At 43.2% G+C, this 72,089-nt stretch overlaps 1 long non-coding RNA gene across 1 annotated transcript; it reads right to left on the reverse strand.

Annotated features, from left to right (window-relative positions):
• Positions 1–15,004: 15,004 nt before the first annotated feature.
• LOC115275708 lies at positions 15,005–46,301 on the reverse strand. The gene is made up of 3 exons (XR_003901702.1): positions 46,284–46,301; positions 37,828–38,093; positions 15,005–15,133 (listed from the first exon to the last, which is right to left on the reverse strand). It is a non-coding gene; the product is annotated as an uncharacterized LOC115275708 (long non-coding RNA).
• Between the last annotated feature and the right edge of the window lie 25,788 nt (positions 46,302–72,089).

The raw sequence follows: 72,089 nt of genomic DNA on the forward strand, positions 1-72,089 counted from the left end.
AAGAGGCAGAATTATGTCACCACCAAACACCCAGAGAGTGCAGAGGGGACAGAGGTTCCCAAGTGCCCTGACAGAGATAAAGAAAAGACGAGGCTGGAGAATTGTGACCCAGGGTAGGAAGGGCCACGGCAGCAGACTGAGAGCCAATATCTCTTCCCATATGTGGCTGGGAAACTCTGAGTCTTTAAATACCATCAACTAGCTCAGATCTACTTTAAAAATAAATTCATGAAATAATTTTCTTCATATATATATATATGCATATATATATACACATACATGCATACATATATATACATATATATATATATATTCCTTGTAAAAAATGGAGATAAGCAAAGGAAAGAAAATTAACCATTTAAATTTAATCACCTTTAATCACGTTGCCCAGAAGTAACTAATGTTTCTATGAATATATGTTTCTCTAAAATGTCTTCATATAGTTATTCCTTTGTACCTTTTTCCCACTTATTCTTTTGTGCAAAATTTTGATGTCATTCAATATTCTTCCTCTACTTTGGCTCTAATTTTTGGAGGGGCCATGGACCCCCTCAGAGATCCAATGGAAACACAGACCCTGTCCCCAGAAAATGCACATCCCTGAATACACACCAGTCATACTGCCAAACAGAAGGACAAGCCCAAGGCTGTCACTTCTTTGGATGTTTCTAACAAGTTGGAAACCCATTTCTCATGTGAAAGCTTCTGGTTTCCAAAGTTGGTCACATATACGAAATATTAAAAATACAAACAAAACAAAAATACAAACAAATCATCAGAGGCCTCAGTCTGTTCTGAGACAGCCTGTTTATAACCTCTGGGCAAGGCCAAAGTCACAGGTATTTAGGGCTTATGGTCAGACCCAATTTGTGTTTCCAGGCTTGGCTCACCTTCTTACACAGCCAAACCCTTCTCTTCAATTCCTACTTCCACACCTCAGCTCATGCCACTTTGTACATGAAAACACCTGCCCCAAGCCCCACCTTGGCCGCTGGCATTGTCCACATGTCCCTGGAATCTACCCTGGGCTTTAAGGGTCTGCACCTCAACACCTACCATACTTCCTCTGCTCCTAGCCACCCGTGGTGCCATCTCCAGTCCTCTACTGCACTGGGAACTCCCGGCTGGCACTGTTTGAGTCCCCTCTTTGTCCCACAATGCACGGCCCCCAAAGAGCCAGGCCAGAGCACAAGCTCAAGAAACACTAGCATGGATGAGAGCCCAGGCAGCATTCATCCCTGTTCAAGTGAATTCCTCCTTCAGAGCAGAAGGATGGCTAATTACTGCCTGGCTTTAGCAATCTGCTATGCATTCATCCCTCAGGGTGTGTGAATTGCCATGTAATTCTTATCAAGGGGAAAGCAGACAGTGACTCTTAAAGGGAAACTTAAAAGAAGGACCAGAAAGGAAGAAAAGCCCTCATAGCTCTGGAGCCAGCCCTTTGTTGACCTTTGAGTCATGGAAAAAAGGAGGCAGAGCCAGGCTGGTCCAGGAGTGCCCTGATGTGATGTGGGGTAGATGCCTTTTCCCTCTCTGAACAGTAAGGGGCAGAACCAGATCACTTCCTAGTGGCCCTTTGTTTTGCATTAGCTCAGATAATAGGATCTGTGTGGCAGTCAAGGGGATTTATAGTGTTAATGAAATCGGCGGGTTGCAGGGACTTATTTTCTGGTGGTCTCTCTCTGATGGGGCTCCAGTAGGGAAAGGGGAAGGCCAGGAGCTGCTGCCCAGAGCCCACTAGCACAGCTGCCCCCTCTTTCCCAGGAGGTGATCACTTGATGGATGAAGTTCTCTGAGCCTCAAAATGCAGACTCTTCTTGGGGCGATGAGAAGCAGTACTGAGATAGTACCTACAGGACCTTGAACATTCCACTAAAACTCCTTGAGCCCCAGTTTCCTCATGAGCAAGATGTGAATAATAAATCCAATTCTGGGTAGCTGAGATTATGACATTTAAAAGTCCAGCACAGACCCTGACACATGGCCAGTGCCTAATAACTGTTATGTATTTGTCTCATGAGCCTCACTTTGATATGAATAGGTTGACCTTTGTACACAGGCCTAGGCAGTTCTGCAGACTCCAGGACCCTGGTTTGATCTTCAGCAGAAAGACCTTAGTCCCACCCTGATACAGTCTTAGGGGAAATCATCTTAGCAGGACAAGTGGGCATAGGATGGTGAATGCAGGAGGGAGAATTTAAGAAAAGTTGGATCAGGTGCTGGAGGACCTGAAATCCTTCCCTGAATGTGAGATTGTGAGTTCTGGTGGGCTCTCTTCCAAGGAGCTGTCTCAATTATCTGGAACCATCCCTAAGTGGGAAGGACCTGGGTTCCAGGGGTCAAAGATGTATAGGCAGAGCCCGAGACTCTGAGCAGGGTCAAGCTGGCACTTCCTAATGGCAAGCACTGGGACCCTATGAGGAGAGGCACTGGGTAGAGTGAAACTACAAATGGAGAAACTGAGGCCCACAGCCAGTGGGAGGAAAGCACTCAAAGGCAGGGCCAGAACCAGCACTTCCTGAGTCCTACCACTGCCTCCCAGGGAAGGAAACCAAGAGGAAGGATGGAGTAACAGCTTGGGACACACAAACCCAAGAGCTGAGAAAGAAGAAGCCATTGCAACCCCACCAGGCACTCTGCTCACCTGTGCCATGTGCTCCTTGCCTTCCAAACAAGCCCTCAGTGTAGCAACACTGGCTTCAGTCTTAAAAATTAATTACTAAATTCCTGCCTACTCTCTTTTTTAAAAAACCTGAGTTTGTAAGTTCAACATTCTTGTTTCCTTTCAGTTTCTTATCCTTCCCCTGTACTGCTCGCTCAGCAGCTGCACCCTCAGATTGTAAAGTGGTGCCTGGGTTATAGTAAAGTTTCAATAAATGCATGTTAACAGGAGGACAGGTCGCTTCGTTTATGAGCATGTAGTCTGGGCAGGCCCTGTGCTGGGGGTATAGAGACATATCTGAGTGGCTCCCTCACCCTGGATTACTACCTCCATTGCCCAGCACCCTCGGCCTCCATGCCTGGCTCCCTTAAGGGCAGACCCCCTGTATGACTCCACTCCCCATGGCACAGGGTCTCAGAGCAGGATTCCAGAGACCATGGGATTAGGTGAGCAGAGAAGCAGATGTTTTGACCCCAATGAAAAGTCAAAAGCAGAGCAGCCAATAGCTAGAACTGCTACAACATCTTGATGTCTCTTCATCTCTCTGTGTCTCCTCTCTGGGTCTATCACTCTCCTTCCTCCACTCCCTTTCCTCTCCCCTCCCCCCCCCCCATGTCTGCTTCTAGTTCACAAACATGCTCACATTTTCCCCCCATGGGTTAGTTTAAAATAAAGATAAGCTCCCAGTCATTTATCCAATGTACGACTAAGATGATTTGCGACAATAATCAGCATGAAATACATTTGACAAGGGCTAAAACCCCACATAGTGAAAATTCTCATTGACTAAAAATTGACTAAAAAATCAAATCTTCTTGACGTTGATTCGCTAAATATGGCCTCGGAAACTCAGGCTTGGTCTAAATAATGGCCAAAATAAGAAAAACCACAGCGGCAGATGTTATCAAGTTAAAAAAAAAAAACTGATTGATACACAAGCCTTGGTGAACAACAGCCTTGATTGAAATAATGTCAGTAAGACTGAGAAGAGATCAACTAAATTGAAGAGAAAAATGACCAAAGGAATCAATGAACTTTATGGTGCTTGCCTTGAAAAACATTTTTTTCTATAAAAATGAATCAGCGTTAATATAGTTCTTATGAAAATATTGATAACAACAGAGCCAAATGCCCAGGCCTGGGAGGCAGTGGGGACATGGATGAGTGGGCTTGGTTCACCTGTCTGCTGTCTGTTACCTCTCACTCTGTGCCCCCCGCTGCCTGCCCCAAGCTGGCCTGCTTCTTCCTGATTTGTAATCATCATGGTCATACCAGTGGTTTTTGTACTTCCAAAGGAGTTTAGTTTTTACACTAATCGCTGCCTCCTTAATCAATTAATGAGACTTAAAAGGCCATTTATCATTGGAAATTGCAACTGGAATCACCAGAGCACTACATTGGTCCACAGATGCTAAGGAATTGCACCGTACATTGATAATTGTACCCTGGCTTTAATGGGATTCTTATTAACATATACATTATTAATTAGACCATTAATGCAGATGTCAGTTTGAGTCACACCAGGATTCCCGATGGCTCACATGGTTATTAAACCTCACTAATTTGCAGGAGGAATTAATATTATATTAAAGGTTCTCTCCACTGTGTATTTTAAATTAAACGCTTGCTTTTGAATCTTACCCACAGCATCCACCTCTTACTTGTTAAAGAGAGGAATAACAGGGAAGCATTTCATTCTAGGACCTAAGAGCTTCCTATTTTGCAAATAACTTTGGTGTCTATAAGTAGATAAGGAAGAAAAGGCAGAGAGAGTGGGGAGGAGAGAGGCAGGCCCTCGCTCACCTTGGGAGAAGCCGACTGTTCTTTAATTTCCTTTATTTAATTTGTAAATACTTTAGGAAACATACAAAGCAAAAAGGAGAATATTCTCAGCACCCATTCTCTCTACATTTGGTAATTACCACTCTGAACATTCTCCTATGCTATTTTAGTCTATTTTCTCCATGCTTAAATAGACATCCTTCTACACAGAGAATAATGCTCTGTATATCATTTTAAAACCTTCCTTTTCAACTTAATATTTTGTGAATCTATAAATGTTCTTCTAGAGCATCATTAACTGTCACATTATGCACATCAATCTACTTCATTCTTTTGTTTTAACTTTATTTACTGAGACAGCGAGAGTGAGTGAGAGAGAGAGAGAGAGAGAGAGAGAGAGAATGAGCTAGGGAGGGCCAGAGAGAGAGAGAGGATCCCAAGCAGGGTCCACACAGTTAGCATGGAGCGCGATGTGGGGCTTGAACTCAGAACCGTGAGATCATGACTTGAGCCAAAATCTAATCAGGCACTTAACCAACTGAGCCACCCAGGAGCCCCAGCTACTTCATTTTTTTAAATGGCCATGGGTTGGTCAGCTTGATGGATCAACGTGGCCAGGCTATGGTCCCCAGTTATTCAGGCAAACTCCCCATCTAGATATTGCCAGGAAGGTATTCTATAGACATAATTAAAGTCCATAATCAGTTGACCATAAGGGAGATTATCCTAGAAAATCTACGTGGGTCTGTTCAGCCATTGGAAACCTGAAGGGCAGAGTTGAAGCTTCCCTGGAGAAGAAACTACCTGTGGACATACCCAAGTTCCAGCCTGTCTTTCCTCACAGCCTGCCCTATGAATTTCACTTACCTAACCAGCCCCCATAGTTATATAAGCCAATTCCTTCCAATTAATCTCCTAATACATGTATCTCTTACTGGCACTATTTCTCTGGTGGAACCCTGATACAGGCTGCATAGGATTCTATTATATGGCTATACCATAATTTATGTAACCAATCCCCCACTGTTGGACACTGTGCTCAACCGTCTTGCTATCAATTTGGCACTATCCCTTCTGTTTCAGACTGGAAATATACTTCCCAGTATACAGCTTCTGGAATGGTTCCAGAACAGTGGAGACAGCTAATGAGGAGAACCCATGCAAATTTTGAAAAGGAGAAGCTAAAGGGAAGCCATTGTTACTGAGAAGGCATGGCAGTTGGCCATGGTGATGGCATCACCAGGCAGTTTGGACATATGTAGTGGCTTTGCAGATCTCCCTATGGGCTCCTACTCCATGGTCTCACTTTGGTAGCCAGTGGCATGCAGCTCCTCAGACTTTCCCACAAGCTCATCTTTCCCACCAGTGCCACCTGGACCACCTGGACCTCATGTGCTTCAGGTGGAACAGATAGCAAGTGCTTCTTGAACCCTTCAAGTTCTCCCTCTAGAACCTGGCTCCCACCACTGCTCACAGATTTGCATAAGCCCTAACTCCTGTGTTAAACCCTTTATTCCTGTAATACTTGTAAAGGTTCTTTGTTCCTGACTGAGGCCACCGGTAGTTCAGGGGAATGTATCCTTAAAATAGGAATGAGAAATTCTTTCACTAATACTAGAATTAAAAATGTTAATGAAACCACTGCTGCATCATGGTAGTCCATGGCATAAAGCAGCAAAACATCAAATTATATTAAATTATTATTACTTGTAGTCATCTGAAGTTAGGCATGTGTAAAAATAGTCAGGTCACAAATAGCTGCTGCAATAGGACATTATATTGGAAGTAAAGATCATAAGGACAGTGGGGTTAGTTGACTACTTTTAATTGTGCTGAAGAATTTGAAAAACAGAAAATGGTGAGCCCAGGCTTTAAGTTCCCAATTCACAGTCTGAGTAAGAAAAGGTAAAGCTTTGGTGACTGGCCTGGAAAATCCTTCAGGCTACCACAGAATCAGCTGATCTGTCCATGTTCCCATCGCTGAAATAGCAGACTTGATAGAACAGTGGAATGGCTTTTTGAATACTAATTTTTGGCACCAACTGGATAACAAGCTTTTGCATGACTGGGGTAATGTCCTACAGAATGGGATACTGGAATATATGCTCTAACTCAGTAACTAATGTGTGGTACTGTTTCTCCCACAGCCAGGATTCCAGGGTCCAGAAATCAAAGGGAGGAAATAGAAGAGGCTCATATCACTATGACCCCTGATGATGTACTAGACACATTTTTGTTTCCAGAATGCTGTGGCTTTGGGCTCTCTGACATAGAGGTCTTTGTTCCCAAGGGAAAACTACTTCCATCAATAGAAACAGAGTACTGTGCTCGGTACTCACCGGAGCAATTACTATACAATGGGGGCTGCTATAGATTAAATGTTTGTGTCCCCCCTTCTCTGAATTAGTATGTCAAAAGTAATCAACCAAAGTGATGGTATTAGGAGATGGGACTGTTGGGAGGTGATTAGGTCCTAAGGGCAGAGCTCTCATGAATGAGATTAGTGCCCTTATAAAAGAGACTGCACAGAGCTCTTTGGGCCCTTCCACCATCAGTGTGTAAGTAAGCTCTCACCAGATACCAAATCTGCTGGTACTGTGTTCTTGAATTTCCCAGCCTTTAGCACTGTGAGAAATAAGTGTTTATAGGCCACCCACCCAGTCTCTGGTATTTTGTTACAACAACCCAAACAGACTAAGCATCAAAGAGTCATCTTTCTAGGACCCAGGAGATTTTCTGGATGTTTCCTAATGCTCCCATGTCCCATGGTAAAAGTGCATGAAAAATATCAACACAATCTAATGACACAGAATCTTCAAGAAGGAAGATTTGAGTTATCCCACCAGACAGGGAAACATAACTAGCCAAGTGCTTGCTAAAAGCAAAGATGATTAAGGAATGGGTAATAGAAGAAAGAAGTCAAATTCAGCTACAACCACACCACCAGTTGCCAAAATGAGAACCTTTTGCTTTCTTGTTTCCTTGCTTTTTTTTTTACATGTGTTAACTTTTCTCCCCCCCAACCCCATTCTTTTGCTGGATTATGAAGTATGTATATTAATAGTGATTAATCCTACATATCCATATTTAAGGTATAGGGTGCAAAAAGGGAAGGTGACCCAGCCAGATGAGTTAATATCCAGAGACAGATAAAATAACCTATGAGACTTCATGTTTACTCTTTTTTGGGGGGAGGGCAAGGTGGGGAGTTAACACATCTTTAGATGTACTATGAAGAGTTGCATCATTTTAGGTGAGAGTGTTGTTGTTATTATTACTATCTTTATTCAGAAGTCAGTCTTAGTGGAAGGGATTTGCATGAATGCCACACTGACAAAGGGGTAGACTCTTCTGGAATCTTGGCACCACTGCTCCTGTATAAGGCTGAGAACTTCATTTCCCATAATTCCCTTCCCTATGTAGTTTGTAGGATTAGAGTGTCAGGCGGGAAGTCATATAAGAACTGGAAGGCAGAAGTGAAGCAGAGCCATTTTTCTCACAACATTATGGAGGTGGGCTAGGGTGGCAGTCAGAAGTGGTGGCTTCACAGAGGGTCCTCATGAACGCTCATAGAATGGCTTTTCTTTGATGTTGACACACTGGGCACCACAGACCTCCCTATTGTCATCTTCAGTGTGAGATTGTTAGTCACTGAATCTCCTGACTCCCCTCCCAGACCTCCACTCACCAGCTCTCAGACACTGGTATGGCCTCCTTGTCATGCTGGTCCCTGAGTTGTGATTTTCATGGAATCTTCCCTACCAGGGAAGTATTATACAATCTGATTTTTTTTTTTTAAGAAAAGTATTGTGGCACAAAAACAGACACATAGACCAATGTAATAGAATAGAGAACCCAGAACTGGACCCACAAGTGTATGGCCAGTTAATCTTCGACAAAGTAGAAAAGACTATTCAAAGGGAAAAAGACAGCCTCTTTAAAAGGTTGTGCTGGGAGAACTGGACAGCAACATGCAGAACAATGAAACTAAATCACTTTCTTACATCATACACAAAAATAAACTCAAAATGGCTGAATGTGAGACTGGAAACCACCAAAACCCTTGAGGAGAAAGCAGGAAACAACCTCCTTGACCTCAACTGTAGCAATTTCTTAGTCGACATATCCCCAAAGGCAAGGGAATCAAGAGCAAAAACGAACTATGGGGACCTCATCAAGATAAAAAGCTTCTGCACAGCAAAGGAAACAATCAATAAAACTAATAGGCAACCAATAGAATGGGAAAAGATAGTTGCAAATGACATATTGGATAAAGGGCTAGTATACAAAATCTATAAGGAACTCACCAAATTCCACACCTGAAAAACAAATAATCTAGTGAAGAAATGGGCAGAAGACATGAATAGACACTTTTCCAAAGAGGACATCCAGATGGCCAACAGACACATGAAACGATGCCCAGCGTCACTCATCATCAGGGAAATACAAATCAAAAACACACTGAGATATCACCTCACGCCGGTCAGAGTAGCTAAAATGAACAAATCAGGAGACTATAGATACTGGCTACAATGTGGAGAGACGGGCACCCTTCTACACTGTTGGTGGGAATGTAAACTGATGCAGCCACTAAAGTTAACAACAGAACTCCCCCATGACCCAGCAATAGCACTGCTGGGGATTTACCCAAGGGATACAGGAGTGCTAATGCATAGGGGCACATGTACCCCAATGTTCATAGCAGCACTGTCAACAATAGCCAAATCATGGAAAGAGCCTAAATGTCCATCCACTGACAAATGGATCAAGAAGATGTGGTTTATATATACAATGGAATACTACATGACAATGAGAAAGAATGAAATCTGGCCATTTGTAGCAACGTGGATGGACCTCAAGGGTGTTGTGCTAGTGAAATAAGTCAGGCAGAGAAGGACAGATACCATGTGTTTTCACTCATGAGTGGAACAGGAGAAACTTAACAGAGGACCATGGGGGAGGGGAAGGGGGAAACATAGTTGGGGAGAGGGAGGAAGGCAAACCATGAGAGACTCTTGAATACTGAGAACAAACTGAGGGTTGATGGAGGTGGGAGAGAGGGCAAGGGAGATGATCAGCATGGAGGAGGGCACTTGTTGGGATGAGTACTGAGTGTTATATGGAAACCAATTTGACAATAAACTATAAAAGAAAATAAAAAGAAAAGTTTTGAAAATGTGCAGAGCTTATGAAAGGAAATATTGGAGAGAAGTAATTAGTTGTACAAATGGATCCTTCACCCTCTAAAGTAGTGGTTTTCAAATGGGGGCTATTTTGCCCCCTAGGAACATTTGGCAATGTTTGGAGACATTTTGGGTTGTCATATGGGATCGGGAGGGGGCAAAGTAAGCCCGTTGCTACTGGCATCTAGTGGGTAGAGGCCAGGAAAGCTGCTAAACTTCTTGCAATGCATAGGACAGCTCTCCCAACCACCCCCCAACAAAGGATTATTTGGTCTCAAATTTCAATCATAATCTAGATTGAGAGGCCCTGCTCTGGCCCATGCTTTGGTGTTAGTCTAGTTTCTGCAATTCCAAATGTTCTTTAGTGGAACAATCTTAAGATGGTCAAGGAGGAAGGAAGGAATTTGAATGTTCCCCAAACTAAGCATACAGCCTTTTTTGCTCTAAAGGGGGGGGTCCTTTTTTCTTTTTTAATGTTTCAATGTTTATTTATTTATTTTTGAGAGAGAGGGGAAGCAAACATGGGGGAAGGGCAGAGAGAGAAAGGGAGATACAGAACCCAGAGCAGGTTCCAGGCTCTGAGCTATTAGCCCAGAGCCTAACACAGGGTTCAAATCCACAATCCATGAGATCATGACCTGAGCTGAAGTCGAACGCCTAACTGACTGAGCCACTCAGGTGCCCCTAAAGGAGTCCCCTTCTTATTGTAAGGACCTTTAAAATGGCACATTCTCCTAGATAAGGTTTCAAAAAAATATTCAGATTATATAAATTCAGTTTAGCTACAATTTTTCCAAGCCTCACCCAACTGGGTGAAGCAGTGTCCAACTCTACCCTGCAAGGATCCTATTGCACTATTGTTCAGAGGCCCGAGTACTGGTCCATAGGGCTTCTTAATGGAAATTAGAACAAGCTTCCCCCTCCAAGTAAAGTTTGAAAGTTCTTAATAATAATTAGAGGGGCACCTGGGTGGCTCAGTCAGTTAGGTGGCCACTTTCGCTCAGGTCATGACCTCGTGGTCCATAGATTCAAGCCCCGTGTCTGTCTCTGTGCTAACATATCAGAGCCCTGGAGCGCGCTTTGGATTCTGTGTCTCCTGCCCTCTGCCCCTCCCCTACTCATGCTCTGTCTTTCTCAAAAATAAATAAACTTAAAAAAAATTTTTAAATAATAATTATTAGAATGAAGTCATTTTGTATCAATCAACTATAGAATATAAAAAAACACTAGAAATTCATTGAACTGTACAAGTAAGATGTGTGTACCATACATACATTAAACCAAAATAAAATGTTTTAAATAAAATAGAAATTATGAGCTTTTACTCACTAGAAGTAGTACTGGAATATAATTCTTTGTTTTCAAATTGTTATATGTTGTATCGGATAGCTCTTGTGTCTCCCTCATATTCTCTTGGCCACTTTTTTATTGCAGCTGTTTCTAAAGCAACCAGCTGTGGAGCCAGGGACACCTGGAAGCATCTCACCTCAGCTGCCTCCCGCATCTCCTGCTTTCTGCCCTGGGCCTTTTCTGCTGTGGTCGCATAGCGCATTCTGACACAGGTGCAAACTTGGGAGTACAAGGGGGTTAATTCCTCAGAGAACAACAAACCCCAGACCCATGGGGGATGGGGTCCAGTGAAGAAATGCTCTATTCTTCTTCCTCATGGGGTGCATTCCACATGGCTCCTCTGTGTCCCCGGCCAGATGGAGCCCAGGGGCTCACAGCACAGCCAGCTGCATAACAGGGACATGGATTCACTTGCCTCCCTGTTTCATTTTTCCCAGTTCCTTGTTGCCAGTTCCCCAAAATGAACCACCTTCGTGAAAACCCTGGTCTCAGCCTTTACCTTTTAGAGGAACTTAGACATGCCTTTCGCTTTCATGGAAACAAAATATTGATGATCATTTTAATGCTTATTTACTCCAATATCTTATTTTCTCTAGAAAAGATAGCTAGATTTGACAGGTTATAAATCGTAAGCAATTTTAAATACATTTTAATTTCAGGAAGCCATGTTCTCCATTGGCAACCAATGTTGTCAAAGTTAAATATATTCTGAGAACTACAGGAATATTCAGAACAGCGTCCAGTAAATTACTGATGCAAGTGTATTGCTAAATGTCAAGAGGAGAGTTTAGAAAACAGTTTAAGGTTTTAGTTGCTAACAGATCAATGCCTCGTCAATAGCACAGTGGTCAATTTTAGTCATAAATTCTCACATAGTTACAGTTGTTCAAGTTCATCCCAATTCTTCAAATTATGTATGTCATTTAAAAGACTGAAAGACCAGGATATTTTTCAGCACTACTAACCTTTCTTATAAAAATTATATTGTTGTATCCAATATTTTTAAACAGAAATTGATTTTGAAATTTTATGTAGGTCACAAATGGGCTGATCATAGAATCACAGAAGTAAAATGACTTTTCTTCTGACTTTTTGTCTTACATTTCCTTCTTCAGAAAAGCTGGCATCAGGGCACTTGGGTGGCTCAGTTGGTTAAGTATTTGATTTTGGCTCAGGCCATGATCTCACGGTTTGCCAGTTTAAGCCCTGAATGGGGCTCTTCACCGACAAAGCGAAGCCAGTTTGGGATTTCCTCTCTCTCTGGCCCTCCCCCAGCACGTATGTGTGCAAGCGCTCTTTCTGTCTCTCAAAAATAAATAAATAAAACTTAAAAAGAGAGAGAGAGAGAAGCTGGCACCAATGATCTCCAATTTGTTTAGCATGAAGAATAATTATTCTTAAGCACTAGCATTTAATTTCTCTTTAGAGAATGTTTTAACTCCTTTGATGCTTTCAAAGCATTTTGTATACTGGTTTTGGTTCCTGCTTATATTTATATTACTAATTCTGCATAAAACAGCATATCAAATTGGTACTAAGAAAATTAATTTAAAAGTGAATATTTTTGATAGTATGTCTCAGCTTACATTCTACAGTCTATGTTTTTATTAGGTGTTTCAATTATAAAACATATTCATTCCTTCTTCAAAAGCAGAAACAGGATCATATGTATCACTCTGGTGATACATATTACTTCCATCCACCAGAAAATGGTCATGATAAATGTGTATCTTTAGAGTGAAAATTTTTATAATAAAAATATTTTCTAATTTTCTTTTAAAAGACCACATTGACTTACTTTTTAAAATTTATTTATTTATTTATTTTGAGAGAGAGTACATGTGAGGGAGAGGGGCAGAGGGAGAGAGAGAAAATCCAGGCATGTTCCATGCTTAGTACAGAGCCCAGTATGGGTCTTGATCCCACGACCCCAAGATCTTGACCTGAGCCAAAATCAAGAGTAGGACATTCAACCAACTAAGCCACCCAGGTGACCATTTAAAAAAATTTTTTTTTAATTTATCTTGAGAGAGAAGGAGAGAGGGAGAGAGGGAGAGGCAGAGGGAGAGAGGGAGAGGCAGAGAGAGAGGAAGAGAAAGAATTCCAAGCAGGCTCCACAGTGTTAGTGCAGACCCCAACACGGGTGGGGCTCGATCTCACAAACTGTGAGATCATGACCTAAGCCAAACTCAAGAGTCAGACGCTTAACCAAATGCGTTACCCAGGTGCTCAATATTTTCTAATTTTCAAAACAATGAGGTTGCTTGCAAAACAAATGGTATCCTGAGACCTGAAAACTTTGGGCAGCACACAACATAAACAGCCACACGTGGGAGTCCTGTCAGTAATGTTATCTTAGCATTTTAACCCCCTCCTCCTATAACCTGGCCCCAACCAACCTTAGCAGCCTCCCACTTTACATGTCTCTGCTTTAGCCAGTAACCATTCTCTATACCAGGCCTTTGCTTTTGCTGTTCTCTCTGTTTGGATCCCATCCCTGCCCTGGCCCTGCCTAGTGACATCCTACCCAGTGGGCACTCCTTCCCCCAAACCTCCAGAGCACGGTTTAGAAGTCATTTGGGACTGATTCTGGACTAGACCATGTGCTCTCCAAGACACAGAATAGATCTGTTCCATGTCACTTTCTGGGAGTCAAGCCCAGCCTTCAACGGGCTCAGAAAAGTGGAACAAATTGAGAAAGGTCTAAGATCCAGGAAACTCTCTGAGGACCATGGCATTTCTTGGTGCCGGCACTGACTGCCATGTAACTTAGTAGTGTTGGAATGATAAGGGGACCCTTCATGGACAGAGAGGGCCCCTGTGCTGGAGAGCAGGGAGGCAGATAACCCTGACGCATAAACTTCCTACATAAGCCTTCCCCTCCACCCAGGCTCTCATGTGGACACTGGGGCTGTTGTTAACTGCCTCAGCAATTTCACCTTTATTGAGCACCGACTATGTGCTAGGCCCTGAGATAAACCAGACACAGACTCTGCCCCCAAGGAATCCACAGTCTGGTAAGGAAGACACATGTGGATGAGTGATAATAGGCTAGTGTATTTGTGATAAGTGCTTACTAGAGAGAAAGGCTAGACCTGATGCAGGCACAAATCAGGCAGCACCTCGAAGAAGCAATAGTGAGGCTGAGAGGAAGGCTGGGGAGGAGCTTCTGAGGTAGAAAGTCTAGGGATGGAATTCCAGGCAGAGGAAACAGTATGTAAAGGGTATGGAGGTGTGAAACAGTCTGGCCTTTCTGGGGAAATACGGGTCATCTGGTGTGACTGGGCCTTCAGTTATGAGTAGGGCAATATACTCTGGAGACTGGTACAAGCCAGATTATGATGCCTGAGAGGTTAGACTTTATCCTGAAGGCAACAGGGATCCTTTGAAAGGAGTAACATGGCCAGATTGGAGTTTTAGGAAGGTCATTCTGGTATGATCCAAGTGTCTTGGAGGCTGAGCCAAACAACTTGACTAAGGGTTCATAAAAGGCAAATAAAGGACATACGGGTCACCGAGGCTCCTTTTAAAACACAGCTTCAGGGGTGCCTGTGTGGCTCAGTCTGTTGAGCGTCCAGCTTCAGCTCAGATCATGATCTCACAGTTCCTGGGTTCAAGCCCTGCATCGGGCTCTGTGCTGACAGCTAGCTCAGAGTCTGAAGCCTGTTTTCAGATTCTGTGTCTCCCTCTCTCTCTTTCTAACCCTCCCCTGCTCATACTGTCTCTCTCGCTCTCTCTCTCAAAAATAAATAAAACATTAAAAAATTTTTTAATAAATAAGTAAAACACAGCTTCAGATTCAGTAGGCCTGGAATGGGGCCTGTGACTGTGCACATCCCTTAAAGCTCCCACATCATGCTGATACTGCGGGTCCATGGACCATACCTTGACTAGCAAGGGAATGAAACCTATTTGCTGGCCCAGTCGCTAATGAGGGCTATGAATTCATAGAACACCTTCTTTATTCTCAGGTTTTCACCTACAAAGAATTGAAACCATTTGCCTGGGGCCCCACTGGTTGTACACTGCCCCACGTACGTACACAGATGAATCAAAAGGTGCATATGTCTTTAAGTGGAAGCAAGGGTTGACTGGTAGATGGACAGTGGGTCACAAGGTCATGTGTCTCAAGTTGATATACAAGCAGCTCCTGGTCCTGCAATAAGCATTAAAAGGACACATTCATCACAGGATATGTCCAGCCCACACTTCTGGAGTGTTGTGCTTAGCTCTGTAAGAGACAGTGGTCAGCCACAGTGTGCCAGGAGTAAAGAATAGGATGGGGAGAGGACGCAGTAGATAAGGGATCTGGGGCACTCAACCTGGAGAAGACAGGCTCAATGGGACATAGTCACCTCCAAGTCTCTAAGGGGCTGTCACAAGACAAAGGGAGCAGACATGATCCGTAGTACCCAGGAGCTGAGCTACAACTAATCAATGGATTGGACCCATAGCAGGAGAGATCTCCTTTCACTATAAACAGACACATTCCCAACAATCACAGCTGTCTGAATAAGGGATGAGCCACCTTGGATGGTAGTGAACTCCTCATCATTGGAGATGTGCAAGACTGTTTTAAATAGCCCAAGATCCAATGGGAGGACCCCTAAGTCCTGAGATTCTCTCATCCACTTATCCAGCTCAAGAGATAGTAATCACTGCAGTGAGCCCAGAAACTGTGCTGCTGCCTTCAGTATGACTCAACTTAGTTGTCAACATACTGTGCAAATAATAAAATGCTGGGGTGCCAGGGTGGCTCAGTCTGTTAAGCATCTGACTCTTAATCTTGGCTCAGGTCATGATCTCACGGTTCATGGGATTGAGCCTCGCATCAGCCTCTGTGCTGACAATATGGAGTCTGCTTAGGATTCTCTCTCTCCCTCTCTCTCTCTGCTCCTCCCCAACTCATGCTCTCTTTCTCCCCCTCAAAACAAATAAATTAATTTAAAAACATAAATTAAATGCTAATCATATTTTCACATGTCCATTCATATCCTACTACCTTTTCCTGATTATATCATGCTTCAGAGAAATCCACCGCTCTGCTGGAAGTCAGGAATCATGGTTTGGGCCCCTCTGACCATTTGCTATATGGCCTTGGAAATGCTTTCACCGCTCTCTGGACTTCAGTCCTGACCTTAAACATCGCACTCTGACCCACTGCCAAATCTGACGAGTGGGAAGTCCACTCCAGATGAGGACCATCTAAGGGTTTATGGGTGAGCCCCAGGCCCTAAACATAGTAGGTGTTCAAAAAATAGTTGATGAATTGAATTGTGCTCAGCACAGTGAGTGGAAGAGTTGAATGAAATTGAATTGAGTTGAGATGAATCGAATTGAATTCACAAATGTTTATGGCACAGAGCAGCAGGATGTTGTGCTAGACTTATAAATAGTTTAGCCCCAACCCCTCTCACCACTCACCCTTCCTTCCATACCCTACCTGCATTTTCTCCTAAAGGACAAAGGGGTTGATGTGGTCTGTTCTTACTCCTCACAGAAAACATGATCTCTGAACCATCTTATTTGTGCTAAAATGTTCTAATTTTTTGCTTGCAAACTAGACCTTTCCTCTAAGCTCCAGATAAATGTTTGGCCTTTGCTCACCAATATTCCTATGATGATTCCACATGTACCACAAGATCAATATGTCCTACTTCTCCCAAACCTGCCCCTCCACTGAGTTCCCATCTCATTCCTGCAGTCCCTTAGTCAAGAAACCCAGGGTCATCCTGGACTTCTCTGATTTTTTTTTTAATTCAGCTGACTCCTAAGGGAGGAAAATAATGAATGATTCCTGAGTTTATTATTTTTACATCAGTAATAAACTCAATTTTGCAAGCTTAGAATAATAATTTGAAAAAGACGCAGTGCAGAATTGATCTGAAAGTGCATCTTTCAGCAAAGCACGCAAATATTTGCTGAAATAGTCAGATTATAAATTCCATACTCATCACAGTTTTTTTCCAGAAGCAGTATCCCCTCCCCGCCAGGTTGGCCTTGTTGGCAGTCAACCTGGATCATGCTTTATTTCCTAGAAGGGGTAGCATCTACTTGAAGTGCTACCAAGGGGCTATTAAGTGCCTGAGGGTCAGGAAACCTGAGGTCTTGTTTCCCCACCTGTGTAATGGAGCTAGGGAGTCAGGCAGAGAATCAAAATGCAGACTTCTGGACCTCACTCATTTAGTTGGGGCAGGGGGTATCTCTGAAGCTGTATTTTCAGCAAACTTCCCAAGTGATCCAGAGGCAGTTGGTTTGCCAGCACCATTTTGAAAAGTACTCAACTAGAACATCTCAAGAGGTCCTTCTGGGACAGACACCTATGAAATGACAGACACTCACCCCTCTCCAATGCTCAGAATAGGAGCTGGCTCTTACATGTGACTGGGACCACTACTAATCACAATGTGTGATGTCCTGACATGCCTTCCTCCTGAGGATGGGGTCAGCTGTGCTTGGAACCAGATTAAGAGATGGACCAGCAGGGCCACTCTCTGGAGTGGTGATTTATAAGGAGAACTAAAATGTTCCAGAAGATAAAACAAAATGCATTTCCTATAACATTCCTCAGAGATGGAAACACACAAGACTGGAAACACATCCCTAAACATCCTGTTTTGTCCAGGACCAAGATGCTAACCTGCCTTCTTAGGAAGGAGGGTGTGGTATTAGCTTAAGGGCTCCTGCTGGGAAGCAATAGAAACAGGCTCTAGCTGATAATAAGCAGAAAGTCAATTTAGTGAAAGTACAGGGAGCAACTCCCAGAACAACTGGGACAAAGGCAGAACTAGTAGTAGAAAATGGGCCAGGGCCAGGACCACAGACACGCACAACCGGAGTATCAAGGAATCCATGCCAGGTCCCAAATCCCACAGGCAACGACTCACATGGCAGTACTGCTGGTACTGGGCACTAGGTACCAGCACCTGCCCACTACTTCTGTGACCTTTGCAGGCTTGGTACTCCTACTGCATCAGGATGGAGCCCCCACTGTCTCTCTATGTCATGGGAACAGGTGGGTCTGAGTAACTGCAGCCTACTATTGCCAGGGAGGCCTAGAAAGGGAGATTCCAGCCTTTTCTGCTTCTATGAGAGTCAGGCCCAAACGTAGGAAGGATGTTCAGAGGCTAAGAAACTTCCCAACCGACAAATGGCCACTCCAGGAAGACCTGGCTACCTACAGAGCTCTGGTTTTTAGAATGGAATAGAATGGAAAAGAACAGAACGGCCACATTTGGGGCCAGAAGTAAATATCGCAGGAGAATAGAAATAGGATTTGGGTTGCTGTTAGTATTTCCTCTCTCTGAATAAATGTCAAGGATTTCATTTTGAAGCTGATTTAAAGCACCCACCTGCCTGGGGCATCTCATGATTCAGTTAGAGCCTGGTCATTCCCTGATCATAAGTTCTGTTGTGTTAGGCCAGGAAGGAACAACTTAGACTCTCATACACAGGGAGGTCTAAGCTCAAATCCTCCGAATGAGTTGTAGAGGTCTTTCTCGAATCGTATGGCCCAAGCATGAGAGGAAGTGGGCCTGTACTCCCCCATTCCCCCCATCATGGCTGTGTGATCCAGAAGAAGATAGGAAAGCTGTGTGGCTGACAGTGGAAAGAGGGTGTGAGCACTGTGCCACATACCTGCCTACCTTTGGGACCTCTCATGTTGCCTCACTTGGGTCCTGGGGCTGGGGATGCCATGGTTGTATGGCCCCCACAGTCCTCCTCTTTACTGACTTTCATTTGTCCACAACTCAATCATTCTGCAGACAAAATTACTGAGGCCCAGAGAGGGTCATAGAAGGCACCTTGTTTGGCAAAACTCAAAACTTACAGGGATCTAGGAAGGAGCAGCTGTGTCCTTTTTCTGAGATTCAGGTGGGAACCAGCTTGGAGTTGAAGGGGACTGAATGAGCCAGCTTTTGCTAACAGCCCTAAAATGTCAATGACTCAAAATGAACACTTATTTCTGGCTCACACCCCATATTCACCATGGTTCTGCTTTGGCTCTGTTCCACTCTGTCTTCATTTTAAGACACAGACTAGATGAGAACACCGTATTTCCATCCCTTGGAAGAAGGGAAACCGCAATCATGAAAGTGTGTGCTAGATCTTCATGCCTTTGCTCAGAACCAGCTTACGGCACTTTCTTGCACTTTCATGGGCCAAAGCAGGTCATGTGGCCAAATCAGACATCAGTAAGTGGGACAATTATCTCACAAGGAGGGCAGAAAACAAAGGAAACAGTAAACACAATCCAGCACGAGCCGTTCCACAGGGAAGCCACAGTGGCAGCTCCCTTCTGAATCTCCTGGTCCTGTGACCTACACATCTCTAGGTTCACCCAGCAACTGTCAATCCCATTTCATCTGCTCCTTCCACAATGTCCCTAGGGTTTCCATGGTTCTAGTCCCAATTTAGAGATGCAGAGACTGAGGCTTATTGAGGAGACCCAGGTCACAAACTCCTACCTGATGACTTTCCCTGGACAAGGAACTCCTCCCACCCCATCTTCCTCCTTCCCTCCTCTGACTGCCTCAGAAATAACTGCTCTCTACAGAGCACCTGCTGCACATCTATTACCAGTCTATATGTTCCTTACGCAGTTGCCCAACCACTCTGTGAGGTCAGTAACATTGCTTATGCATATTCTTTCACAGATGAGGAAACTGAAGTTTACAGGGTGAATGACTTGCCCAAAGTCATACACACATAAGGCAGCATACCAGCTTTGCCCAACTCCCAAGCTGCCACTGCCACTCATGCAGGTTCAAATCCCTTCCTCCTCAGCCCCAACCCACATTCACTACCACCTGTGCTGATGTCCAGTGTCAGGATGCCACAGCCATGGGACAGTTCACCCTCTCACCATCACTAACTAATTTTTAATTCAGACCCACGGAGCCAGCCTTTCAGCTCCTGTTGCCAGCCACAGAAATGAGGATAAATGCGACTGTCAGTGGCTTCCTGCCTCTTTGTTTTTTAATTTACTTAGAGTGGGGCAGCAGAGATGGCAGGAGAGGAAGCAGATGGCTCAGCATGACAGATGGGCTCCTATCCAGTGACACAAGGACAAGGTGAGAGAAAGCATGATCGGGAGAAAATGCAGGCTTGTGTGAGAGTGTGTGCACATAGGGTCCTGTGCTCAGGGCTCCAGCCAGCTAGCCAGGCCTCTGGGCGCTGGACTGGAAACTCTCGGGGTTGGGGCACTAGTTTGCCCATCCCCACACTTTCACCTGACAGTGAGGACACCAAGGCTTAGAGAGGGGCTGCAGCCTGCCCAGGGTCACATGGTAGCCATTCAAAGGATGCCTGACTCCATGAGGTCCAGGCTGCACTCTGCTGTCAGCATGGGGGGTGATGTCTGTGGAGAGGCTCCCTGGGGAATGTCCCCCTCTCACCATCCCTACCATACATTTTTACAGAATTCTACCTTCAGTCTTGGCTTGCCTGTGCTAAAGATTCAAGGCAGACCTTCAATGGAGTGTTTCATGCCTAGACCATCACAAGGTCTCTAGCACATAAGTGGCAGCATCAGGGCTCCAACCCAGCTCTGGAGACTTGGAGAGGGCAGCTCCCATTCCACTTCTGCCTTGAGTCCGTGAGAAGGAACATGAGCAGAGGAAAGAGATAGGACATTGGTGGTAGAGCCCTGGGACTTCCTATGGCACCCACCCTGGCTATGTCATGGAGGGAAAACAGTTCTGTTACGTGGGCATGGGTGGCTGCATTCAAAGGGGGGAGGGGTGGGTGAGGGATTCAGGCCAGCACAGGTGTCCTGCAGCAGAACTGGGGAGCAGGGCACAGCAGTCTGCAGAGCTCAGCGCAACTGAGCAAGAGAATCTGGAGTTCGGAGGGGACTCCTTGGCAGGGAGTGAGGGAGGGGCTGGAATGGGGAGTGGAAGCCTGGAGTCTGTGGTGGTAAAGTGTTCAGTTTTGTTCCCTTCCGGGGAAGGTTTGTTTCGTTTTCATAAAATTTGTAAAATGGGCTGCATTTGTATGCCATTCGAGTGTAGGAAAGAAACAACATTAGTGAGGTAAAAAGATGATCCAGAACTAGAATGAGCTCGGAGGCAAAGGTGACAGAGGAGGCAAAGGAGGGGGAAAAGACTTCTCCTCAGAAGTTATAGAAATCTTGGGGAGCACTGCATTTTTCTCAGACAGGGATTGGGGGTTTAAGTCTCGTAACAAAAGAGACTGCATTTGGGATACCATATTATGAAGGTGATTTTGTAGGAAAGAGAGAGAAAGGTGGAGATGGGGAGCCCGCCTTCCCCACAAGCACCCTCCTCAAGAGCGGGGAGCACCTGAGGATGAGCACAGGGGCAGCCGCGGAAGGCTCTTCCTGCCCATACCACAGGCACTCCTCAGAGACCATCATCACTCCTGTGTTAGACGTAGGGAAAGGGACTCAGCGATTAAGTCACTTGCCGGGGACCACCTAGCGAGTGACAGGAGGATCCAGGAGCCTACCTCAGGTCTACCATTAATTCTAAAAGTCAGTTCCAGGGTGCCTGGGTGGCTCAGTAGTTGAAGTGTCCGACTTCAGCTCAGGTCATGATCTCACGGTTCATGAGTTTGAGCCCTACATCGGGCTCTGTCCTGACAGCTCAGAGCCTGGACCCTGCTTTGGATTCTGTGTCTTCCTCACTCTCTCTCTCTCTGCCCCTCCTCTGCTCATTCTCTCTCTCCCTCTCCCTCTCAAAAATGAATAAACATTAAAATAGATAAAAGTTAGTTCCACTTGCACATGCTAAGTTTGAAGGGAAGGGAAGGTCTTTCTCCTCCCTGACCATAGCATTCCTTACCTGCCACCAAGTGAGCCACATGGTATACTTGTCATTTCTAGAGACCCTAGGGCTGGGCTCCTGGCAGGGAAATACAGAGGCACAGCATCCTCGGGCCAGCAACCAAGACCATAGATGTGTGAGCACTTCATAATTTGATGGGGTCAGGCTCCCTGTGACAGAGAAGCCTAGGAGGAGAGCCATCCTAACAGGCTGAGAGATGAGTGAGAAGGGGCAGGGCTGGTGGGGGGGTTCCCTTAAACTGTGTGGACTCCTGGAGGATAAGACTTCTGTACCTGTTGACTGAGGGTTCTAAAGCCAGGCTCTGCAATCAGACCAGGGGTATCCGAGGTGAACAAGGCAGGAACCTTATTCCAGCCTAAAATTTCTCAGCATCTTGGCAGGAAATACAAACCCACTCAGTGAAGGGACCATTTGCAAGGATGTGAGCAGGATGATGAGGCACCCAGAGACTAGCCACAGTGGGAGTCATTCCACTTGCAGGCCTCAGAGGGCAAGGGAAGACATCACGTTCTAAGAGCTTCGTGAGGGCTGAAGCTGTGGAGTGAGCTGCCTCTCTCACTGCGGTCACAGAGGATGCGGGCCCTGCCAGAAACACCATGCCAGGGCAGAAGGGGAGCCTGGAAGAAGTGCCCTGGCCTCTCCCTCTCACCACCCTCCAATCTCCAGTGGTACCTCCTGGGGGCTGAAGTTAACCAGATGTCTGACGGCAAAGGAGATGATGCAATCCCTGAGGTGCAGAGCGGTGCAGAGAAAGTCAAAGACTGGAATGGAAGTGAATCACAGTGGAGAAGAACCAGCCAGCCCTGGAATGTGACCATTCAGCTTCTCCAATAACCCCCTCTGACCAGGGCTTAACACATCCAGGTATTTTTAGGTCACATGTTGGAAATGAGAATTCTACTGTTAGGGATAGGCAGATTTTCTTCATTGCTTCCACACTTTTATGAAATTACTTTCACCTTGACCCTGATCAGACCCAGACCACTGTCTCTGACCACCAATGTGAAGATTGCAGTTCAGGCTGGAGGTGAGGCCATGTTCTAGCTTGGGGAGGGTGGCTGAGAGGACTCCCCCCAGATAGAGCCAGAGAGTCTGCTGTAACATTAGACCTTCTCTTCAGACTGGGACCTTCCTAAAAGAGTTCCTGGGGACTCAAGGCACACAGTCAGCATGAACAGCTATCTTCATAGATTTCACTGCACATTGAAAATTACACGAGTCTCCAGTTAAACATAGACCCTGACCTTCCCCACTGAATTTTCTCCTCTCCCCTGAGTCCTGCTCCAGTCTGGGACTGGCCACTAGAATTCAATATCATTCTTGGGAGAGAAATTAACTCAGAACCTCTAAGTTGCTGGAATAGGCACATATGGTCCTCAAAGCAATGCTCCTAGTGACTTTGAGAGAAAAGAGATGTGCATGAAGGGCAGATCTGTTTCCCTCCATGAGATAATGCTGCAAAGATTTGTTAGATTTTAATAGATTAGCAAAACCACATTGTTAACAACAGACAGAGCTGCAATTTTGATATCTCTTGATTTGCATGTTCTATTTTCCTGGTCAATATATTCCTGACACACTTGTTTTCCCCCGAACCTCCCAAATACTTTACATCCTCCAAGGTCTATCTCATCATTCATTTATTTATTCAACAGATATTTTTGAAACGTGCTTTTCGCAGAGTATATTGCTGGGCACTGGAGCTGCAACAGTGATGAAGATAGACTTGACCCTTGTCCCTGGAGGTTTTCTTCATTATGCAGTCTCTTCCGTCTTTGACCTCACCCTGAGCACCCGCTCTGATGATCCGATCACATTTGAGCTTCAGTGACAATCTCCTCTGTGTCTAGTCCTGCACACCAGAACACGAGCTCCTAAAAGACTGTGCCTTCCTCTACCTTAGCCAGGGTAGCGGCAAACACATGAAATCAAAGTCCAACAACAATCTTTGAAACAGATAAGGCCAATCACTTAAACTCAGCCTCTTTATCTGTGAATGGGAGATATTATCTCAGGGTTTCCTGAGTCCAGTGTTTTGAGTTGATGCTTGAGAACACACTTTGCAAACTATACACCTCCAAGCATCAATAGGGAATATGCCTTTATTTACCACGATGACCACCCAAAGCAGTTTACCAAAAAGGAACTCCTTCCAGGTCTTCTGTAGATCAGGGGTTGCCCTGTGCTCCTGGGTGAACCTCAGCTGAATGGGAGAGACAATGCTAGTGCTGATGAATCTGCCACCAACCGCCCCCTCCTCCCCACGCATCTGTCCCTACAGTTAAAAGGTGGGTCAATTACTATAGGCTCATTTATAATCATTACAGTTGTTGCCTCGAGTTTTCTCTGCTGATTGCCTGGGTTAAGAAGCCCTTAATCAGTGGAAGGGGTGCAGGGGCTTGAGAGCACCTTTTGTCTCTGAGCCTCAGCCAGTCCCGCTAGAAGCCGGAAGAAAGGGTATCAGGAATGGGGTGCCAGTGTCTTCTGCCTTCTATATCCAGAGGCTTTATGAAGCCTTGGAGGCTTTTCTGGGTTGACCTGTGATGGAAGCACTCGAGAGGTAATCCCATTATGGAAAGGCACCCCTGGAAATTTCCATTACACTGATGGAACTGTCCATATTTCATCATCACCAAGGCAGGTTTTCTCACTCTTTTGACTCGAAAACAGACAGGTGGAGGCATTTTGATTTGGGCTGCCTCGTTTCTTCCTCAGGGAAGCTGCTTCCTCTGGCTTGCATGATAATTGAATTTCACGGATGGAATCTTCCACATACTTCTCAATTAGGGCTGTGTACTGGCAGCGAGATTTTTCAGGTGTTGATCTATGATTGTCACTCTTTTTTTAGCTTTAAATTAATCTTCTTAATTTCTGCCAGCTCTAAATCTGGCTTTGCTAAATAGCATTATTCTGACTTAAATGGTCTAATCTGTTTGTCGTAAACTGGGTACAGCTGAAAATCGTGTATGCAGGAGTCTTCCTCATTAATCACAGCTGACAAGAAGTCAGGAATCAAGAAACAAAATTGTCTCTGAAGGCAAAGTGGGGAAGGATTGAAAAAAGCAGCCAACTAGATGTAATGGTAGAGCTGGAAGTAAGGCTCTCTCTGGGCTTCTTTGTGTGTGTGTGTGTGTGTGTAAGCGTCTGACTTCTGCTCAGGTCATGACCTCATAGTTCATGAGTTCAAGCACTGCATCAGCCTCACAGTGCAGCGCCTGCTTGGGATCCTCTCTCTCTCACCCTCTCGCTCTCTGTCCCTCCCCCACTAGCTTGTGCATGCTCTTTCTCTCTCCCTCTCTCTCTCTCTCTCTCAAAATAAATTAATAAACTTAAAAAAGAAATAAAGGAAGCAGGAAGGGTGAGGGATTACATCAGTCCTCAGGGAACTTTTCAGTTGTAAGGTTCCCTGAGCCTATATATGACCCCTCAGAAAAATGCCACAAAAATGACATGTTGGTATTTAAATGCATGCTGTTGTTGACTCTTGAGAACACTGAGAACCTACAGTCTCAATACTTTACTGCAGCATTTTCCAAAATGAGGAAGGTAAGGAGATTTTAGGTAGTAAAGGAACACAGAGTCAGTGACATGGGAAAGCTGTGCCCGCTTTCCAGTCTCCAACCCCCCCCCGGCCCCCCCCCCCCGCAATAGCTGCACCAGGACTGTTTGGTGCCACACATTTTAAGTGCCTCTCTAACTCTGGCCCCTCTCCCAGGTTAACAAAGAAGGAGCAGCCTCAGGCTCGGCTCCTTTGTCTGGCAGCATACCCAGTTAAAACCCAGTATCTGGTGGTGGTGTGTGTGGCTTTTTTGTTTTTCTCCAAATAGGGTAGAGACTGTTTCCTTTAAGACATATTTATTAAAGGAGCTGACGAAAGAACGTTAAGTTAATGCAGGAGCTGTATGACTATGGCAAAAAAATAAAAGTGGCATGTATATGTCCAGTTTTGCAGGCTCTGGAGAAATATTTAGTGCTTCAGTAGACCGCCAGGCATTATTCAGGCACTGGGGCCATAGGTGTGTAACACCTTGAGGTCCTTACCCCCCTCTCAACCCCTTTACCCCCATATCCTGAGGGTCCAGGCCGCCCTCATGCCCCTTGCACGCTGCCCCCATCTTGTTGCTGATCGTGGCAACCAGCATTCTCATAGCCCTTGGATCCCCAGGTTGTTACCGCTCTTGGGTGGGTGACCAATGGTCCTGAGGGAGTAGGCGGACGTGGGACTTCGGTTTTAAAACCAGGACAGTCCCAGGCAAACAGAGACAAATTGGTTCTAATGGGGAGCTAACCCAATCCTGATGCAATGCTAGTCTTCACTTTTACTGTGCATGACCTCAGTGGCCGCAGGTACTGGGGAGTCAACCCCCACCCCAGCAGACTGGCCTGCTTCCAAATTCTAATTTCTAGCACAGCCTGCAGTCTTCTATAGCCCCCCCCCCACTCCCCCACTCCCTGGCAAGAGCTATTTCACACTTCTTCCACCCTCCCCAACACCCCTCCTCCGCACACCACCCTCTCTCTCCCCAAAGGAGAGTTTGTTCCACTGAGTGCCTGGAGAGCACCAGGCAGAGATGAGGAAGCTGCCCCCTCTCGGTGGACCACTCCCCACCGTACCTGCCTGTGTGCATCCCTCCCCCTCCCGCTGGCCCTCCATCCTCCTCCTCACTCTCTCCCTTATCTCCCTTAATCTGCAGTCACTTCCACCCTACAGGCACCCTTCCCTTAGTATCACTGGTCTCTCAGAACCTTTTAACACCTCCACTTGGAGCAGTTGGCCTATTCTCCCCCACATAGTTCCTAGGAGCTGTCTCCACTTCCCTTTCTCACCTTTCCTAGCCACTCATTCCTCCATCCCTGCACTATGGCTTCTGCTCTTCTAAAGCAGCTCTCCCCACAGCTCTGATAGCCTGCTGATTGCCAAATCCAGTGGATAGTCAGTGTCCTTTGTTTTGACTGTTTTACAGATATCAGCTCATTTGAACAAAACTATGTATGTATTGTTAATGTAAAATAAAATGATACATCAGCCTACTAAGACAGGTATTCTACTATCCCCATTTTAAGCTTGAGGAAACCGAGGAACAGAGAGGTTAAGTAAATTGCCCAATGTCACACAGCTGTATATGATAGAGCAGATGGCTCAGAAGTCTGTGCTCTTCACACTCTCCTCTGGAACCTCTCTGCTGGTCTCATCTCTGATATCCATTCCCTTCCTCCTAATCTTTGTGTCCCCAGCCCCTGGGATAGGAGCCAATACCCAAAGGGTACTCAACAAATGTTTGTGGCTAAACTAACTGAATTTCTGTGGCACGCTCAGTCAATCTAGGGGAAGATCAAACAGTAGCTACCAGTGTGTTGGATGGCATGCCGGATGCTCACAGGGCTCTTAAGACAGTGATGAGAAATAAAACAATAACAGCCACAAGGGTGGCCACCATTTGTTGAATTCTAATATGTACCAAGAACTATACTAGTTTATCTTGTTATCTCACTGAGTCTTCAAAACAATCCTCTGAGGTATTATTCTTAACTTCGTTTTACATATCAGGAAACCAAAGGTCAAAGAGGTCTCCAGGGAATAAAAGCATATGTAGGGGAGCCTCAGTGGACATGGAAGGCTTCCCACCTAAGCAGAGTTTTGAAGAACTGGTATATTTAGTCAACCGAAGAAGAGTACAAAGATGTTCCAAGGAAAGGGCACAGTGTCTGCGAAGGCTCAGAGTCAAAAAAGCATGTACTGTCAGGGACCTTGGGACAGGCTGGGCTGGCGAGAGGTCAGAGAATGAAATGGGGAGTGGGTGAGGGGAATTTCAAGGAAAGTGAGGACAGGAGTCTCACAGGCCACAGGAAGGGATTTCAACATCACTAGGGCTATGGGACCCAGTGCATCAGAATTGCAAAACTGATCCTAAACCTCCTCAGATAATCTTAATCAGTAGACTTATGATAGGGCTCAGGAATGGTGTGTGTGTGTGTATACCTTATTAAAGCTTAAATATACTCAAACAAATTTACGAAATATAATTGATATACAGTAAGCTATACATATTTAAAGTATACAACTTGATAAGGTTTGGTATATGTATATACCCACAAATCCATGACCACAACCAGAAGAGTGAGCATATCCATCACCCCGCAAAGGCTCCCTCCCACTCCCATCCTCACTGATCTGCTATTATTGTAGATCAGCTTACATTTACTAGTAGAATTTTATAAATGGAATCATACTATATATACTCTTTATTTACCTGTTGATGAGCAAATAATGCTGCTATGAACCTTTGTATGCCAGTCTTATAAGGGGCATATGTCTTCATTTGTCTTGTGTAAGTACCTAGGAGTAGGATGGCTGGATCATATGATACACCTTTTAAAGAAATGCCAAATTGTTTGCCAAATAGTAGTATCTTTTTATATTCAAACCAGCGGTATTATATTCAGAGCAACTAGTGGTATATCTTACTATGGTGTTTAATTTGCATTTCTCTGATAATTAATGCTAATGAACATCTTTTTATGTTGGTGTTTGCCATTCTTCCTTTTTGGATGAAGTATCTTTTCAACTCTTATCAATTTTTAAATTGGATTCTTTATTTTCCTATTGTTGAATTTTGAGAGTTCTCTATATATTTCTAGATACAAGCCCTCTACCAAATGTATAAATTGCAAGTATTTTTCCCTAGTCTGTTGCTTATCTTTCTGTTCTCTTAATGTCTTTTGGAGGGAAATTTTTAACTTGATTAAACCCAATTTATCAAATTTGTTTTGTGAATTGTGCTTTTGGTGATATATCTGAGAAACCTTTGCATAATCCAAGCACACAAAGATTTTCTCTTATCCTTCCTTGTAAAAAAGTTACAGTTTTAGGTATTACATTTATGTCTATGATCCAATTGAGTTAATTTTCAGTTTTTTGTCTCTTTCTTCTCATTTTTATTGTTCCACCCCTTCCTAAAAAGTTATCTTTTCTCCAGCGCATTGCCTTTACACTTTCATAAAACATCATTTGTTTATATATGTGTGGGTATATTTCTGGACTCTTCTGTTTTTTGTCTCTATGCCAATAATTATGTTTTTTATTACTATATTTTGTTACTTTATGTCTTGCAATCAGGTAGTGTAAGTCCTTTAATTTTTTCTTCTTTTTCAAAATTGTTTTGGCTTGTCTAGACTCTGTACATTTTAGTATGAATATCAGAACCAACATATCAATTTCTACCAAAAAGCCCTATTGGGAATTTGATTGGGATTGTGTTGCATATATAGATCAATCTGGCCAGCACTGACATCTTAATAGTGTTGATTCTTGCAATTTCATTTTTTTAAAGGTTTCCTCTAATTTCCCTCAACAATACTTTACAGTTTTAGGGTACTGGTCTCTCACAACTTTCCTCAGCTTTATCCCCAAGTATTTTATATCTTTTGATACTATAATAAGTGGTAATTTTTAAGTTTCTGTTTCTGTTTGTTACTAGTATGTGAAATATATTGTTTTTATAAATTAATCTTGTATCCTGCAGCTTTGTAAAACTTATTTATTCTGGTAGCTTTTTTATAGATTCTATTAGATTCTCTATGCAGATAATCATGTTTAGTGTGAACAAAAACAGTTTACTTTTTACTTACCGGTATGGGTATCTCATTTATTTTTCTTGCCTGATTGCAAGACCTCGAGTACAGTATTGAACAGAAGTGGCAAGAATGGATATCCTGTCTCATTCTTGATCTTAGTGGAAACGCATTTAGTCTTTCATAATTAAGTATGATGCTAGCTATCAAGATTTTGTAGATATCCTTAATCAGGATGAGTAATTTCCTTTCATTACTAGTTAGTTTGCTGACAGTTTTTATCAGGAATGAATGTTGAATTTTGTCAAATATGTTTCCTATTTAACTGAAATGATAATGTTTGTTTCTCTTTTAGTTTGTTAATATAGTGAATCACATGATATTTGGGTGTTAAACCAACCCTGCATTTCTGGAGAAAGCCCACCAATTGTGATGCATTATCATCGTAGTCCACTGTTGAATTCAATCTAACAGACTTCAGTTTAACAGATAAAGTGTTATTCAGGTTATTCTGGTTAACTCTTTCTCCTTGAGTAAGCTCTGGTAATTTGTGTCCTTCAAAAGACTTGTCCAATTCATCTAAGTTATTTGATTTATTGCCATAAAGTTGTTTATAAAGTTCCCTTATTATCCATTTATTATCCAGAGAATCTATAATGATACTACTTCTGTTATTCCTGATAGTGAAACTGTGTCTTCTTTCTTTTATCCCTGGTCAGTCTAACTATAGGCTTATCATTCTTTTTTTTTTTTTTTAAGTTTTTAATTTATTTTTGATACAGAGAGAGACAGAGCATGTGAGAGGGGGAGGGGGAGAGAGAGAGGAGACACACAACCAAAAGCAGGCTCCAGGCTCTGAGCTAGCTGTCAGCACAGAGCCTGACGCGGGGCTCGAACCCACGAACGTGAGATCTGACCTGGGCCCAAGTCGGAGGCTTAACCGACTGAGCCACCCAGGCGCCCCTAGGCTTATCATTCTTATTGATCTTCCTAAAAAAAACCCCAGCTTTTCACTTTATTGATTATCTCTACTGTTCTATATTCTATTTCATTGATCTTCATCTTGATCTTTACTATCACCTTTCTTCATTTTATTTGGGATTCATTTGCTCTCCCCTTTCTAAATTCTTAAGGTAAGAGTTGAAGTCATTGATTTGAGACTTTTCTTTTTTCTAATGTAGTCATTTAGTACTACAAATGTCCCCATAAGTACTGCTTTAGCAGCATGCCACAAAATCTGATATTGTGGGGTGCCTGGGTGTCCCAGTCAGTTGAGTGTCCGGCTTCAGCTCAGGTCATGACCTCATGGTTCATGGGTTTGAGCCCCGCATCGGGCTCTGTGCTGACAGCTCAGAGCCTGGAGTCTGCTTCAGATTCTATGTCTCCCTCTCTCTCTCTGCTCGCACTGTCTCTCTCTGTCTCACACACACACAAGAGTCTGATTTCTTTTAAAAAATCTGATATTGTATTTTCATTTCATTCTGTTCTAAATATCTTCTAATTTCATTTTTCAATTTTTTTTTAATCCATGGGTTCCTTAGAAGTGTTATTTAGTTCCCAATCATTTAAGGATTTTACAGAGAACTTTCTGTCATTGATTTAGAATTAAAGTCCAACGTGATCTAAGAAAAAACTTTCTATGAAGTGAATTGTTTGAAATTTTTTGAGACTCGTTTTGTGGCCCCAAATATAATCTATCTTGGCAATGTGCATATGCTCTTGTTAAGAATGCATATTTTGCTTAAGTGTCTGACCCATGATTTTGGCTCAGGTCATGATCTCACAGTTCGTGAGTTCAAGCCTCGCATTGGACTTTGTGCTGACAGCATGGAGCCTGCTTGGGATTCTCTCACTCCCTCTCTCTCTGCCCCTCCCCTGCTTGCTCACTCTCTCTCTCTCTCTCTCTCAAAAATAAATAAATAAACATTAATTTTTTAAAAAATGCATACCTTGCTGGTGTTAGGAAGAGTGTTCAATAATTGCCAGTCGGGACAAGTTGCTTGATAGTATTGTTCAAGTCTTCCATATTTTTCACTGGTTTTCTGTCTACTTATTCTACCATTTTTTGAGAGATGGTTATTAAAATCCTAGTTGTGTATTTTTCTATTTCTCCTTTTGGTTCTATGAGTTCGGCTTCATGTATTTTCAAACTTTATTATTAGGCACATAACATTTAGGATTATGTTATCTTGATTACTCAACACTGCCCCCTTATCGCATCATAAAATGACGTTTTTTATCTCTGGTAATATTCTTTTTTTATGTTTATTTATTTTTGAGACACAGAGAGAGACAGAACATGAGATGGGGAGGAGCAGAGAGAGATGGAGACACAGAATCCTAAGCAAGTTCCAGGCTCTGAGCTGTCAGCACAGAGCCTGACGCGGGGTTCAAACTCATGAACCGCAAGATCATAACCTCTGCCAAAGCTGGATACCTAACCAACTAAACCATCCAGGTGCCCCTATGGTAATATTCTTCACTCTGAAATATACTTTGGTATTATTATAGCACTCCAGCTTTTCTTTGACTAGTGTTAGCATTATGTGTTTTTTTCCCATCCATCCACTATAACCTATCTGTGTCTTTATATATAAAATGTGGTTTTTATAGGCAGCATAAGTTGGGAATTGCTTTTTTATGTAATCTAGCGATCACTGTCTTATAATTTGGGCATTTAGACCCTGTACATTTAATGTGCTTCTAGATGCGGTTAGGTTTAAATCTATCATCTAGATACCTGTTTTCTATTTAATCCCACTATTCTTTGTTCCCCTTTTCCCTTGTCCTTTGCCTCTTTACTACTATTATTATTTTTAAGTAAACTCTACGTCCAACATGGGGCTCAAACTTATGACCCTGAGGTCAAGAGTCGCATCCTCTACTACTGAGCCAGCCAGGTACTCCTCTCTTACTTCTTTTGATTATGATTCCATTTCTTACCTTTGTTGATTTATTAGCTATCACTGTTTTCCCTTTGTTTTGTTATTTCAGTAGAGTTTATAAACACATATTTAATTTATCACAGTCTACCTTCAAGTGATATTGTACCATTTCATATATAGTATAAGAACTTTACAATAGTACATACCCATTTTTCCACTACCAACATTTGTGATGATGTTGTTACACATTTTGATTGAGCCCTGTGTTGGGCTCTGTCTTGTATGTGGAACCAGCTTGGGATCCTCTTTCTCCCTCTCTCTGTATCTCTCCCCAGGTGATACATTCTCTCTCTCTCAAAATAAATAAACATTAACAATATATATGTATATTCATATTTATATATAGCATTTCTAATACTTTTTATTACTTCCTAAAGAATCAAAATTCCATCTGGTGTCATTTTCCTTCTGTCTAATCAACTTCCTTTAGCATTCTTTCTGTATGGGTGTGTTAACAATGAATTCCTTCTGTTTTTATGTCTAAAACAGTCTCTTTGTCTTTGGTTTTAAACAATATTTTTGCTAAATATAAAATTCTAGGTTGGCAGGCTTTTTTAGTTTTTAGTACATCAAAGGTATGGCTTCATGATCTTCTTGCTTGCATTGTTTCTTTTTTGTTTATTTATTTTGGGAGAGAGAGAGCATGTGCACACTTGCAAGCAGGGGAGGGGCAGAGAGAGAGTGAGAGAATCCCAAGCAGGCCCACACCCAGCACAGAGCCTGATGTAGGGCTCAGTCTCATGACTGAGATCATGACCTGAGCTGAAATCAAGAGTCAGACATTTTAACCAACTGAGCCACCCAGGTGCCCCTTGCTTGCACTGTTTCTGATAAGAAATCTGCTGTTACCTTCATTTTTGTTCCTCTGTATATGGGTTTTTTGTTTTTTTTTTGCCTCTTGCAGCTTTTTGAAGTGTCTCGTTATTAATGCTTTTGAGCAATTACATTATCATATGTCTTGATATCCTTTCCTTCATGTTTCTTGTTCTTGAGGCTCATTGAATTTAAATCTATAGCTTTATATTTATCATTAATTGTCATCAAAGGACACACTCTGCATATTTTCAGCTTTTCAACTTCATTAACATTTGTTTATTTTCTGCCCAGTATATAGTCTATCCTGGCAAACATTCCATGGGCACTTGAAAAACATAAATATTCTGTAGTTACTAGGTGTCAAAATGTGTGATAATGTTGTTGAGCTCTTTAATGTCCTTACTATTTTTGTGATAATAATTCTACCAACTATCACAAGAGCAAAACTATGGTTATAGATTTACCTCTGTCCCCATTTAGTTCTGTCAGTTTTCACTTCATGCATTTTGAAACTCTTCTATTGCACACATTCACATTTATAGCTATTTTGTTCTCTCAAAAAATGGACCCACTTTTCATATGAAGCTTACTTCTTTGTGTCTGATAAAACCTCTTGTCTTGAAGTATGATATCTGATATTAATATAGTAAGCCACTTTAGCTTCCTTATGATTAGTGCTTCTACATAGTGTATACAGCAGTGTCTATAGAAAATAGACAGTTGTAGAGATAGATAATTGTTGTAGAGAAGATAATTAGCTCTTGCTTTTTACGTGGCCCCAAAATTTCTGTCTTTAATTTAAATGTTTAGTTCATTTACATTTAATATTATTCTTGATATGGCTGCCTTTAGGATGACCATTTGGTTATTTGTTTTCTATTCCTCCTGTTTTCCTTTTCTTTCTTCTTTTGTCTTCTTTAGAGTTAATAAAAAATTTTTTTAGTATTCCATTTTAATTACTCTTTCCAACATTTTTATTATGAAACATTTCCATACCAAATTGCTGAAAAAGTTTTTCAGTGAACATCCATATACCCACCATGAGCAGTTTCTGTTGAAACGGAAAGACTTCATTTAGTCTAACCACCTTGCATATTGGGTATGTGCCTAGTCTCTTCATTTAAAGTAGAGGTAAATGCATTGGAAGAATTGCATTAATCGAAATGTAACTCCCAAAATGTGGGGGGTGACAGTCCCATCTTCACATATATATCAGGCCTTTACTGTGAGAGGGAACTAGACAATCTGGACTGTTCCATAGAGAAAGGCCAGGACGAGGCAGTGACTGGATGCTAGGTCATTACGAGGAGGGAACTGGCTGTGCTGTACCCAGGAAAGAACAGAGGGAGTTAAGAAGAGACATTTATAGGTCATAGCCTTCCAGCTTCAGGAGATGGGGGGAAGTTGTCTTTGGGTTAGTCCAGGAGTCAGGACTAGATGAACACTCCATGGAAAGAAATATAGCTTCAATAGAAGGAACAACTAACAGGAAAAGGTGCTAAAAATGACCAAGATGCCTCAGAAGATAGTGAGCTCCCCATTGTTGAAGGTACTCAAGCATTCACTCATTCAACAAATATTTATCGAGCCTTTATATGTCAGACACTGAGCTAGGCACTGTGGATAGTACAGTGATTAAAACAGATTTCTTATTCTTATAAGAATAATCCCACAAATAAATCTATAACTATCAGTAATGATTCATACAGGACATCTGCTCTGGCAGGAATTGGAGAAGAGGATTAAATGTTTTCTAACTTTAAGACCAAACAACATAGAATCACAGGAAGCCCTATATAAGTGATGGCTTCTGTAATTATATTCACATTATTATTATTACTATTAGTTCTATTACTCATTTGTTTCACATTTCCTGGGTGCTCACTTTGGGCTGTGCAAGAAGGCCAAGCTGTAGGTGATGGGTCTTCGTCCTCCAAGTGGAAGGGCAGCCCAGTTAACAGACCATTCTCTGCAGTGTGAGAAGGGCTGTAATTAGAAACCAGGATCCCAGGGAGGCATTGGCTGCCCAGTTGGGGAGATCCTGGGGTGGGAGTGGGGTTGGGGGAAGTTTCAGAATTAAGTGGGGATGAACTGGATCTTGAAGGGCAGGTGAGAGGAGCCTTGAAAGGGGAAGTCAGCAAAACTGCTGGGTGTTGATCTCCCCACTGCCTTCTGCAGACCTCCAGGACACTGACCACGTGAGATGCCCTGTCCTCTCTGACCACTTTCCTCATCCTCTCTGACTACCTTCCCCATCCTCTCAAACCACCTTCCCCATCTCCCAGCTCCATCCCCCCCACCCATCCTCTTGGAAGTGGTTGTGGTAAGCTCAGCTGGGCCTCTTAGCCAATTAACACTCTTTGCATCTGAAAAGCTCAAATCAGCTCCTCAGAGGTGTTAGAGATCAGAGTAATTAAGGTCTCTTTCTCATGCAAATCTAAACAAAAAATTGAGTGTTTGTCTCCTTGGAAAATTAGGGCCCTAAATTCTAGGAGGTGGTATTGAAATTCAGCAGGGGGAGGTGATGGCTTCAAGAACTAGAAGCCAATTTGTTGGGAAGCTCTCCAGAAATATTTGATTCAATTAAATAAAAATGGCAGCGGAAGTGATATTCTTTAAATCAGATCCCATCTCTCCCCTGGTCTCCGATGCACTCACAATAACATCCAAGGCATTTACAACAGTCTCAAGGCCCCTGCCTTCCTCCCAATTTCATCTCAGGTCCCTTCATAATGTGCTTGTCACACTTTGTAATTATTTATTTACTGGTTGGCCTCCCCCACATCATTAATTAAATACATTTCTGTTACTGCTCACCCTGGAGCATGATATATAAAGTTGTCCAACTGAAAAATAGCTCGCTTGCAAATCAGTGGTTGCGATTTGCAATGTGCCCTAGAGCTATTGGGAATGGGGCTCATATTTATTTTTTTCTTTTATAGTTTATTGTCAAGTTGGTTTCCATATAACATCTAGTGCTCATCTCAACAAGTGTAGGGCTCATATATAAAACGTCCCTGACCACCCACAGTGTACCCCTGGCTGGTCAGGCGTAGGTTCTGCTGTCACTAACTTGTACTTGTGTCTCTGCGCTCACTCTTCTGGAGAACAACTAACCGATCTCTTTGAGATCCACTAGCTTCCTAAACACTCTTTACAAATGGCTAATTTTTAAGTTGGACACTCACACACATAACTTCCAATGCAAAGAGAATTCCTCCAGCCATGGGAAGAAACAAGAATGACATTGTATTTAACTGAGTTGTTTACTGTCTTTCCTATCTTCCCCGTTGGAATGCATGCCTTGGGAACGCAGGGACCCATGTTTATCTGGTCACCACACATCTGCAGCACCTAGAACAGTGCCTGGCACTTAATGGATGTTCCAGAAATATAAATATTTTGAATGAATGTATTTTCTGAAACTGTTCATCTATAGGCTTGGTGCCAGCCCCATGGGCATAGAGGTGAAGAAATTCAGCCTTGGAGGGACACATAGCCCTGCCGGGGCATCCACAGGACCCAAGACTCATTTTTTCACTCAGCCTTGAGCACCCCCTATACTGGAATCAGACAGAAAGTGCAAGGATACAACGTAAGCAAATCCACCACCTGCATTTAGGAGGAAGAAAGGGAGCAAGAAATGACCATCTTCCTATCGTGGATAATTTCCCCAGCAAGAAAGGATCCCAACATTCCGTTTAGTCATCAAACATTGTTGGAACCAGGCACTGCTCGAGGCACTAAGAATGCATTGATGAATTAAAGCTGCCCTTGTCCTTAAGCAAAGATGGGAAAAAACAAAATAAAAAGAACCCACACCATAATACCATATCACATGGTAACAACAGACATACACATGAGTCTAGACCTTTCACAGAAATGAGAATGATTTACTACAAGGGAGAGGAGAATACAGTGAATTTTCTTGAAAGAGACAATGGCTGAGCTGGGTTTAGACAGATGAATAGGAGTTTTGTGAGCAAAGGAGAAGAGAATGGCATTCCAGGCAGAGGGCACAACTGGTGCAGAGACATAGAAATGTGAGACAGGATGATGCATTTGAGGCACTGCAAGTCATTTGGGGTCATTACTGAAGTGTAAAGTGAAAAATGAAATCTGGAGTCTTTAAGACAAAAAAATAGCTGGGCCCAGATGCCAGAAGGTTTTGCCTGGATGTTATGCCTCATGGTACAGGGGACCAATGCTGGGATTACACACAAGAATGATGAATCAGCTTTTGCCACATAATAAACCACCCCAAATCTCAATGGTTTAAAACAACAGTGTTGGGGCACCTGGCTGGCTCAGTCAGTGGAACATGTAACTCTTGATCCCAGGATTGATAAGTTCAAGCCTCATGTTGGGTGGAGAGATTACTTAAAAATAAAATCTTTATTTTTATTCTTTTTTTAAAGTTTATCAATTTTTGAGAGAGAGAGAGAGAGAGAGAGAGAGAGAGCGCGAGCGCAAGTTGGGTGTATGGGTGGCAGGGGCAGTGAGAGAGGGAAACAGAATTCGAAGCAGGCTCCAGGCTCTGAGCTGTTAGCACAGAGCCTGATGCAGGGATCAAACTCATGAACCATGGATGAGATCATGACCTGAACTGAAGTCAGACACTTAACCAACTGAGCCACCCAGGCACCTCTAAAAATAAAATCTTAAAAAAATAATAATAATAAATAAATAAAACAGTTTTTATGACTTACCTATTCGAGGTCAGCTGGGTGCTAGTTTTGGTGGGCCTTTGATAAGGCAGGCTATTTGGCTCTTCATGAATCTCTTTTCTTCCTCCTGGGACCACGGGGCCAACATGGGCAATGTCTTGATCATGGCAATGGCAGAAGCACAAGTACAAAAGGAGACATGCAAGGTGTCAGGAGGCCTGGGCTCAGAAATGGCACATGGGCGCTTCCACCTCACTCTGTTGGCCAAAGGAAGTCACATGGCCTGGTCCAGATTCAGAGGCATGCACCTGCAAAATCATATGACACAGAGCATGGGTAAAAGGAGGACTGGAGAACTGGGTCCATCAATGCACTTTAACCTGGGTAATGTGATCAGATCTCTGCATTAGGTCTCTTGGCCACAATGCAGAGGGTGGATTGAAGGGGGATAAGGCAGTTTCCAAGATTCAGGCATGAACTAAAGGAACTCTCCTAGGACCCCACAATTTATTTCCTGTGTTCCACATACTGGGACTTAGCCAGATGGGGCAAAGTGGGGGGGGCTTATGTTTAGTCTTTTGTTTGATTCTAAGAGCTCAGCCTGAGCACTTTGGCGCTTGCAGCAGTGAATAAGGAGACTTTGAAATAAGCAGATAAAAGCTAATATTCAATAAACAAGTGAACAAGGGTTTTCTTTAACTCTCTTGGAAAAGACATCTCTGAGACAAAAACAGAGCTGAGCTGCAATATTGGATAAGCTCCACTGATCACAAGAAAACCTAACATAGGTAATTGACTATTGGCAAATGCAACAGAACCAAATAAAGCAAGTAATTAACAATTATTGTGCTTGGAGGTAATGGAACTACAAATCCAGGCCGCCTAGGTGTTTGTTCCAGGCATTGATAAGAACAAAGTGTTTGTTAGTGGGTGAGTAACCCAGGTGTGAAATTCATTTTATTAGACTACATCTAAAAATAGACTTGAACCAGACAGTGGAAAAGAACAGAATTCATCCCCACTTACTCATGGGGGCACACAGGTAATCAACTCAAGACTCTGGTTTTTGTTTAAACGGGAATTGTGGTAGATGGTTGCAAAAATGGCCCCAGTTATTTCCATTCCTGTATCTATGCTGTTTTGCAGATGTGGTTTTGCAGCTCTTCCCAAGACGTGGGGTCTATTTTTCTACCTCTGAAGACCGTGACTATTTCTGACCAATAGACTATGGCAGAGGTGGTATTATGCTACTTCCAAGCCTAAGCTTCAAGAGGCCTTGTACCCTGTTACATGCTCCTTTGGGACCCTTGTCCCCACCCCATATGAACAAGCCCAGACAGGGCTATTGGAGGGTGAGGTAATGAGTCAGCCCAGTTGTCCCACCAAAGGTCCCAAGCATGCAAAACAGCTTAGCCAACATCAGCAAAGAGGAATGACTGAGGAGACCTAGAATGGTTGGTGTGGCCTTCAGTCTTGGCATCTAGAACCATCAGGGCTCTTCAAGACCACCTAGGGCAGGATGACAAATACACAACACATAGGCCCCCTCCTCTCATCTGGTGCCCAGGGCAGACATTGCTAATCTATTACCATACACTCTTCAACCTAACCCAGAAGCAACTTCTGAATCTTTCTGGACACAATACCATCGGCAATCTCTACCCATCAGCTGTTCATTCCTGATGACTTCCATTACTCCCGTTTCACAGAGGACAAATCAGAGGTATAGGGAGAAAAGGGACTTGTCCATGGAGAGCCTTCCCTATGCCACATGGCTTCCATGTGGTTATAGGGAACAAACATTTTTATGCCTCATCTGTAATTCAGGGAATGACTCCATCATGTGAGAGGAGGTTTTATAAGCAACATCATTTTTTTCTGCTTCCAGCTCAAGTTGTTATTTGGCCATGTTTCAAAAAGTAGGTTTGGGGCACCTGGGTGGCTCAGTCGGTTAAGCATTCACTCTTGATTTCAGCCCAGGTCATGATCTCATGGTTTGTGGGATTGAGCCCTGCATCAGGCTCTGCACTGACAGGATGGAGCCTGCTTGGGATTCTCTGTCTCTACCTCTCTCTTTGCCCTTCCCCTGTTCATGCTTCTCTCTCTCTCTTTCTCAAAAATAAATTTTTTTAAAAAGTAGGCTTTGTTATCATAATAAAAGAACACAAACAACAGATTGTGCCCACTGCATTTAATAAAACCCTAAGGAATTCATTCATTCACTTATGGGCCAGGAAGATACTGGGTATTGAGTTTATGGGGACACATGGACATCCCAGGCACCCAGGGAGCCCAATTCCGACGTTCCATTTAATTGGAGAATGGCAAGACTGGTTCACAAGCAGATTCAGTTCAACTCCCCCATCCCAGGGCCAGGAGGGACCCTGAGATTGCACGCATACCATCACTCACTCAATCTTTTGTGCAGTCCTCTCTAGAGCCCTCTGACAGGCCCCCTTTCACACACCTCCAGTGATAGAGATCATTACTTCCCAAGGCTGCCACAATTGCATCTTCAGATGGTTCTGCCTGCTACAAATTCTTCCTTTTGCCAAAAGGAAATGAGATTCCCCTGAACTCCTTGTCCTTGTACTGTGTGGAACTAACTTTCAGGGACCTAGGGGGAAACATTGAAGGGGAGAGATGTCCAGGGAAAGAAAGACAAGAAAAGGAGAGATGGAAGACACTAAAACTGTCCTTCCGTATTTATGCTGTGGTGAGACCATTACATACCCTTACTCATAATTTTTACTCCTATCAGTCAAACATCATCTTGCCCATCTGAGATCCTTACACATCAGCTCCTTCAGAAGACCCCAAGTGCATTTTCTGTGGTATCCTGTGCAAGAGAGCTGGTTGCTATGGTAACAACTGGATATAAATTTCCCAGAACCCCCAACTAAACTATTAATCAGAAAAATGAGGGAAGGGCCAAGGAAGTAAATAAATCAGTTAAGAAATCGGTTCCTACCAGGAAGGGCAGGACCACCCCAACCCTGCTGAGGCAATAACTCATCCCTCCCTTTGATCCTTTGATGGGGAAGGAGGGGCAGCTGTAGCCTAAGGGGAGCACTACCTCACTCCCCTTTCCAGCTATTTTTTCCCTCATTCTTTCAGAGTCAGAGAGGCTTGATAGCGGAAGCCATGCCTGGCATCTCATCCATGGAGAGTGAGGAGAAGGGCTCCATCAGCAGGAACATCACAGGTAAAATGCTGGACCCTGAAAACAATGTTTTGGCCAGCTTGAAAGAAACGTTCTACTGAAGTGTGGTGATAAAAGTGGGATTAGAGACAGCACAGATGGATAACAGATGGATTAGAGTGATGGGGGCCACATTTCAACTAGAAGTTTGTAGGATTTGTTTGGTTGGGTTTTTTCCAAAGACTTATCATACTTGGTTTAATATTTGTATTTGGCTGTCTTAATAAGGAGTGGCATGGGAAGGCTTGCCAGGCCTCCCTGAAGTGAAAGAGAGCCACCTGGAAACTGGTGGGTTCCACCACTATGCCTCCTGATGCTGGGGGCTGGGAGTGGGTATTTGCTCTGATTATAGGAAACAAGGGAGCAAAGTTTCTTTCCTGGAAAAAGAAACGCCCATGTGACAAAAAAGGGATCTCAGACTACAGCCTAGGAATGGTGGGCACCACTCTGGACTGGACTGTGTCCTCTACTGACCAGGCCTGGTGGTGGCCCCACCCCTGGCTTAGGCTGGCAGGGCTAAGGCAAGTAAGCCAAGGGGAGGAGTGACTGAAGAAGACCAGCCGTGGATTTGCTGCAAACTCACCCTGGGATCTTGGGCAAAGCTCTTCCCATGTCTGGGCCTCAGTTTTCCAAAGTGTACAGGAAGGGCCTGGGCCAACTGAGGTCCAAGTCACCATGTTACTAGCAGTAATGGGCCTTGATGCAAGGTCTAACACAGGACCCTTCTCTCTACCCCTTGTTTCTCCGTAAGGGGAAAAGTGGACTACATCAAAGATTTCATCCTTGGGCAAGAGAAATGGGGGCAAGGGAGAGGAATCCCACTCCAAAGCCACCCTGTAAGAGACCTTGCCAGAGAATACAGAGAGATGCCTCCAAGACTCCAACAGAGGGCCCCCAATGCCTTTTTGGTGCTCCCTGACTCAAAATTTAAGACTCTTAAGTGAGAAAAGAGGAAGGGAAAGGGATGAAGGATGGAAGGGGGCTTTCCAACCTAAAGGCAGAGTTTGAATTAAAACCTCAAAGAGAAAATTGAATGGCACCCCACCCCTCTCTCCCATGGAGCAAGTCCTTCCCCCAGGAGAAGCACTGGCTACACAAGTTTCTTTGCCCACTGCCTCCTCCTATAAGCATCCTCAAAAAACTGATTCAGGCTCGTCAGGGTGGGAAGGCCTTGAAGGGAGCACTGAGACCCAGAGAGGGGAATGACAGACCTGAGGCCTCACAGTGAGAGGTAGGAAAAGCAGGGATTACAGCCAGGTCCCCTGCCCTCAGACCTATGCAATTTCCACTGCCTGAGCCAAGTATCCTTACATTGTCTTCCTTGGGCTCTTACTATAATGCATGCACGTTCTGCAGTGAAAATGGCAGGGAGAGATCCTGCAGGGATTGGTAATTTTTCACGATGGGTGGCACTGAGGCTTCCCTGTTCCCTGGAGGAGGGAAATGAAGGGTTGATTAAGTACTCGAAACATCCCTGCCTGTGGACTGTTTAATAAGTGCCTCGTCCATCTCTCAGGCATTAAAACTGACATTTGGTTTGCTAATCCAATTTGGCAAGCCTCTCCAAGGCTGCATTCGCTGGCTGCTGGGCGCCATTTTGTTTGATGTGTTAGGAATCAATGCAAGTTCCCTGTACTAGCTCTCACTACTGCTTGATTAATTACAAATGAGACCTTTCCATTTGCATTAATGTTCCAATACAGAAAGAGCCCCCAGTGGTCCAACCAGCTCTGAGAACCCAGTGATGATGACCCAGCCATTCACCTGATTCTCTCAGCCTAATTCCTGGATCTAAATAAATCAGCAGAAAGAAGATATGGAGTCTGCAAAATCCCCCTGATCTTTGGCCTATGCTATGCTGTCCACTTAGCAAGAGGAAATGTATAAAGGGGAGCCACAGAAGAACATTCAGCATCTTACATAAAAATTAATGAGGTACGGGGGCGCCTGGGTGGCTCAGTCTGCTAAGCATACAACTTCAGCTCAGGTCACGATCTCAGAGTTTGGGAGTTCAAGCCCCACATTGGGCTCCCTGCTGTCAGCACAATGTCTGCTTTGGATACTGTCTCCTGTCTCCCTCTCTCTCTGCCCTTCCCCTGCTGGCTCTCTCTGTCTCAAAAATAAACAAACATTAAAGAAAGTAACAAGGTATGTTGTGATTTCATTATGCAACATCCCTTATTCAGGTGTGAATTAGTGCTCAGTGCATCTGTTCTCTCAGCCAACAAGATCTCTGTGAGTTATTGGGGTTTCTTTTGCTTTGCCACCAGGAAGCTTAAAGCTAAATACAATTCTGTGGTTCTAGATACAGGTGTTTTCCTGTACACTCAGAGTGGTTTCTCACCTCCTTTTAAATAAATATTTTAAACTATTATATCATGTGTGTTCCTTATTTTTAAAAAATAAATAAAAAATAAAAAATAAAATTATCATTTTGCCCTGCTAACTTGCTTATGCTGTTGGAATTTTTCCTTCTTTCTTATAGGAGAATTCTCTTAGGAAAAGAAGATGGAATAGACATTTATTTTTTGCTTCCACAATATTCATTCTTCAAAAGGCACAACCCATGGGTCCCCACTCTTAGTCTAGGTTGTCTGGGTAGACCTCTACCCCCCTGGCCCAGTAATGGGCATTGCATTCCTTGGGCCACAGTGATTGGGTTGGAGTGCCATTAACTAAGATGGTCCAATCAGAGTGAACATCATAACTTCTGCTAGGAATGGTGGGCAAGATTCTTGTCCCTTTCTGCTCTGAATGTGAAAGGATATAGCCCCAAGCACTGCAAAAAGTCATCTTGAGAACCAAAGGGAAAAGCCTGTTAGAAAATGAGTCAACCTTGAAGAGGAAGAAGTGAGAGACAAAGAGAGCAAGAGTGAGAGTGAGAAAGGAAGGAAGGAAGGTAGGTAGAAAGAAAGGAAGATGTGCATCCTCACAACATTTGAGTCCTATATCCAGCTACAGGAGCCAATACATTCACTTTGGGAGGGTTTCCAGTGGCTTGTAGCCAAAAGAGCCCTAATGGTTTCTGGGGCAGGGGGAGGCTATTAACTGCACCTATGCCTCCAAGTCACCCTCTCCCAAGCCCCCTCAAGAGATCACAAGTGCCCCTCTGTGACCAGTCTGGTATCCTCCCCAGGGAGGTGAAGGTGGTCATTGTGGCACTAGAGGCCTCTTCAGTGCCCTAATACAAGAGAGGTCAGGTTTTGCCAATGACCTCCCAGACTCTTGTTTCTTAGCATCTGTCAGTGCAGACTGATGGACAGTCTTCTCCTCTGCTCTCTCAGTCTTCCCCCCACCCACTCCTTTCATGTTATCATCCCTCCTTTGGCTATCTATCTGCTGATGGCTTCCAAGTCTATCCCCAACTGGGCCACTCTGGAGCTCCCAACCTGGGGGCCTCCCCCACCCCTGCTCTGGGAACCTCAGCCTCAACATCTCCTTCCTTTGTGAGGGTACCTTCCTCGGTTATGGCAGCTTAAGGACTTAGGACATCTCTTGTTCACTCACACTGTGCCTCCATCCAATTGCTCACCAAGTCCTGGCAGATATCTGCCTGATGTCCCTGGAGTCCACTCTGCATCTTGTTCCCACTGTTTCTGCTTCAAATCAGGTCAAACATAGATCTCCACACTGATATTCTCTCCTCCTCCAACTTACTCCCCATTCTTCCATTTGAAACTCCTCCTTAAATACTGCTCTTACTGGCAGCTTCCCTTCTCATTACCTTAGAGGACTCACCAAAGTCCTCACCTGCATGATCCGGTCCCACACTGAAGACACTCCAGCATAAAGTAGATCTTTCTCCACAAATGCCTCACACTTCCCTTCCTCCACATCTTTGCTCATATGTCCTATCCCCCTCAGTCTCTCCCTATTGAACTCCTACTCATCCATCAAAGCCCAGCTCCAATTCTACTTTCCTCAAAGAAACGTTTTACCTACTCCCACTTTAAGAGTGGAATCATACTTTGGGCTTTTGGCTTAGAGGAGGCAAAGGTGCAATTGTCTTTAGTCATCCAGAATCTAGGATACCAGTTGCCTCCACCATGCTGCCTAAGTTTAACACCAAGGAGATCAAAGTCATATACCTGAGGTGCACTGGTGGGGAAGTTGGTGCCGTGTCTGCCTTGGCCCTGAAGATTGGTCCGTTGGGTCTGTCTCCAAAAAAGGCTGGTGATAACATCACCAAGGCAACCAGTGATTAGAAGGGTCTGAGGATTATAGTGAAACTGACCATTCAGACCATCAAGCCCAAATTGAAGTGGTGCTTTCTGCATCTGACCTGATTATCAGAGCCCTCAAGGAACTCTCAGGAGACAGAAAGAAACATTAAACACAGTGGAAAAATCACTTTTTAAAAAAATGTTTATTTATTTATTTTGAAAGAGAGTGAGAGAGCATGTGCGTGCACACATGAGTGGGGGATGGGCAGAGAGAGAGAGGAAGAGAGAATGCCAAGCAGGCACCATGCTGTCAACACAGAGCCCCACAGGGGCCTCGATTCTGAACTGTGAGATCATTACCTGAGCCAAAATCAAAAGTCAGTTACTTAACTGACTGAGCCGCCCAGGTGATCCAGAAATATCACTTTTGATGAGATTGTCGACATTGCCCAACAGACGCAGCACCTATCTTTAGCCAGAGAACTCTTTGGAACCATTAAGGAAATCTGGGGTCTGCCCCAATCTGTGGGCTGCAATGTTGATGGCTGCCACCCTTATGACATCATAGATGACATCAACAGTGGTGCAGTGGAATGCCCAGCTAGTTAAAAACTACAAAGGAAAGGTGCCTCAATGGCTCAGTCAATTGAGTGTCCAAACTCTTGGTTTTGGCTCAGGTCATGATCTCATGGTCATGGGATCAAGCCCCACATTGGGCTCTGTGCTGGACATGGAGCCTGCTTGGGATTCTCTCTCTCCCTCTCTCTCTCTCTCTCTGCCCTTCCCTGGTTCACTCTTTCTCTCAAAATAAAAATCTACAAAGGAAAATATTTCAATAAAAGATCATTTGACAACCAAAAAAAAAAAAAAAGAAAGAAAGGAATGGAATGGAATCATAGACTGCCATAGATATCTATCCAACCTACAATTAGAAACATTGTTCCATAAAAATCACATAGGCCTATCTCTGACAATTGAAGGACCTAGGACAAGTGAAAGAGGAGTCCTGCTGCCCACAGTACCTGCTCCTTTTCTTTCCACCCTCTCCTGCCCCCTGACTCCATCCTGCACTGTGAGGGTCTTGTGCACACAAGTATAGACTTTCAAGCCCCCATGCCCAAAGTCTACCTCACCCCAAGAGCGCCTTTGCCACTCCCACAGCACTTCTTGGCCAGAGGTGCAAAAGTCTTACAGAAGAGGCCATTTCAGGTCTGGATGCAAGGTTGGTCCATTTGGGCAGGAAATCCAAGATGGAGAATTCCAGAGGGAGATCTAGAAGGGGCCTGGCTCTGAATGGGCCCTCAGCCCTGTGGGGAGGACCTATGGTTTCTGCAGTAGAGCTCCTCACACTTGAGTGTGTTCATGAATCAGCAGATTCTGCATTTATAATGAGCTCCCAGGAAAAACCGAGGTTACTGGTCTACAGACCACAGTAGGGGTTGCAAGGGACCAAAGCATCAGGCTCAGGTCTGGGTACATGGAAGTTAAATTACATGGAGTCCATGGAATACATGGAGCCTTCATTGCCACTTGAGTAAAATATGACCTTCAATTCTCCCAGCAGCCCAGAGACACAGTGACTAGGTAGGTTGGTAGATTTGGAACTCCTGATGTTAAGTTCAGGCCCTTTGTCTCCTGGGAAGAACCCACCAGACCACTGGGAGCAGGAATTAGAAGGAAATCAGGTCATTTCCTGGGTACGTATAACTGCCAGTGAAAACCAACCTCACCATCAAAATTGCACAGCTAGCAGAAGCATCCCAGGTGGCATCTCAGGGATGTTGGAGGTGGGAAGTTATGGTGCTCTCTCTGGGGTTTTCCCTTCCCCTGTACTATCTCACACTCTAATTTCCACATCCTAGCTAATTACTTGAGTGTCTTCTCCCCTCAGCATTGCTGACAAAGTTGGGTCTCCCTCCAGCCTGTTTGGCCCCAAACAAAATGTAGCATAAAGGGGCAAGAGGTGATGGAGGGTGGTGCCTCCTGCCTTCTTGGTTGTTCCTGAAGTCTTAATAAATCACTTGAGTTTAAACTTTGGTTTGCAAGCATAATTCGTTCCTGAAAGATGCTTGTAATCCAAAGCACTCATATATCAAAGCAAGTTTCAAGAACCACTGGGTCAGTTGTGATCATGTGACATTCAGTGTCACATATTATTTGTATTGCAAGACATTGCTCGTTTATAAGTTAAAATTTGTTAGAAATGTTTGCTTGTCTTGCATAACACTCTCAGAACAAGTTATTCGCAATCCAAGGTTTTACTCTGTGTGTGTGTGTGTGTGTGTGTGTGTGTGTGTGTGTGTGTGTATTCTTGCCTAGAGTCATAGAGCATCGGGACTGAAAGCACTCTCCTACAATTCTTTCACTTAACATGTGGAAACTGAGGCCCAGAGAAGTGTGGCGACTTGCCTAAAGTCCTACAGCAAGTATGGAGTCATGGCTAACACAGGTCTCCCAACGTCCAGTGCAATTCTGTCCCCTCCTCCATACCGCCTCTTTGCTAAACCCATCTCTCACCCATTTGAACATATAAATGACCTCTCCCACTTAACATCTGAGTGAGTTTCAGCAAATCATTTTATCCATCTAAGCCTCGGTTTCTTTACTGCTCAGAGGGGAGAAGCACGTCCTACCGACCAGGGGAGCACAGGCCTGAAAGCCTGAAGTAACATGACTGAGTCCTTGTATCAGTAATCAGGAAGGACTGGATGGCAGAAGAGCTCAGATGGTATAAAAAGCAAGTTCCTTGTTAATTTCTTTCCAGCAAATAGAATGAATGTTAGACTCTTACGCAACAAAAAAATATAATATCCCTGTTGAGCCAAGGTCCATTTTCTTGCTTCTCTTCCAGCTCCAGTCCCCTTCCTGGAAGTACTTACTATGAGCAGGACATTTATAACTGTTGTACATGGTAGCTGAAGAACATGTTGCCATACTCCACATTTCATATTACTCTCAAATCTGCATATATGTAGATACGGGTCTAGACAGAATGTGGACAAGCATGATATAAAGCATGTGCCTTGGCAATCATGTGGATGTTGAATGATTGTATGCCGAGTTTTATTTTCATAGAAATGTTTAATAAGTTTTAATTAAATTTTCAAAAATAAATTTACTTAAATGGTGTTACTATTCATGAGTTATAACTTGTATTTTATCTTTCAATTTGTTAGATAATATGGCTTCTTTAGAAGAAAAATAATTTTTCTAGAAAATGTATATGAAAAATGGTTTTAATTCTTTGGTTTTTATGCTCACTTTAACTTACGCTTATTTTTAACTTACACTTATGGATGGAAATATACTCAAATCCTGTATACTTTCACTACAATTACATTTCATGTTTTAATCCTTTAGATCAGTATTGGCAAATTTTTACTTAAAGGGACAGACAGTAAATATTTTAGGCTTGTGGGCCATTCAGTTTCTGGCACAACTACTCAGCCCTGGTGCTCTAACATGAAAACAGCCATGGACAATATGTAAAAGAATGTGCCAGTAAAACTTTATTTACAAAAACAGGCAGTGGGCCTGTAGGTCATAGTTTGCCAAACTCTGCTTCAGACCTTTACTGTCAATAGAATCCAAATTTGTGAAAATCTTGATCATATAATTATTAAAGTTTGCTGAGATGAAAGCAAGAAAAATAAATTTTATGAAATACATATATAATAACTTATGAATTATGTGTACCTTCATTTTACTATTTATTCAGACTTTGCCAGCTCATCAGCAGTATACCCAGATACATTCAGTCATAATTAAATACAATTATCTTTGGTGATTTGTTGAGTTTTAGCCATGTAAAAATTACAGCTTGACATATATTCTTGATATTGTCATTTTGAAGGTATATTTGTCAAGGTACGAAGATGAATATATGTTATTTAATAGTACATTGGTTTGAATTACAACTTTAAAATAGATAAACACATGGTAGCTGGGTCTCCTTTTGTACTCTTGTCCTGGGGCCCTGCTATTATTGGGAGCCGCCTGAGCCCTTTAGGAGGGCACAAGCTTGGCTGGTTTCCCCTTTCACCATTTTGACCTTCCTGCTTCCCTGAAACATGGACATGATAGTTTGAGTTTGGCTACCATCTTGTGACCAAGAGGAAGAGGCTAAGTAATGGTAGAAACAGGTCTGACACCACTGAACCATCAAACCCAGCTCAGAAAATACCCACCCCCAGGCCTTTACCATATGAAGAAAACTAATCACTATGTGGTTAAGTCAGTGTTACTTGAGTTTTCTGTTATAAGCCGCTCAACACAGCAAATTCCCAAGACATAAATCCCAACTGGAAAGCAGCTCTCCCTCCATAGTTCTTCGGATGCATCTATCACAGCTCCCACCACAGGCTGGTTTATACCACAGCACATTCATTCATTCATTCATACAACATTCACAAGCACCCATTCTGTGTCAGGGCACAGGTGCTGTGGTTACCATGAACTGGAGGGAAATAAAGGGAACTCCCTATAAGTTCATAAGGAACTCCCAGCCTGGTGATGAAGCTGAGCATGGAAAGAGTTACAATGAATCCTTAACTTACCTATAAGATAGATCCACATACATGTGTTAGAAGCTCAGACTAACCGACAATGGCTTACACAAAAGAAAAGTTTATTTCCCTTGTGTATAAAAGTTTGGGCTGGGGGTGCCTGAGTCACTCAGTTGGTTAAGTGTCCGGCTCTTGATTTCAGCTCAGGTCATGATCTCATGAGGTGGTGATCTCAGTTTATGAGTTCAAGCCCCACATTAGGCACTGTGCTGACAGCACAGAGACTACTTGGGATTCTGTCTCTCCCTCTGTCTACCCCTCCCCTCTCATATTCTCTATAAATAAATAAATAAACTTAATGAAAAAAAGTCTGGGCTAATATGGCAGCTCTAGCTGTCAAGTTGTCAGAGACACAGGCTTCTTCTTTCTTACTGTTCTGCCATTGTGGGGTTCCCTTGTACGCCTGGCTCAAGATGTATAACCACGTGTCCCTATCCTAGCCCAGCCAGAAGGGGCAGAGGAGAACATGATCCTTCCCTTTAAGGGTACAACCTCTAATTTGCACACATTTCTTATACCCCATTGGGAAGAACTTTATTACACAGCGGTAACTAGTTGCAGGGAAGTCTGGGAAATAAAGTCTTTTTTCTGGGCAGCCATGTGTTCAGAAAAAACTCAGGGAAGTCAGCTACTTCTGCCATACTTTCCCAAACACTGCTGAACCACCAAAGTAATGAACTCAAACAGGTAGGCTTGTGACTTCTGGAATCACATTCTCAACAAGGCACTAGTATTTCCTCTACTCACTCCCACCACTCCTATTTAACTAACTGTCTTTTGAAGATTTCATTAAAGTTTTGTTTATCTCTATTTATTGCACCAAGAGTGCACACACATATACACATAACAAACAAAACATAAAAATAGTTTTTATCACTTAAGCAGAGTCATTCCCTAAGTGATGAATTGAGAACACCCAACCTCAGTGAGAACTGGATGCCAGGCAGTCTTCTAGCTAGTGAGCTCAGGATCTTGGTTCAGCACCCTGGCCTCCCATCCATGGCTTTTAGGGTCTTCAGAAAGAGCCAACACAGGGGTGCCTAGGTGGCTCAGTCGGTTAAGCCTCCGGCTTCGGCTCAGGTCAGATCTCACGATCGTGGGTTCGAGCCCCACGTCAGGCTCTGTGCTGACAGCTAGCTCAGAGCCTGGAGCCTGCTTCTGGTTCTGTGTGTCCTTCTCTCTCTGCCTCTCCCTCTCTCATGCTCTGTCTCTCTCTGTATCAAAAATAAATAAAACATTAAAAAAAATAAAAAAATAAAAAAAAAAGAAAGAGCCAACACAGTGAGTGTTAGGCCTGTGAGTGCTACAAGTCCCGTGAACTGAGGTGAATGTTATGATAAGCGTATGGGTGAAGCAGTCCATTTTGGTGTCGCTATTTTCATTCAAAGGATATTTTAATGTGGTGTTTTTTACAGCTCATTCTGAGCTGTATAAAAATGTAAGAGCTATTTGTTTTCTGTGCAAGCCCGCCTTTAATCTCACCGTGTTTCTCAGCCTCCATCCACGTCTTGTTTCACTCCTTCCTCACTCATCATTCAACCACAGAATTTATGACCATAGCAAATGGCCCATAATAAATGGGCCATAGTAAAATATCTGTAAATCCACTATTCCTCTCCCATGGGAGATTTAATAAAAAGGAACTCAGATAAAAATACTCATTAAGAATTGAAATAGTCTGATAGACAGTGCTTAATTTATAATTAATACATGAGAAAATTATGGTCTTTCTCAGGGGTATTTGAAAATATTTTAGTCTCATAATTTTTGGCCAGTATCAAAATTGTTTCATTAGTTCTCATATTTTTAATAATGCCTATGGTAGGTTTTTTCTTTATACATTGAGATCATATTCTAGGTCTCCTCAGGGTTGGTCCTCACACTGGCAAATTTTCAGATGGCTTTGACTGGGTTGACATTTTTACTCATTACTTTTCATTTTCCTTTCATGACCTGACCTAAGAGGGGTAAAAATAATGAGGTTTAGCAGAGTGTATTTTTGACAACTTTGGTGGCTTTAAATAAGTGTCTTTGACCCAATTTAAAATGGTTGCAGATTTTAAGGCACATTATCTACTAAAGCATCAAATGGAACTTCTGGGTCATTAGTTACCATAAACAGAATCATTTGGGCTGCAAAAGAAAAATCCAAACCACTTCTGTTGACTGCTTTTAACTCTTTCTTGACTAATGTCTTTTACAGGTTTTTTTTTTTGCACTAACTGTAAAAGATTTTTAGTATTCAAGAAGGTGGATCTGAATAGGTGAACTAATGTGTCCTACTCCAAAACTATTACCACAAATACTGATTCCTCATCTATAAAAGGGAATAATAATGGTACCTAGTACACAGCGTTTGAGAATTATGTTGAGATGTGTAAATTGCTTAGCATGAACCTGGCACATAAACACTCATTAAATGATAGCTATTATTATATTGTTGTTATTCTATGGGGCAAAGGGCCTGTAGAATCAGACCAACCCAGATGAAGGAATCCACCCCAGAATTAAAGGCCTGTCCCCTCTAAAACTGTCAGATATTTGCATGAATAGGAAAGACTGGAGGTGCTGCTCTAGACTGAAGGAGACTAAAGAATTTTGTTGGCCTGGATTGGTGCTGGACCAGAGACAGAACAGAGACATGGGGGAGTTGACAACAATGGGAGCTCTTTGTACAACTGGCCTTGCAACTTTCCACTGAATCTGAAATTATTTCAAAGTGAATTATTATCATTAAAAGGTGTTCATATATTTCTTTATGGTTTGAGGGAGCAATGGGTTACTGTACACCTCCCTCAAGGGAATGGCCACCAGCCTCCATGTACCTGAAGCATTTTCTTCTGGGGACCCCAGGCAACATGAGATAATCAGGCAAATAGCAGAATATGAGTGAGAACACTTCTTTTTCTCTTCATAAGGATTAACTGCCACAGGGCTTCTGGGCAGCTCAGTCAGCTGAGTATCTGACTCTTGACTTCAGCTCAGGTCATGATCCGAGGGTCATGGGACCAAGCCCTGAGTTGGACTCCATGCTGAGCATGGAGCCTGCCTAAGATTCTCTCTCCTTCTCCCTCTGCCCTTCCACCTCTCTCTCTCTTCTTCTCTCTCTCTCTCTCTCTCTCTCTCTCTCTTTCTCTCTCTCTCTCAAAAAAAAAAAGGATTAACTGCTGTAGAAACTGCCCTCCTAGCCTAAACAACTAAAACCCACCAAAATGAGTAAAGTATCATTTATAGATAGGAAAAACAGAACTGTGGTTACAAGAAAAACCAGAGGTGATCAATGGCTGTCCTACCTGACTGCCTAGAGGGAGTTCCCAGGCCATATCACAGGAAGGAGGACCCACATTGAGCCCAGCAGACCTACCAAGTTGAGGGACAGATCAGAGGTCAAGGAGGCAGAGACAACTAGAATCTGCAGTATTAGAATGCCCAAGATGAGGGAGTGACACAGAGCGAGCTCCAGAGACCCACTGTACACACATCCAGAAGACAAAGCAGCTGCCTGTGACTGAGTATGTGTAAAGGGAACTGGCTGTAAAGAACCACAAGGGAAATTCTAGGCAATGGAAAAGTTCTGTATCTTGATTGTAGTGGTGGTTGCACAGCTGAAAACATTTGTCAAAACCCATTAAATTGTATGCTTCAAATTGGTGATATTGTATGTGAATTGTATCTCAATAGGGCTATTTAAAACAAATACATGACTGAGAGCCAACTTGAAGAATCAAACAGCAAAAGCACTTGTGGTCTTGAGATGTTTAGAAGCTGAGTCCAGTGCTTGCCCTGATGCACTGAGAATGTCTGGTCTCACTTTCATTGAACTACATTTTTTTTACTGCTCCAATTTTTAGCAATTTCCCTTTATAGGTTTTTGCAGCACTTTGATAGACCCCATTGAGAATTACGGATGGAGCCTGAAGAGTTTCTTAAATGGAAGTCTTGTCACCTTGAACTTCAGGACTCTGACACACTCAAGAAATTTTTCCCCCAGGGCTGAACTTCTTCTGCTGCTATAGATAGAAGCAGTGTGGCTTTTTAGTCACATGGAGCACACTTGTCACCAACCCAAAACCAAATATCTTCTTTGAGCATAATTTTCTCAAAGTAGCATCAGTAGCCATCCCAAACAGACATTGACCTTATCCTATAGGCTCCTGTTTGGCACCTAGGTTAGGGGAGTAAAAATGCCTTGTGTGAACTGGCACCTGAACTCCTGCCAAAATCTTTCTTTTGACCTGTTGCTGTGATATATTAAAGAATTTACTAATCTGAGCCATCTTTACATTCCTGAAATAAAACCAACTTGGTCATACATAATGTGTTGCCCTTTTAACATACTACTGGATTGAACACTATTTCATGTGGGACTTCTGCCTCTATGTTGTCCCCTTTTTATATGTTTATTTATTTTTGAGAGAGAGAGAGAATATGCACACACCTGAGCATGAGTTGGGGACGGGCAGAGAGAGGGGGGAATAGAGGACCCAACGCAGGCTGCACACTGACAGCAGAGAGCCTGATGCAGGGCTCAAACTCACAGACTGTGAGATCATGACCTGAACCGAAGTCAAACGCTTACCCGATTCAGCCGCCCAGGCGCCCTGCCTCTATGTTCTTAAGTGTGTAACCAGTTTATTGAACAGTCTTAAGTCATCAGGGTATAAACATAAAATGGTTTTATGTTTTGGTCCAGTTGCTTACTTTCAAACAAATTCTATTAAATTTTTCCTTCCGGCCCCATAATGACATTGAAACACTACAGAGCTTTCTGGTAATTTTCAGTTACTGAAAAGTCCAGGCCACTCTATCACTGGCTTAAAACTCCGGTTACAGCATGGGTACACGTGCAGGTCCAGGCATGTCTAGAACATTTCCTTACCTAAGACTGCTAAAAAAAATGTAGAACTCACATAGAACCCCACAGAAATGCTTCAGGAATGTGCAGATACCTACAAATACCTTTCGACTCCCTCCTTAGGCAGCATGAGTGACAGCAGGCTAAGGGCATCCAGAAAGCCTAGAAACAGCAGATGTCCCCTGTCAAGAACAAAGTGGTGACTGTGGCCTTGAGCAGGTGCCTATCTATACAGTACAAAGACAATCCACAACAGGCCAGCAAGAAGTTACCAGAAGTTACAGGTCTCTAGTCCACAACCACCTAAGGAGGAAGCAAGTGAAATGATCTGGAATAAACCATTCCTTGGCTGGAAACAAAGCAACAACATTCACCAGGAGCCTGGACTTGAAGGTCACCACTCCATGGAGCTGCTCTGGGCCTGCTCACCACCCTCCAGAGAAGTAACGAAGAAAGTACTGCCACATGCTTGCAACAAGGACTATCCTTGAAAACATTATACTAAGTGAAATTAACTAGTCACAAAAGACCACATACCATATAATTCCATTCATATGTAAGTCCAGAATAGAGAAATCTATATCAACAAAGAGTAGGTTAGTGGTAGCTTAGGGCTAGTGGACAGACAGATGAAGGAAAAAGAGAAATGATAGCTAAAGGATACAAAGTTTTCTGTTTTCATAAAAATGTTCCAATATTGCCTATGGTGATGGTCACACATATCTGTGAATTTACTAAAAATCACTGGATTGTACACACTTTAAGTGGGTAACTTGGATTTGTGAATTTTATGTCAATAAACCTACTGAAAGAGGGGAGGAGACGGAGAGAGGAAGAGAGAGAGAGAAAAAGAAAGAGAGAGAAATGGCCAACTATAGAGCATGCAAGAAAGGCAATGAATGCATCAAGGTGCAATAGGCCCCTACTTGCAGTTCCTTAGGTGAGATGTCTGAATTCAAAATTGGATCCATGCAGCGGGCACAGATGGGAAAGTGTGAATCGATGGCGACAAGACAAGAAGCACATCAAGTCCTCAGAAGAACAGGAGAAGGAGATAACTACCAGGGTACTCAGGCATGAAGAGAGCCCCTCCCCCAGGTCACAGCCTTCCTCTTCCTGTCCTCTCTCTGGAAAGAACTTACTTTGTTCTGTTCTGGGGACAGGGAAGGGAGACAAAAGGATGAACTATTTCTATAAAAAATAATAACCTTGTCTGCAGGTAAATCCCTGTGGTAGTAAATGGGCCCTTTCTTAGAAAAGGACTCTGAAGTTATGCTTCTTTTGGAATTTTCAATACAGAGCTTCTTCCGGGTCCTGGCTGTGCTGCAGGCCCCCAGACCCCAGCAGCTGCCCTGCACTGGAAATGAGCACCAGAAACTTCAGAGTTGGAATTTCTTTCTTTTCTTTGTTCCTGGTTGGAATGAAGACTTGCTGAGGAACATGAGTTCCCTGGTGACCCTTGCCCTTGCCCCACTTCCCTATACCCATTGGGAGCAGGCCTGGGTCCTGTCATCCTTTAGGCCTATGAATTTCACCTACAAGAGAAAAGAGTTTATCTAACACAAGAATTCAGCCACTGCTGGATGAGTAGAATAAGGTGAGTAGAATTATCAAATGATGTTTTTAATAGCCAATGGTGATCTAAGAGATTTTTGTTTTCTCCTTACTGGTGACTCAAATGGAGGTTTCTGCCTAAATTGTTCCATTCATAGGGTAAAAAGGGACTGAGAAAAAAAAGCTCCTTCAGTGTATGTCCTCCCATTTCTATCACATTCTACCCCAATGCAGACCCTACCCTTAAGAGGCCAGGCTAATTCCTTACTTTCTGAAAGGGTCTGGGAACAGCAATACCCCAATAGCAATGAGCACACCCAGTGCCCAGATCTTGGCTTCTAAATACCATTCTCCACCAAAAGGAATAAAACTCCTTAAAGAAATAGCTGACTATGGGTTTAGAAAGGGAAAGTACAGGGCTGCCACATGACCCAGTCAGTTGAGCATCTGACTCTTGATTTTGGCTCAGGTCATGATCCAAGGGTTGTGGGATTAAGCCCTGCATTGGGCTCCATGCTAAGTATGGAGCCTGTTTAAGATTCTTTCTCTCTCTTTCTCTCTCTGCCCCTGTCCCCTGCTCATGCTGTCTCTCTCTAAAATAAAATTTAAAAAGGAAAAGTGCAAGATGAGCCTGGAACATGTTGTCATACTAGAAAGCAAGGAAGTACTCAAAAAATGATATGTCAAAAAGGACACAAGAACCAGCTTAAAAGGGCTGTTGAACACTAAATCTGAGACAATTTGGGCACTAAAATAAATAGTAGTAGACCATAACTTATTGAATACAACAAGAAAGCATGAGTCTGACATAAGTGAATAAATGAATAAATTGAAAGTTTAATGAGGAATGAGATATTTACACACTCTCAGAGTATTTCCCCACAAAATACTTATTAATCAGAAAGTACAATGAAAACACCACCTGGCAAACACCGCCTTAATCACATGATCAACATGAACATCATGAATAATGGGTCAAATCAAAATCCCAAGCCACCTGAAAGACAGCAATGAGAAGATCACAGCACTGCTCCTGTGAATTTCTACCTAAAAGCATAACCTGAATCTAAATATGAAAAAACATCAGACAGCCCCCAAGATACTCTACAAAATAATGGACCCATAATCATCAAAAATGTCAGTTATTAAAGTCAAGGAAAGACTAAGAAACTGTTCCAAAGTGTAGTAGAATAAAGAGACAAGAAACTTATCACTAAAAGTAACACATGATGCTGAACTGATTCCTTTTGCTATAAGGGATATGATATGAAATGTGAGTGGGATTTGACGATTAGATGGTAATAATATACTGATGCTAATATCCTGATTCTGATAAGTGTGGAGGGATGGTAGTAAGGGTCTGCTCCTCACATACCCTACTCTTCTGTGTTTTCTCTCCTGGGTTGGGGCAAAGAAAGGGGAGATGGAAAAAGGCAGCTGTCTCTTACTTAATTAGGTAAGCCTGTTATCTTTTCCTTAGTTAATAATAACTGGTGTGTGTGTGTGTGTGTATGTGCATATTTGCTTTGTGTATTTTGATGCTGTATTTTTTATACATAAAATTTATGATAGTTATATGTTCAAGGCAACTGTACCCTTTATCAAAGTTAAACCTCTTGGTCACATTTAACCTGTTTGGCCTGGAATCCTGTTTAGCCTGAAATTAATATTTGGGATCCTGCTTTCTTTATGTTTGTATGTGCTTGATATAATCTTGCCCATCCATTTGCTTTCTTTTATTTTTTAATTGTGAAATATGCCACTTTCACTATTTTTAAGCATGTAATTCAGTGGCATTAGTTAAATTCACAGTGTTGTACAACCATTAGCATTATTTCCAAAATGTTTAATTTTTTTTAAATGCTTATTCATTCTTGAGAGACAGAGACAGAGCATGAGTGGGGAGGAGTGGAGAGGGAGGAAGACACAGAATCAGAAGCAAGGTCCAGGCTCTGAGCTGTCAGCACAGAGTCTGACACAGGGCTTGAACCCACAAACCATGAGATCATGACCTGAGCCAAAGTCAGATGCTTAGCCAACTGAGCCACCCAGGTGCCCCTATTTCCAAAACATTTTAATTATCCAAACAGAAACTCTGTAACCTCCAGTCCATGATAACCTCTAATTTACTTTGTGTTTCTATGAATTTGCTTATTCTAGGTAACTCATACAAGTGGAATTATGCAATATTTATCCTTTTGTGTCTGGCTTCTTTCACTTAGCATAAAGTCTACAAGGTTCATCCATGTTGTAGCATGTGCCAGAACTTCATTCCTTTTTATGACTAAATAATACTCCATCATATGTATATCCTACATTTTGTTTATTCATTCATGTGGTGATAGACACTGGTGTTTTATCCACCTTCTGATTCTTATGAATAATGCAGCTATGAACATTGGTGTACTAATATCTGCTTTAGTCCCTGCTTTCAATTCCTTTAAGTAAAAACTAGAAATGAAATTGCTGGATCTTATTTTACACTCCCTTTTTACTTTGTTTTGAAAGTTTCTCTTGTAGACAGCACACAATCTAAGAATTTTTGTCTTAAAGAAATGTAACCCTTTTTATAATAATTGTTACAATATATATTTAGCATTCTATCACCTACAGATAATTTTCATTTTCTTGCTCTTTCTAGAGTTTGCTGTATGATATGTTGACCATGTTTTCTTTGCTTTTTATCTTATCTAGAGAGAGAATACGTGTTTGTGTATATATACATACATATTACATTACATACAATGTAATTATGTATTACATTTTATAATGTACTTTTATTCCATATATTAGTATATAATATATATGTTCTGCCTATAAATCAACAAATAGTTATATTTCATTTTTAAAGTATTTTTTAACTCACATTTTTCCTATCATTCAAGAGTAAATTAGTACTTTCTGAGTCCTCTTTCCTCTTCTTTGAGAATATTTTTTAACTTTTCATTGTTTTGGACCACTTCTACAACTTCTAAGATTCTTCTCTATTTATCAGGCACCTGCTCCCTGTCCTTTGGTACAAGGAGTTCCCCACTCAGTTCCTAACTTCGCTTCATCTTGTGACAATCTTGAATATTTCTCCAAGTTCCTTATTCAGAAAAGTACATGGTGGAATGTTTTTAAACCCTTGCAAATTTGAAGTGATCGTTCTTGAGACTTCAGACATTAAATGTACCTTTGTGGGGCATCGGATCATTGGCTCAAAATCTTTTTCTTTTTTCTTCTGAAAACTCTGTAGACATTCTCTGTCGAAATCAAGGGCAACAAGAGTTTGAAACCGGTCTGATTTCTATTCCTTTGTAAGGCTTCCTCTCTAGTCTGTGTGTATACTTGCAAAATTTTAAGGTTCCCGATTCTTCAAACATTTTTGTGAGGTGTCAGTCTGATTTTTGCCTGGCACATATTGATCTCTTCCAAGTGGTGCTCCCTGGATTGTGTGGTGTTCTCTCATCTGCTGGATGAGGCTCTATCTGGTATCACCCTGAGAACCATGGAGCATCTGCACAATGCTGCTTCACTCTCTGGTCTACAAACTTTCCTCTTGTCATTTTAATTTCCCCATCTCCCTGAATTTTTGATGAGATGTTTCGACCTTGACCTCTACAGCGCTGATTTAATATTTTACAGCACCAATTCTATTCTTTAATCTCACCAAGGGATTAATGGTGAATTTTAATTCTGTGATTACATTTTTAGTTTCTCTTACAGTGTTTCCTTTTCTCATTAATTCCCTTTTCATTTAATCTTTTTTTTTTTTAAGTCTCATTCTATGGCTTTTTAAAACAATGTCTGTCCCTCTATTCCTTATAGCTTTCTGCCTTTATTTCATAGGGGCCGTATATTCTAACATATGTAACACAATGTTGAGTAGGATTCCCCTTGTTGATCCAGAGTTCATGTGCAGACACTTATTAGGCCAAAGGGTCTGATGCCCACCTTCTAGCTCAAGGGATGCAGCCCACACAGACACCATGACTTGATCCTGTGAATTCAACAATTTGGGGCGGCAGGCCACTCTAAGGATTCCTGAGCAGACACCAGAATGCTCCCACAGAGGAATGACAAAGCCCCACTCCCAGCTTCCCCTTCTCTTGCCTTGAAGCTGGCAAAGGCAGACCTTCCAGAGCCCAGGAGGCTCCTTTTACAGGAAAAAGCTCCAGGGCTTCACCTAGTCAACATTGCCCCTGGAGGGGAACTCAGCCTTTTCCCCAGCTTCAAACTCTCCCTCCCCCCCATCTTCCTCCTCCCTAGCTTGTCCTCCTAGCCTCAGCCTAGGAACAAAGACATTTGAACAAATCCACAGGAACATGCTAATTGACAGACAGGCTGGGTTCCTGTTGCCCTGAGGGGGTCATAGGCTTGTTGAGCACTGCCAGGGAAAGAGGAGAAATTTACAACTTAGCAATAGCACCCACTCCTGTATTTTAATGTATTCAAATATGTCCCCTCAAGGAGTTTGCAGGCCCTCCGGGGTACAGGGAGTCTGAGCTGAAACAATTTATCTTAATTGCTGAAGCAGACACCCAAATAGAATCCTGGATTTGAGACTCCCATATGGAGATTGGCTCACTCTGGTTACAGGGTTGACAAAGACCCCATCGTAAATTAGGGGCTGCCAAAGTGGGTTTCTCAGAGCACTATTTCTGCTGAATATTAATAGGTATTTCCAAAAATAGGGTTCCAGTGAAAATAAATTTGAGATATGAATAGTAAACAGTAGCAGTTTCCTTTCTGCAGGACTTCTTGGCATCTTGCATACTAACTGCTTATTATTCAGTCACTCATCCTGCATACACTGAGCATCTACTGTGTACAAAGTGTTGTAGAAACAGGTGAGATTTCCACATGGTCCATGCCTGCAAGAAGTTCACAGCTGAGCATTCCAACACCTTAGTACTCACATCATGGTCTGGGCCAGTCGCTGCAATACCAACTGAAAACTCATTAAAAATACAGACTCTCCAGCCCCATTGCCAGACCTACAGAATCAGACTCTGCACTTTCACAAGCTCCCCAATGATGTGTATGTACATTAAAGTATGAGAAGCGCTGGAATAATGCATTGTAAGGAGAGAAAAAGAACACAAGGAGAAAGAAAGCTGGAGATCTTTTGCTGTGGAGCCCAAGCAAAATAGTGGTAGCAGAATTAGGGAGGAGCACATTGCCCTCACTTCAGAATAGACACAGCAAGGCTCTGGACAGGAAGACTGAGGAGGACACAATTCTATTTTGGCATCACTATTGGTTAAGGGAGGGTTCACTTTGTGGAAAAGAAAAACCCAAAGTAATAGAGACTTAAACAAGATAAAAATTTATTGGGGCACCTGGGTGGCTCAGCTGGTTGGGTGACCACTTCAGCTAAGGTCATGATCTTACAGTATGTGAGTTTGAGCCCCATGTCAGGCTCTGTGCTGACATCTCAGAGCCTGGAGCCTGCTTTGGACTCTCTCTCTCTCTCTCTCTCTCTGTGCCCTTCCCTTGCTTGTGCTCTCTCTCTCTCTCTCTCTCTCTCTCTCTCTCAAAATTAAACATTAAACAAAAAAGATAAAAATTTATTCTCTTACTTTAGAGAAGTCCAACAATAGAAAATACTGACCTGGTATGACATACCACAAAATCACAGACTCATGTTCCCTCTATCTTCTACTCCACCATCCATTCCAACAGTCAACTTATGGTCCAACATGGCTGCAAGGCCTCCAACCATTACAGCTGTATTCCAGCAAGCAGGATGTAAGGAAAAGGAGCATTTCTTCCTAATTATAAAGTCACTTCCTTAAGGTTTATACACCATCTCTATTTGCATCCCATTGTGTGAACACATGTGGGACATTCTCAAGGAACAACCTGGAGTGAATATGAAAGGTGGCTGATGACCTAGCAAAATTTAAGTTATTATTGTTAATATATCCTTCTTTGGTGACTTCCCTCACTCCCCACTCATGGAGTCACAGAACCTCACCCGGGAATTGCAGATCCCAATAAAGGCTTTCTTGGCTCAAATAAAAAAAAAAAATATATATATATATATATATATATATATATATATATATATCCTCCTTTGTACCCACAGTGAGTGAGAACCAGGAAATTTGGGTTACACTTGTTTCTAGAATCAGAGAGAATGAGACAGCTGGAAAATTCTCCAACTCAAGTGCTTCGGGAATTGTAGGGGTCATCTCACACAATCGTGCCAGTCATTTCTCAATTTCTAAATAATAACATTAAATTCACAGAGAATTTTCTGAATTTAAATGTTTTTTATAATTTTTTTTAAATTTTTTATTTATTTTTTATACAGAGAGAGACAGAGCATGAGAGGGGGAGGGGCAGAGAGAGGAGGAGACACAGAACCGGAAGCAGGCTCCAGGCTCTGAGCTGGCTGTCAGCACAGAGCCTGATGCGGGGCTCAAACCCATGAACGTGAGATCTGACCTGAGCCGAAGTCGGACTGAGCCACCCTGGCGCCCCTGAATTTAAATTTTTTATTTAATACATTTCCCTAAAAACTCCAGTGTTTGCAACTGCTTGTCTACTTTTTCAAAATAAGTGAGTAAATGGCAAATGGTGAAATGAATATTAATAAGAAAGAGAATAAAATTGCAACTTCAACAACTTTTTCATAAGCATATGGTTCTCACTATATTTTCTGCACAGAAAAGAGCCATGTTTCCCTCAGGTAAACTGTTTCTGGTTCTCATTTGCATGATGAACTTGAATGTTTTGAGATTTCCCAGTGAACTACAAAAGGTACGATGACGTGCAAACACTCCATCCCTGAATGGAGCTGAAGTTCACTGCTCTAAGAAAAGGCCACAGAGAGGCACCTGGGTGGCTCAGTCAGGTAAGCGTCCGGCTTCAGCTCAGGTCATGATCTCATGGTTTATGAGTTTGAGCCTCGCATTGGGTTCTGTGCTGACAGCTAGCTCAGAGCCTGGAGACTGCTTCAGATTCTTTATCTCCCTCTCTCTCTGACCCTGCCCTGCTCATGCTGTCTCTCTCCCTCTCTAAAATACATAAAAACAGTAAAAAAAAAAAAAAAAAAAAAAGGCCAAAGATAATCCGTGACACCTGAAAGACCAAATCAAATGATCCCTCTTCATCGGTAGCCTGAATCAGACCTTTGAATTCATATCAGAGTTGCCTTTGGTTCCTTCCTCAGACCTGCTGAATCAGAATCTGCATTTTAGCAAGGTTCCCACATTGTTCTTATGCACAGTAAATTTAAAAGCACTGTCCAAGGAAAGGGGTTTACAAATGAGGTTGATCATAGGCATGGAGTAGGGGTGTATTAGGCAGGAATGTTTCTTAAAGCTGACTCCATGAAGCTGTGTACATGTATGTGTGTGTGTGTTAGCACACTTGTGTGTGCCCACACACAAGCATGTGAAAATAAAGAAACATAAGGTCTTGGTTTGCCTGAAATAGAGCTAAACAAAATGCTTTGTCCTCAATACACATGTGTAACTTTCTCATTCATCTACCCATTCATTCCCATACCACACACATTCTCACATGCATGCTGTGCGTGCATTCATATGCAGGCACACATTCACAGGCACACCTGCCCACTCACCTGCATGTACATCTTCACATGTATTCATGCTCACATGCAGGCCTGGGGTGACAATGACGGTGCCCTGTTAGCAGCAAACACAGGTCCATTTCCCAGGCATGGTGGCATGCCACGTGTTGCTACCCTGGCCAGTATGTGGCTACCTCCAGATCCTTCCGTCAAGATTGCTGGAATTTTGCTAAACTCCACCCTATCTGTGGCAACCTATTTCCAGAACAACTGCAGGATGAGTGAATTCCTGCAGTGTTTGTCATTTTGCCATGGGATGACTTCTGTGTCTACTCCACCTCCCTGTATGTGAGTCACAGGACTTCCTCTTTGAGTTGAAAAGTGTTTTAAAGATCATCCCTTCTGCCCTTCTCAATGCACAGGGGACTGAAGCCCAGAGAGGGAAAGGGATTTGCTCAAGGCCACCCAACAAATCAGTGGCAGAGTTGAACCTGAACCCTAATCTAGGGCCAGGGTCCCTTCTAACCCATGTCCCTCCAAAAGAAGCCTCCCTCACTCCAAGCCCTGATCCTACTCCTAGGCCTTCCTGGCAAAGCTAGGGTGGGAACAGCACAAGATAGTGGCAACAAGTGGCCAGGAGTACCCAGTGACACATTGGCCACATAGTTAAGAGGGGCAAGAGGTACTGCTGTCCAACCTGTGAGATATGACCCCACCCCACTGCCCCCACTCCTTCATGTGGGCCCTTCAAATGACTCAACATTCCTAAATCCCCTGGAGCTCAGGAAAACAGAACCAGGAGAAGAGTGGGAACAGGCAGAAGGGCAGACAGGGGAGGCAGAGTCTTACCACCTCCTTTTTCTAGAAAACAAAATATGGTTCTGTCATTCCATAAATGTCTTCTTCTCTACCCATGCCTGCTCTGCTTCCTGCCAGACTTGCTCATTTTCTCTGTGTGGTGTTCAGATCCATTACAGGCACAGGGGTATCAAGAGGAATCAGAGCTGAGGTGACCATATCTCCCCTCAAATCCACCATTGCAACCCAGTGTGGGAAGAGCAAAGGGAACTCATTGGAGGGCACTTTCTGGAGTAGTGGATATCCAAGCAAGGCTGGTAGACTTAGCCCCAAGAAGAGGGAAGGAGAGGCATTCTAGAAAGAGGGAGAGTAGGCATGAAGGCCCTGGAGGGGAGAGTGCTTTGACTGATCATTTAGATTGAATGGAGCAGAAATGCAAAGAGAGAAGTCAGAAGAAAAGACCAGAGGGACCATCCAAGCAGAAGGAGGGCAGCATGGGTCCCAAGAGCACTCTGAAGGTACTCAGGCTGCCAGAAACAAAACACACTAAGGAACATGCATGGCCAGTCCTCTCTTAGTATCAAAGGGAAAACTGAGGCCCAGGGACAGGTAGGACACCCAAGGTCACATCGAAGGCAGAAGCAGTAGGAATGCCAGAAACACAGCCCCATAACTATCTGATTATCAGATCAAATCATTCCTTGTTCCTTGCAAGTCCTGCCCATCCCAAGATTGAATATCAAAACATTCCTAGAGAGAGTAGTAAAAGCACAAGTTTAGCGGGGAAGCTTTTCTTGCTGGAAACAGCCTGACAAAAGTAGAAATGGGGGCCCCAAAGGGACCCACGACTGGGCAGATGTGTAATCAGGTGAGGACTGGATGCCTTGAATGCCCAGGCATCTATAAGGAGCCCTGTGACCCTGGAGTAACATGTCACCAGGGGCAGCTTCAGTAGGACAACCTCTGGCCTGCCTCCCTTTGCACAGTGAGAGGTGGGCCCTCTCCAACGCTGAGGGTTGGTGAACTCCTGAGCTAGAGGAAGTCTCTGGAGACAGAATAAGCAGCTTCAGGTCCTGCTGAGTGTGTACTTGTCAGGAGAGTCATCTCAAGAGAGAGAAGAAGCAATTATATTTAGTATTTTTTGCCCCATACATGATTCAGTTGAATAAAGAATGTCACCTTTGCTGTAAAAATCAATTCTAATAAGGAAAACACTTCTACACTCAACAAAATCCTGGGGATGCACAAGCATTAATTAATAATGTTGCTGCTCCATCTTTTCCATCACCACTAACTCCTATTCAACAGTACATAGGGCCAAAGAACTCTGGAGGTAGGAGAAACAGGAAACACCCCTTGGAGAGGGAGCCTTGTGCTCTGGTATCAGACCCAGCAGTAGCATGAACAGGAGGAAGGGAGCAGATTATCCCAGAAGACAGGCAGAAGGGACCATGTGTCAAGGTCTGGACAAATCCTCAGCTGCCCAGCTCAGCACAGGTATCAGCAAAGGGATCCAGCTCTGCCCTCTGGGACTCAGTTCCTCCATCTGCATAAATAATGAGGGAGTTGGCCCTTCCAGCTAACATGTTCTGTGACTCCAGAATCTAGTCCAGGGTTGACAAACTATAGCCTACACACCAAATCAGGTCCACAGCTGTTTCTGCACAGACTGTGAGCTGAGAATTGTTTTTACATTATTAAAGGGCTGTAGGAAGAATAGAAAATTGCAAGGAAGCTCTGTGACAGAAACTGCATATGGCCCACGAGGCCTAAAATACTTATTATCCAGCCTTTTCTAGAAAGTATGTCAATTTCTGATCTGGATAATTTTGGATCTGTGCTTCTACCCCATTAGAGTTCATAGAACTGTCTGGAACATTTTGGGATAAGCAGGATTTCTCACTGGCTGTGCTATCATCATTTGATTCTCTTTCCTCCACTGTCCTGTAGCTTCAGGAAGGCTTGTTCTAGAGCACTCCTAGACCTTAGCATGTAACAGATCTTCAGTCTGAATGAAGTCTGTGCTTCTCACACCCTTGTAGCCTGTACCCAGAACTATTTGAGCCACACAATTACTTCTGCATAATGTATACTGTAACCATATGCTTATTTTATCCAATTAACCATCACTAAGGGCTCTATTAGGACAGGGTTCCATGCAAGGCTGGTAGCCATGCCTGGCTCTTTCTACCAGGAGCTTACAATCCAATAAGAAAAATCAGAGATGGACTCAAATAACTATAATACAAGCTAGACCATGATTCTTGCCCAAAAGAAAGTCAAAGAAAGTGAAATGCACGCACACAAGGGAAAGGCAATTATAGCTGAACAGGAATTAACACTCTACTAGATAAATTGACAAAGCCAGGAGAAGACAATTCACAGAAGGGAATACATTCTAATAAAACAAATATATGGGACTATCTTAGCTTTACTAGTAACCAGAAAAATACTAATAAAAAGTACAATGAGATATCATTTTATGATTATTAAAATAGTAAAATATCTATTTCAAGTCATAATACCCAGTGCTCTCAATGGTACAATGAAATGACTCTCACACACTGATATTAGGTGAGGGTAAAATTGAATAACTCTTTGAAATCAATTTGGTAATAATATCAAATATAAAAATGTATAAACTTTATGATCCAGGCATCCCACTTCTAACAATTGGACCAAAGAAAATAATTCAAAATAAGGGAAAGTTTATATGCTAATATATAAGACTACTATCTTAGCAGTTATTTGGAAGCAATATATAATCCCACTGTGGAATTTTCTTCTCTGGATCCCTTTTCTACACCAACTACCTGACTATTTAAGGATGACTCACATTAGTAGACTAGAAACCTGTCCCTAGAAACACAAAAGGAGTTTCCTCCTGATAAAGAGTCTCTGTTGGATGGCTGGACCGTCACATGTAAAGTCTGGGCATGGTCAGTGTGTGTTTTCTGCCACACGGACAGGAAAAGCAGAGGAAGTTGCTCACCTGAGGGAGGAAGGAAAGAATGAAGTTTACACAGACATAAGATACACCTCATGACATTTGCATCCCTGTTCCAGGGGTCCCCAAAGCCCAGCCACATGCCTGTCCTTGGCCACTATGAGATACCCTGATATCCTCTGCACAAAGACCCTTTTGCTGCTTCAGCTAATTTAGGTTAAGGTTCTGTGTGTAACTATTATAAATTGTGATGAAGACTATAGTCGCAACATGGGGGAAAGACCTTTTGACCCAATAAGGGTTGAAAAATAAATCATTTACAATATTACAAATGTACTACAAATTCAAAATGTGTGGGCAGAAAAGGATACATTAGCATGTTAAAAGTTTGCGCCCAGTGGGATAGAAGTGATTGTTTTCTCTATTCTCATACTGCTGTGTTGCTTTTCCTGAACTTAAAAAAAAATTCTGAGTGAGGAGATGAATCACAGACCAACACAACTGTGATGTGGAGTGACCAGTGACTGTTGCCTGGACAGAGGGCAGATACAGGGCCATGGAACCCAAGGAAAGGATATTTTTATTACCTCCACCGGAGAGATCAGAGTAAACACCATGAGGGAAGCAGCATCTGAAATGGGCTTTTAGATAAGGAGGGAAATTGAGACATAGAGAAAGGAGAAATGAAAACTTGTGGGTGGAACAGCATTTTGTTTGGGCCATTCGCTGTGGCAAGAGCAAGTCAAAGGAAGATGGGTAGGAAATTAAGCTCCTGTAGAAGTTTTAAACGGTTGATGGGTGGCTCAGTCAGTTGATCTTCTGACTTGGGTTCAGGTCACGGTCTCACAATTCGTGAGATCAAGACCCCATTGTGCTTGCTGTGGACAGCACAGCCCACTTGGGACCCTCTGCCCTCCTTCTCTTTCTGCCCCTGCCCCACTCTCTCTCTCTCTCAAAAATGAATAAACATTTAAAAGTAAAAAATAAACAGATGACCTTTAGCCCACACTAGCCCAGTTATTTTTTATTTGGTCAGGACTGTGATCACATATTTCTTAATTAGTTGCTATGCCTCTCATCTCTAACCCTACTCCTCTAAGTTCTGCTTTGGGATTTGGGACCTGGAACTCTTATTGTTTGGACGCATGACGCCTTCTTAGCCTGTGTCAATAGGGGGAGCCAAAGCGAGACCGTAAGGCGGAGGAGTAAGGGAAACACCACAGGTTGGGGCAGTCACTGATTTGGCTTTAACTTATAAGGTTGTCTGTTCACACATCATGTGATCCAGCACTCCCACTCCTGAGAAATATCTTTGAGAAACCCATGTGCACTGGGAGACATGCTTGAGAATGTTCGTAGCATTATTCATGATAGAAAAATGTCCTTCCCACTGTAGGGTGCAGGGAAGGGGGAACAGGGCAGATAATGTGCCCTGGGGTTGGACACTCCCTTCTTCAAGGCCTCATGCCCTCCCCTCTGGCCACCAGGATAACCATCCCTGCTCTAAACAGGCCTCAGTTTACCAGTCAGAAGATGCCAGAAAATCTAATTCCTTTCCCTAATGAAAAATTAAACAAAACAAAAGGCCCAAACCTTTAGAAACACAGGCAGGTTCCTCCCTGGGTAAGGTGCTATGGTGAAGCCTGGGGAGAAAGTGTTTTTGTTCCTTCTGGAAAGCCCACAGGAGCCAACAAAACAAGATACCAATTAATGTTTCAATAATATAGTCTGTGAGATAATCAGTGTTGGCCAAAATCCAATCTAGCCTGCTTTAAAAGAATAAGTCTTATCTCCCCATTGCTTAAATGCAAACTAAAAGGATAGATATCTGTAGCAGTGGGTAAGTAATGATCTTCACTCAGGGTGGCAGGAAAAAGTCTGTCTCATCAGTGAGAGGAGAGCTGTTGAAATGCATTATGGGGGGTTGTTTTGTTTTGAGCCCTCTGGTTGGTTCAGGAAAGGCCCCCAAAGTGTCCAGGTCCTACACCCTGGAACCTGGGAATGTCACTTGATAGGGCAAAAGGAGCTTCACAGGTATGATGAAATTAAGAGCATGGAGAGAAGGAGGCTTTCCTAGATTAACTGCATGGGCCCTCAACGTGATCACAACTGTCCTTATAAGAGGGAGGCAGGGGGAGACACAACGCAGAAGAGGGGACGACAATGTGACTGTGGAGGCAGAAGTTGAAGAGATGGAGCCACAAGCCAAGAGATGCCCACAGCCACCGGAAGTTAAAAGATGCAGGGATGGGGCGCCTGGGTGGCTCAGTTGGTTAAGCCTCCGACTTCGGCTCAGGTCAGATCTCATGTTCCTGGGTTCGAGCCCCGCATCGGGCTCTGTGCTGACAGCCAGCTCAGAGCCTGGAGCCTGCTTCCGGTTCTGTGTCTCCTTCTCTCTCTGCGCCTCCCCCTCTCATGCTCTGTCTCTCTCTGTATCAAAAATAAATAAAAACATTAAAAATTTAAAAAAAAAAAACAAAATAAAATAAAGATACTAAAAAAAAAATTAAAAAAAAAAAAGATGCAGGGAGCTGGGGCCTCCCCCAGACTACTCCAAGGAATGTGCCTTAGCCCTCTAAGACTCAGTTTGAATTTCTGACCTCCAGAACTGTAAAAGAATAAATTTCTGTTGTCTTAAGCCACTAAGTTTGAGGCGATTTGTTAGAGCAGCCATAGGAAACTGTACAGGCCCTGACCAGCAGGACCCTGTGACTGCAATGGCAGTGACCTTCTTTGCCTAAGAGACTTCAAATAATTGGGTTCCCTTTGACTTTTCTGTAGAGTAAAAATAATTTGCACTTTGGAAGAAGGAGGGAAATAAAACTGCATAGGTACAGTGAGGTCAGATCATGAAAGATCACTTTTTTAAAGATTTTTATTTTTAAGTAATCTCTATACCTAACTTAGGGTTCAAACTCACAACCCTGAGATCAAGAGTCACATGCTCTATAGACTGTGCCATCCAGGCATCCCTGAAAGACCTTAAATGACAAGCTAAGGACCTTGACAAGAGTACCCCTAAATTCTGGGAAGTCAGAAAAGGTCTGGGGTAGGAAAAAAAATGTGAGCAGATTTTTTGTTTTTAATACACCTTACCTCAGTAAAGAAAGAAATGGGAAGCAGCAAAATTATAAACCAAGACACAGAAAAGAGGTTGTTTTTATCATGCACCTGTCAGGTGAAGGGACATTCATGAAGGCCTTGAACCCTGGCAGCAAAGGGAAGAGTGGCTTTTTAAGAAGGGAAGTGGAGGAGAGCAGGTAATTTCCAAAAAAGACAATCAGGTTCCATCTTGTTTGGATGACATATACAAGAAAAGGAAGGCATTTTATCACACCTCTCTGCATATATTTCTAAATGGGCAAAAACCAGACAAATTACTCACTTAAAAAGAAATAGTCTGGGGCACCTGGGTGGCTCAGTCAGCTAAGCCTCCGACTTCGGCTCACGTCATGATCTCACGTTCATGGGTTCGAGCCCCGCATCAGGTTCCGTGCTGACAGCTCAGAGCCTGGAGCCTGTTTCCAAATCTATGTCTTCCTCTCTCTCTCTGCCCCTCCTCTGCTCATGCATTATCTCTCTCTGTCTCAAAAATAAATTTAAAAACATTTAAAAAAATTTTTTAAAAAGAGAGATAGTCTTTCTTTTTTTTAACATTTACTCATTTTTGAGAGAGAGGGACAGAGTGTGAACAGGGGAGGGGCAGAGAGAGGGGGGGACACAATCTGAAGCAGTGTCCAGGCTCTGAGCTGTTAACACAAAGCCTGACACGGAGCTCGAACTCATGAACTGTGAGGTCATGATTTGAGATAAAGTCGGACCCCTAACCAAATGAGCCACTCAGGCGCCCCCCAAAAAGAGATAGTCTTTTGAATTCTAAAAAGACCAGTGCAACTCTCATTGGTGCCATGATCAGTAAAAGCTGACTTACACACTGCTTTTGAGCCAAATTTTGTAAAGCATTTCACATGGGACCTTTGAATGATCAATGCAAGTGGGACACAGAAGTGGGGCTTTTACAAGGCAGGTGGCCTAATAAGGACAAAGATGCTTCAGGCTGGGAGGCAGGAGCTCTTGGGTTCAGTCCTGGCTCTTCCACTAGCTATGTGGCAAGATAAGTTCTTGCCCCTCTCCATCTCTGAGTGTGTCTCCCCCTAGGTCAGCAGTGTTCAAACTGGGTGGCAGAGCTCTGGAATACTGAAGAGGTGCCCAGGGGCCACAAAGGCCTGAGAGTGAGTAAGGGGTCCCTCTCCTGCCTCCTGGAGGAGCTGGTAAAATGTGAAAATTGTTCATTTTCTTCCTTCAGCTGACATTTACTGACTCCTCACATTCTGCCAACACTCTTCTAAGTTCCTACTTGTATTACTTGTTTTACAGGTGAGGAAACTGAGTCACAAAGAAGTGAAATGGCTTGTTTGAGGTTGCAGAGCTCATAGAGGACAGAGCTGAGATTTGAACACATACAGTGTGGCTCCAGGGCCCATTGTTTCAGAAGATTGCTTCATGTCCCTGGGTATTCTCTCCCTCTTCTGTGCTCCCACAGCCCCCCAGTTTGTCCTCCATCGCCTCTGCAGTACACAGTCCACTCACTCTAGCTCTAGGGTGACCTGTCTGACTCTTCCAGGTCACCCCGGGAGCAAGTTGAGGTTGAGCACTGAGTCAGATTTATCTCTGTCCCCAGATAGTACATCCTAT

Source organism: Suricata suricatta, chromosome 13 (assembly GCF_006229205.1).
Source record: "Suricata suricatta isolate VVHF042 chromosome 13, meerkat_22Aug2017_6uvM2_HiC, whole genome shotgun sequence".
NCBI classification, from domain to species: Eukaryota; Metazoa; Chordata; class Mammalia; order Carnivora; family Herpestidae; genus Suricata; species Suricata suricatta.